The sequence below is a fragment of the Coregonus lavaretus genome (genome assembly GCF_964263955.1).
Source record: "Coregonus lavaretus genome assembly, contig: HAP1_SCAFFOLD_3880, whole genome shotgun sequence".
Taxonomy (NCBI): domain Eukaryota; kingdom Metazoa; phylum Chordata; class Actinopteri; order Salmoniformes; family Salmonidae; genus Coregonus; species Coregonus lavaretus.
This window is the reverse complement of record NW_028160916.1, coordinates 1-57,000: the sequence shown is the minus strand read 5'-3', so window position 1 is coordinate 57,000 and position 57,000 is coordinate 1. Positions and strand designations below refer to the sequence as shown.

Genomic DNA, 57,000 nt, shown 5'->3' with positions numbered 1-57,000 from the left:
GACATCTCAACATCAACTGTTCAGAGGAGACTGTGTGAATCAGGCCTTCATGGTTGAATTGCTGCAAAGAAACCACTACTAAAGGACACCAATAAGAAGAAGGGACTTGCTTGGGCCAAGAAACACGAGCAATGGACATTAGACCGGTGGAAATTTGTCCTTTGGTCTGGAGTCCAAATTGGAGAATTTTGGTTCCAACCGCCGTGTCTTTGTGAGACGCGGTGTGGGATGATCTCCGCATGTGTATTTCCAACCGTAAAGCATGGAGAAAGAGGTGTTATGGTGTGGGGGTGCTTTGCTCGTGACACTGTCTGAGATTTATTTAGAATTCAAGGCATACTTAACCAGCATGGCTACCACAGCATTCTGTAGCGATACGCCATCCCATCTGGTTTGTGCTTAGTGGGACTATCATTTGTTTTTCAACAGGACAATGACCCAACACACCTCCAGGCTGTGTAAGGGCTATTTGGCCAAGGAGGAGAGTGATGGTGCTGCATCAGATGACCTGGCCTCCACAATCCCCCGACCTCAACCAAATTGAGATGGTTTGGGATGAGTTGGACCGCAGAGTGAAGGAAAAGCAGCCAACAAGTGCTCAGCATATGTGGGAACTCCTTCAAAACTGTTGGAAAAGCATTCCAGGTGAAGCTGGCCAAGAGTATGCAAAGCTGTCATCAACGCAAAGGGTGGCTATTTGAAGAATCTCAAATATAACATTTATATATATTTTATTTAACCAGGCAAGTCAGTTAAGAACAAATTCTTATTTACAATGACGGCCTACACCGGCCAAACCCGGACGACGCTGGGCCAATTGTGCGCCGCCCAATGGGACTCCCAATCACGGCCAGTTGTGATACAGCCTGGAATCGAACCAGGGGGTCTGTAGTGACGCCTCAAGCACAGAGATGCAGTGCCTTAGACCACTGCGCAACTCGGGAGCCCAATTTTGATTTGTTTAACACTTTTTTTGTTACTACATGATCCATATGTGTTATTTCATAGTTTTGATGTCTTCGCTATATTCTAGAATGTAGAAAATAGTAAAAAATAAAAAACTTGAATGAGTAGGTGTTCTAAAACTTTTGACCGGTAGCGTATAAAGATTTACAAATGTGTGTGTGTGTGTGTGTGTGTGTGTGTGTGTGTGTGTGTGTGTGTGTGTGTGTGTGTGTTTGTGTCTGTGTGTGTATTTGGGGGTCTTACTGTAATCTTCTTTAATGACCATGCAAGACTGTTTCTGGGGAGAACGTGAACTGTACATGTTGAAAAGGAGCTCATCTAAATGAAGATTTTACCATAGGCTTTGCTATACACACCCAGTGCTGTCTTTCAGATGATTTTTTAAGGGACTAAGATGACACGTAATAATATGTATAATCTACTGTACAAGTTTCCTGTTTAATAAGATTGTGCTCCTTTTGGTTCCCATTTTACAGCTCATTGGAAGTTCTTACAGTGCCTCTGCTTTTAAATGGTTAGTACTGCTACAGGACAGTCTGCATGCTGAACGGCCATAATGCTGACACAGTAGTGATGCTCTATGTGCTAAATATATAAATATTATATAAATGAACTAAATATGTGATGAAGTTCAAAAGTACAAACAGAAACTACAGTGCATGCACAAATGCTAATCGGAAACCAAAATGGTAGATGGCAGAATGGACACACACAGGTAGAATCCATCTGCACATGAATTTAATCCACTTGCCTATATTATTCAATCTCTTTGTAAACTCTTTTGAAATGTTTCATAAGAAAGTCAGTATACTTTAACATCCTCTGGAAATGTCAAAGGGCCTTGCTATCCAGAATCCTTGTGAAGTCCCAACACTGACATTACCCAGTTGACATTATAAATGTTTAAGGTAAGGGTAATGGTTAAGGTTGGGTAGGGGTTAAGGTTAGGTTAAGGGTAGGGGTTAAGGTTAGGGTTAGGGTATGTCAAATAATAGAGGAAATAGTCTCATTATCTCCTTATCTCTTCCTGTATGAGCATCCTTAAAGAGATCATCTGGAGATAATGTATATAATGGCGGCGGAGGGATGGCTGCCGTTATATACATTATCTCCAGATGATCTCTAACCAACTGCGCTATTTTGTGTGTTTTTTTGCATTGTTTGTAGCTTATTTTGTACATAATGTTGCTGCTACCATCTCTTATGACCGAAAAGAGCTTCTGGATATCAGAACAGCAATTACTCACCTCGAATTGGATGAAGATTTTTTTATTTTTATGAGTCTGACGTCATTCACGTGAATAAAAGACGGAAATCCAGGGGGCGGAGATCGGGGTGCCTTGTGAGAATTAGTCGGCGGTGGGTTACCCGCCTCTACCATCCTTTCTATTGGCCAACGTGTAATCACTGGAAAATAAACTGGATGATCTCCGCTCGAGACTATCCTAACAACGGGACATTAAAAACTGTAATATCTTATGTTTCACCGAGTCGTGGCTGAACGACGACATGGATAATATTCAGCTGGCTGGGTTTTCCGTGCATCCGCAGGACAGAACAGCTACATCTGGTAAGACGAGGGGTGGGGGTGTGTGTCTATTTGTCAATAACAGCTGGTGCGCGATGTCTAATATTAAGGAGGCCTCGAGGTATTGCTCGCCTGAGGAAGAGTACCTCATGATAAACTGTAGACCACACTATCTACCAAGAGAGTTTTCATCTATATTTTTCGTAGCCGTCTATTAACCACCACAAACCGATGCTGGCACTAAGACCGCACTCAACTAGCTGTATAAGGCCATAAGCAAACAAGAAAATGCTCATCCAGAAGCGGCGCTCCTAGTGGCCGGGGACTTTAATGCAGGCTAACTTAAATCCGTTTTGCCTAATTTCTACCAGCATGTCACATGTGCAACCAGAGGAAAGAAAACTGTAGACCACCTTTACTCCACACACAGAGACGAATACAAAACTCTACCTCGCCCTCCATTTGGCAAATCTGACCATAATTGTATCCTCTTGATTCCGGCTTACAATCAAAAACTAAAGCAGGAAGTACCAGTGACTCGATCAATACGGAAGTGGTCAGATGACACGGATGCTACGCTACTGGACTGTTTTGCTACCACAGACTGGAATATGTTCCGGGATTCATCCAATGGCATTGAGGAGTATACCACCTCAGTCACCGGCTTTATCAATAAGTGCATCAACGACGTCGTCCCCACAGTGACTGTACGTACATATCCCAACCAGAAGCCATGGATTACAGGCAACATACGCATCGAGCTAAAGGCTAGAGCTGCCGCTTTCAAGGAGCAGGACACTAATCCGGACGCTTATAAGAAATTCCGCTATGCCCTCAGACAAACTTTCAAACAGGCAAATACAGGACTAAGATTGAATCCTACTACACCGGCTCTGACGCTCGTCGGATGTGGCAGGGCTTGCAAACTATTACGGACTACAAAGGGGAACCCAGTCGCAAGCTACCCAGTGACGTGAGCCTACCAAATGCCTTTTATGCTCGCTTCGAGGCAAGCAACACTGAAGCATGCATGAGAGCACCAGCTGTTCCGGACGACTGTGTGATCACGCTCACTGTAGCTGATGTGAGCAAGACCTTTAAACAGGTCAACATTCACAAGGCCGTGGGGCCAGATGGATTACCAGGATGTGTACTCAGAGCATGCGCAGACCAACTGGCAAGTGTCTTCACTGACATTCTCAACCTCTCCCTGACCGAGTCTGTAATACCTACATGTTTCAAGCAGACCCTGTGCCCAAGAAAGTGAAGATAACCTGCCTAAATGACTACCGCCCCATAGCACTCACGTCAGTAGCCATGAAGTGCTTTGAAAGTCTGGTCATGGCTCACATTAACACCATCATCCCGGACACTCTAGATCCACTTGAATTTGCATACCACCCCAACAGATACACAGATGACGCAATCTCAATCGCACTCCACATTTGCCCTTTCCCACCTGGACAAAAGGAACACCTATGTGAGAATGCTGTTAATTGACTACAGCTCAGCGTTCAACACCATAGTGCCCACAAAGCTCATCACTAAGCTAAGGACCCTGGGACACATCTGCCATGCTGATCCTCAACACGGGGGCCCCTCAGGGGTGCGTGCTTAGTCCCCTCCTGTACTCCCTGTTCACCCACGACTGCATGGCCAAGCACGACTCCAACACCATCATTAAGTTTGCCGACGACACAACAGTGGTAGGCCTGATCACCGACAACGATGAGACAGCCTATAGGGAGGAGGTCAGAGACTGGCAGTGTGATGCCAGGACAACAACCTTTCCCTCAACGTGAGCAAGACAAAGGAGATTATCGTGGACTACAGGAAAAGGAGGGCTGAACACGCTCCCATTCACATCGACAGGACTGTACTGGAGAGGGTCGAGAGTTTCAAGTCCCTTGGTGTCTACATCACCAACAAACTATCATGGTCCAAACACACCAAGACAGTTGTGAAGATGGCATGACAACACTTTTTCCCCCTCAGGAGACTGAAAAGATTTGGCATGGGTCCCCAGATCCTCAAAAGGTTCTACAGCTGCACCATCGAGAGCATCCTGACCGGTTGCATCACCGCCTGTTATCACAACTGCTCGGCATCTGACTGTAAGGCGCTACAGAGGGTAATGCGTACGACCCAGTACATCACTGTGGCCAAGCTTCCTGCCATCCAGGACCTATATACTAGGCGGTGACAGAGGAAGGCCCAAATAATTGTCAAAGACTCCAGTCACCCAAGTCATAGACTGTTCTCTCTGCTACCGCACGGCAAGCAGTACCGGAGCACCAAGTCTAGGTTAAAAAGGCTCCTTAACAGCTTCTACCCCCAAGCCATAAGACTGCTGAACAATTTATCAAATTGCCACCCAGACTATTTACATTGACACCCCCCCCCCCCCCCCCTTTTTGAATTTTATTTTTTACTTTAGTTTATTTAGTAAATATTGAACTGCATTGTTGGTTAAGGGCTTGTAGGTAAGCATTTCATGATAAGGTCTACACCTGTTGTATTCAGCGCATGTGACAAATAAAATCACTGGCTGCATGCTGATCTAGGATCAGGTCCCCCCTGTCAAAGTGATCTTGTTCATTATGAACCAAAAGTTAAATCTGATCCTAGATCATCACTCCTGAATATGTGCCCAGAATCTAAGGACTATTGCTTCCACTGATACAAAAATATATAATCCCCTTTGCTTCCCTCATCAGAGACAACAAAGTAGTGGCCCTGGGGTGGTCTAGCATTAGGGCCGCTGCTTTCAGTCCACACACATACTGTATTTACAAATCGGACATTGGATAGGTGCTCTAAATCCTTTAGCTACGAATGTTCTTAGTAATTCTGCCACAGCTGTCCAACTCCAATAAAAGAACATACATTCCCACATTTATAAATGGCAGTATAAATATGAAGAATGGGAGTACTCACAGATTTGGAACAGAACAGTATATTTAAAGTATTAATAGTGTAGTACCATGTGTACTGCGTACATTTAAATAGTGTAGTACATGTGTACTGCATGCATTTAAATTGGCATAAGTCGTTTGTCAGCTCCACATGGGCCAACTTGCATTTCTCAGTGACAGGCGCATGTCCAGAATTTACCACTCTGCCATTAAGTGCTGTGTCCCTGAGCAGTACTATAGGGATGGTGTGTATCTCACGGATGCGGGCAATGACCTCTTCCTTGAGAGCCTGAGAGCTGGTCTCTCCTCCGTTCTAGCAAGATCCACGCAGTAGTACACACCATCACACTCACTTCCACTTGCCTGCCATTCCACGAACCCAAAGGCTTTTTTAAGAGCCACCTAATAAATGAAAATAAGTGTGTGTGTGTGTGTGTGTGTTGGGAGGTGTCTGTCAAAACTATAAAGTAAATAATGGTGGAAATGTATCCTCCAGGAGGCGAACCCACAATCTTCACATCCACAGGTGGTAACTGTAACTATTACACTACGAACACTGTTCTTAAAACATTGATTTCGACAAACCATTTAAATGGACAGTTTGGAAGCGTTCGTTCCAAAATTATTTTGTTTATTCACTCAGTACTGATTGAACGTTTATTTATCTTGCTTGGTTAACACACAATAGTCTAAAACAGTTGATTTGTTGAAAACAGACTCATTTAGTCACGTAGCTAACCAAGTTAGCAAGCATGCTATTTTCTTTTGACTGCGCACAGCATGGCGCACAATTTAAGCAAGCAGAAAGGGGGTTCGATTAATCTGTCAAGCCCGTCATATCATCGGGCAAAAGCGGAGAGGGAAGGCATAAAAAAAGCTTTTTTTTATCAAAAGCAATCACTTTTGCATGTGAAAACAAAGAATCCTACTCATTACTACACTAAGTTTTGAGCTGACTACACCGTCGGATAGAGCAGGACACCTGGGTGGCAGCCAGGTTCCAAATCGAATTCAATCAACTTTCAGCAGGTGCAAACGCCTACACGGGCACCCGGTTGAGATTAATCAAACCCCCTCAATGATTCTGATGTTGTTTTACCTGAGTGCACTGTGTGCAGCACCCGCACCCCCTGACTACTTTTTACTTGTGGATGGCGATTTAAGATTTTTTGGGAACACACTGAAAAGTCACTTGACACTGTGCTAATCAGTCAGCACAAATGTGGATTATAATGACAAGGCAGAAAATCTTAAATCGCCATCCACAAGTAAAAAGTAGTCAGGGGGTGCGGGTGCTGCATATGCATATGCTACAGCTGGAATGTATTCTACATGTTAGAAACAGCGATGCTTTCAGTGAGTCTGGTAAGTTGTCTGATGATAGCATGCATTTGCACACTTGCAGTGCACAACTGAACAGAGGCTCTGTTTACATGTGCGTTTGGGGTTCAACCATCGACTATATGCGGTTCATAACTAGCTTACTGTTTCTTAACAAAGCTATTTGTTTTCTCGGCTATGGTTTGTGTTGTGGTCTTGGTTGTTCCTAGTCGAGGAAATGTAGCGTAGCTAACTTTAATTCTACCCACATGTACATATTACCTCAATTACTTCGACTAACCGGTGCCCCCGCACATTGACTCTGTACCGGTAACCCCTGTATTTAGCCTTCCTACTGTTATTTTATTTTACTGCTGCTCTTTAATTATTTGTTATTTTATATTTTTTACTTATTACTTTTTTTTGTGTTTCTTTCTTTAAAACTGCATTGTTGGTTAAGGGCTTGTAAGTAAGCATTTCACTGTAAGGTCTACGCCTGTTGTATTCGGCGCATGTGGCAAATAACATTTGATTTGATTTGATTTGTTAGTCCTGTCTGAAATCTTGCTACCTTGTCTTACCGTAGCTTGGTCTATGGAATAGCCTACCTAGATGGTTTTGCAATGCCCATTGCATGCATTGTAAGGTAGATAGCTAGCAGTTTGACAGTTTCCCAAAGTTTGGCGCTGGCTTTGATCCTGCTTTGAACCTATTTAGCTAGCTAGCTATGTTTTGTGGAAGAATGTATGATATATTGTGGTGCATGAACTGGTCATAGGCGTTAGCTAACGTTACAGTTTTACGTTGTCGAATGTTACCTAGGTGACGTTAACTGGCGGGTGGGAGGAAATGGCGACTGTGCTTGAATCTGAAAGTGCGGCAAGTGAAGTGTGTGACCATTAATGGAAAATAGTGAAATCAAAGAATGGAACAAAATGAGCAAAGTTGTAGTAGACAAGGACCGGTCCAATAATACATTTCTTATTGGACTGCGCTTTTTGGACAAAGAGTTTCAGTTGGGAAATCCAATTTAAATATCGAGGACTGTAAAGAAAGCAGTGGGAAAGGTGAATTCAATCAAGGTGACTTGAAGCAGCCTTGTTTTGGTTAATTGTGTCGATGAAGAAGCGTGCACTGGATCTGGCAAAATTGTCCAAGTGAGAAGTAACATGTATTGATCTTCAAGGCAGGGCGCCTACCAAAGGGGTTATAGCTGGAGTCTCATTGGATTTAGATGATGAGTACCTTAGTCAGAAAATCCCAGGAGTGGTCAGTGCATGTCACCTGACCCGTATGGTAAATGGAAGGAAGGAGAAAAGCCTATTGATATTATTGTTGTTTTAGGAGACTCTACCTGAATATGTGAAGCTTGGATATGTGAGGTATGCGGTGAGAGCGTTTGTGTCCAAACCATTACAGTGTGGGAATTGTAAAGGATATAGTCACGTGTCAAATATTTGTAGACCAGAGAAGTATGGTATTGAAGAATCTGTGAATGGAAAAAAGTTGCAACTGTGGTGGAGATCATACTCCGGACTTCCTTGAGTGCCCTGTTAGGGTGAAGGAGGATCAGGGCTGTGCAGCGGATCTCTTATGTGGAGGCGGTGAAGAGAATCGAAGGGGCGAGAGACAACAGTGTTGAAGATATGGTGGTGGATGCATTGCAACCAGTTGCTAGTGTTTTAAGTCAATCGAGTGATCTGGATACACTCATTGTGAAGAAAGTGGATTCTGTGGCATTTATAGCCACAGTGATTAATTGTACAGCATAAGTGTCTAAGTCCAAGAAGCTGGATATCATTGTATCTGCAGCCGATAACTTTTTTGGGCTCCAAGACTTTACGGCAGAAGCACTGCAAGGACTATTGTCGCTAGGAAATGTCCCGCCCTCACAGGAGTCTTCTGAGTCTGATTAGAATGTGTTTTTTACAGAAAAGCAGGTTGATTTTGTATAGTTAATTTCTTTTTTATATACAGTACTAGTCAAAAGTTTCGACACACCTACTTATTCAAGGGTTTTTCTTTATTTTTACTATTTTCTACATTGTAGAATAATAGTGAAGACATCAAAACTATGAAATAACACATAAGGAATCATGTATTAACCAAACAAGTGTTAAACAAATCAAAATATATGTTATATTTGAGATTCTTGATGACAGCTTTGCACACTCTTGGCATTCTCTCAACCAGCTTCACCTGGAATGCTTTTCCAACAGTCTTGAAGGAGTTCCCACATATGCTGAGCACTTGTTGGCTGCTTTTCCTTCACTCTGCGGTCCAACTCATCCCAAACCATCTCAATTGGGTTGAGATCGGGTGATTGTGGAGGCCAGGTCATCTGATGCAGCGCTCCTTGGTCAAATAGCCCTTACATTCTTATTCCTATTCCGTGTTAGCCACTGTATGTGCTTCTTCAACTATTTTGTTTAAAATGTATTTAGAGGCTATATTTAGAGGCCTGTGAGCTAGTGTATCTTTTTAAGGGGAGGCTATAATAAAAACAGTTATAAAACACAAATATAGTTCTAAAATTATCCAGCAAGACACCAGTATTCAAAATTATAGCCTAAATTGCATGCCTACAAGTTGAATGCCAATTTTTTTTTTTTTTTGGGATAGGCCTAAATTGAACATTGAATTATTAAAGTGATAGACTAAAGAACTTTGGATAATTTTGATCATTTTGAATACACACATGGATTTCAATAAACAAAGGTAAGACTGTTCTATTCTGTTCTATTCTCTTTGATTTAGTTCCTATTGCAACTGTGACGAATGAAAAAATGGATGATATACTGACTGACTGAACTGAATGAAGGATTAATTAAATGTTCAAATATGTTGGAATGATGACTTGTACGCATCATGCATGCTCCGCACTTTATTTGGCTAGTAGGCAAATAGGCCTACATTAGGGTATAAATTAGGACTCTACAGTATGGCTGCATGCCTCCAGAAGGGCATCTTCTGAGGCTGAGGGGTGCTTTTCCGAAGGCACATGGTGCTGTGGTGGTGCGTGGAGATCACAAGCTCTTCAACTGGGCAGCAGTGTCGCGATGGAGGGAATAGCCTATACGGAGACCACTGCAACAGAGTTATTGTAAAGAGTGGAAATAAGCTTATGCCAGACTTAGCCTATGTTTAACCTCTCCCTTGTCATTTCAAAGTCCATATGTTCATGACCCGATGTCACGCCTACTCCTGCTCCCTCCCTCGACGTCGCCGGTTTACTAACCACCGGTCCTAGCTTCATTATTACGCACACCTGTTCCCCATCATTACGCACACCTGGTCGTCATTCCCTCCTTGATTACTCCCCCTTTATTTAGCCCTCAGTTGTCTTCAGTCACTAGGTGTTATTGTTTTCGCTCACGTTCAGTGCGCTCCTCATGTTTGTTAATCTGCATTGGTTCTTTGTTAAACTCACCTTCTGCACCTGTTTCCTGACTCCCGGCATATACGTTACAGAATAACACCTCGACAATATGGAAGCAGCAGAAGATTCAACCCTCTTCCAGACGGTTAACGAACAAGGTAATCTACTCCATCAACACCACGACCAGCTGGCGAAACTGGGTACGGCCATGGAGGAGGTCCTCCGTGTTCTCCACCGCCTCGACACCACTAGCGAGGTTTTCCATTCCCCTATCAGAGGGCCTCCTACCACGGGTCGTCACAGTGAGCCAGCCCCCCAGCCTACCCAGCCGTCCGCCCAGGAGAAATATGACGGCACTCCATCGAAATGCCACGGCTTCCTACTCCAGTGCTCCCTCTATTTTGCCTTTCAGGCGGGAGCCCCGACCACCGAGAGGTCCAAGGTTGCCACGGTCATTTTCCTGCTGACCGGACGGGTGTTGGAGTGGGCTACGGCCATCTGGGAGAGAGGAGAGGAGGAGCTAGGTTCCTATGAGAGATTCATGGTTCTGTTCAGGGCGGTCTTCGACCATCCTACAGAGGGCAAAGAGGGAGGTGAGCGACTTTTCCAGCTCCAGCAGGGTGCCCAGACCGCTGTGGAGTATGCCCTCACCTTTTGGACTGTGGCAGCTTCCAGCGGCTGGAATGAGCCGGCTGTCACGACTTCCTCCGATGCTACCTCCTCTCTTTGTCACCGGCCTTCTAGCCACTGCCGCATCACATCTCATAATTCCATTTGTTTTGTCTTGTCTATTACACACACCTGGTCATATCCCCTCATTAGTATGTGTATAAGTGTTCCCTCTTTTTATTTTGTATTTTATTTAACCTTTATTTAACCAGGTAAGCCAGTTGAGAACAAGTTCTCATTTACAACTGCGACCTGGCCAAAATAAAGCAAAGCAGTGCGATTAAAAACAACAACAACACAGAGTTACATATGGGATAAACAAAACGTACAGTCAATAACACAATAGAAAATCTATATACAGTGTGTGCAAATGTAGTAAGTTATGGAGGTAGGGCAATAAATAGGCCATAGTGCAAAATTACAATTTAGTATTAACACTGGAGTGATAGATGTGCAGAATATAATGTGCAAATAGAGATACTGGGGTGCAAATGAACAAAATAAATAACAATATGGGGATGAGGTAGTTTGGTGGGCTAATTACAGATGGGCTGTGTACAGGTGCAGTGATCGGTAAGCTGCTCTGACAACTGATGCTTAAAGTTAGTGAAGGAGATAAGAGTCTCCAGCTTCAGAGATTTTTGCAGTTCGTTCCAGTGGAATGAATGAATGAATGGCGGCCAAAGGAGGTGTTGGCTTTGGGGATGACCATTTACATTTAAGTCATTTAGCAGACACTCTTATCCAGAGCGACTTACAGTTAGTGAGTGCATACATTTTCATACTGGTCCCCCGTGGGAATCAAACCCACAACCCTGGCGTTGCAAATACCATGCTCTACCAACTGAGCTACACGGGACTAACCAGTGAGATAGACCTGCTGGAGTGCATACTACGGGTGGGTGTTGCTATGGTGACCAATGAGCTAATATAAGGTGGGGATTTGCCTAGCAGTGATTTATAGATGACCTGGAGCCAGTGGGTTTGGCGACAAATATGTAGTGAGGGCCAGCCAATCAGAGCGTACAGGTCATAATGGTGGGTAGTATATGGGTCTTTGGTGACAAAACGGATGGCACTGTGATAGACTACATCCAATTTGCTGAGTAGAGTGTTGGAGGCTATTTTGTAAATGACATCGCCGAAGTCAAGGATCGGTAGGATAGACAGTTTTACGAGGGCATGTTTGGCAGCATGAGTGAAGGAGGCTTTGTTGCGAAATAGGAAGCTGATTCTAGATGTAACTTTGGATTGGAGATGCTTAATGTGAGTCTGGAAGGAGAGTTTACGGTCTAACCAGACACCTAGGTATTTGTAGTTGTCCACATATTCTAAGGCAGACCCACCGAGAGTAGTGATTCTAGTCGGGCGGGCGGGTGCAAGCAGCGTTCGATTGAAGAGCATGCATTTAGTTTTACTAGCGTTTAAGAGCAGTTGGAGGCTACGGAAGGAGTGTTGTATGGCATTGAAGCTCGTTTGGAGGTTTGTTAACACAGTGTCCAATGAAGGGCCCGATGTATACAAAATGGTGTCGTCTGCGTAGAGGTTGATCTGCGAGTCACCAGCAGCAAGAGCGACATCATTGATATACACGGAGAATAGAGTCGGCCCGAGAATTGAACCCTGTGGCACCCCCATTCGAGACTGCCAGAGGTCCAGACAACAGGTCCTCCGATTTGACACATTGAACTCTATCTGAGAAGTAGTTGGTGAACCAGGCGAGGCAGACATTTGAGAAACCAAGGCTATTTAGTCTGCCAGTAAGTATGTGGTGATTGACAGAGTCGAAAGCCTTGGCCATGTCGATGAAGACGTCTGCAAAGTACTGTCTTTTATCGATCGCAGTTATAATATAGTTTAGGACCTTGAGCGTGGCTGAGGTGCACCCATGACCAGCTTGGAAACCAGATTGCATAGAGGAGAAGGTACGGTGGGATTCTAAATGGTTGGTGATCTGTTTGTTAACTTGGCTTTCAAATACTTTCGAAAGGCAGGGCAGAAAGTATTCACCCCCCTTGGCATTTTTCCTATTTCGTTGTCTTATAACCTGGAATTAAAATAGTTTTTTGGGGGGTTTGTATCATTTGATTTACACAACATGTCTACCACCTTGAAGATGCAAAATATTTTTTATTGTGAAACAAACATGAAATAAGACAAAAAAACTGAAAACGTGAGCGTGCATAACTATTCACCCCCCCCAAAGTCAATACTTTGTAGAGCCATCTTTTGCAGCAATTACAGCTACAAGTCTCTTGGGGTATGTCTCTATAAGCTTGGCACATCTAGCCACTGGGATTTTTTCCCATTCTTCAAGGCAAAACTGCTCCAGCTCCTTCAAGTTGGATGGGTTCCGCTGGTGTACAGCAATCTTTAAGTCATACCACAGATTCTCAATTGGATTGAGAAGCCATTCCAAGATATTTAAATGTTTCCCCTTAAACCACTCTAGTGTTGCTTTAGCAGTATGCATAGGGTAATTGTCCTGCTGGAAGGTGAACCTCTGTCCCAGTCTCAAATCTCTGGATGACTGAAACAGGTTTCCCTCAAGAATTTCCGTGTATTTAGCACCATCCACCATTACTGTAATTCTGACCAGTTTCCCAGTCCCTACCGATGAAAAACATCCCCACAGCATGGTGCTGCCACCACCATGCTTCACTGTGGTGATGGTGTTCTCGGGGTGATGAGACGTGTTGGGTTTGCTCCAGACATAGCGTTTTCCGTGATGGCCAAAAAGCTCAATTTTAGTCTCATCAGACCAGAGTAGCTTCTTCCATTTGTTTGGGGAGTCTCCCACATGCCTTTTGGTGAACACAAAACGTGTTTGCTTATTTTTTTCATCAAGCAATGGTTTTTTTCTGGCCCCTCTTCCGTAAAGCCCAGCTCTGTGGAGTGTAAGGCTTAAAGTGGTCCTATGGACAGATACTACAATCTCCGCTGTGGAGCTTTGCAGCTCCTTCAGGGTTATCTTTGGTCTCTTTGTTGCCTCTCTGATTAATGCCCTCCTTGCCTGGTCCTTGTGTTTTGGTGGGCGGCCCTCTCATGGCAGGTTTGTTGTGGTGCCATATTCTTTCCATTTTATAATAATGGATTTAATGGTGCTCCGTGGGATGTTCAAAGTTTCAGATATTTTTTTTTACCCAACCCTGATCTGTACTTCTCCATAACTTTGTCCTTGACCTGTTTGGAGAGCTCCTTGGTCTTCATGGTGCCGCTTGCTTGGTGTTGCCCCTTGCTTAGTGGTGTTGCAGACTCTGGGGCCTTTCAGAACAGGTGTATATATACTGAGATCATGTGGCACTTACAGTTGAAGTTGTTTTTCAACCACTCCACACATTTCTTGTTAACTAACAAACTATAGTTTTGGCAAGTCGGTTAGGACATCTACTTTTTGCATGACACAAGTAATTTTTCCAACAATTGTTTACAGACAGATTATTTCACTTATAATTCACTGTATCACAATTCCAGTGGGTCAGAAGTTTACATACACTAAGTTGACTGTGCCTTTAAACAGCTTGGACAATTCCAGAAAATGATGTCATGGCTTTAGAAGCTTCTGATAGGCTAATTGACATCATTTGAGTCATTTGGAGGTGTACCTGTGGATGTATTTCAAGGCCTACCTTCAAACTCAGTGCCTATTTGCTTCACATCATGGGAAAATTTAAAAAAATCAGCCGACCTCAGAAAAAAGATTGTAGACCTCCACAAGTCTGGTTCATCCTTGGGAGCAATTTCCAAACGCCTGAAGGTACCACGTTCATCTGTACAAACAATAGTATGCAAGTATAAACACCATGGGACCACGCAGCCGTCATACCGCTCAGGTAGGAGACGCGTTCTGTCTCCTAGAGATGAACGTACTTTGGTGCGAAAAGTGCAAATCAATCCCAGAACAACAGCAAAGGACCTTGTGAAGATGCTGGAGGAAACAGGTACAAAAGTATCTATATCCACAGTAAAACGAGTCCTATATCGACATGACCTAAAAGGCCGCTCAGCAAGGAAGAAGCCACTGCTCCAAAACCGCCATAAAAACGCCACACTACGGTTTGCAACTGCACATGGGAACAAAGAAGGTACTTTTTGGAGAAATGTCCTCTGGTCTGATGAAACAAAAATATAACTGTTTGGCCATAATGACCATCGTTATGTTTGGAGGAAAAAGGGAGTGCTTGCAAGCCGAAGAACACCATCCCAACCGTGAAGCATGGGGGTGGCAGCATCATTTACATTTACATTTACGTCATTTAGCAGACGCTCTTACCCAGAGCGACTTACAAGTTGGTGCATTCACCCTATAGCCAGTGGGATATCCACTTTACAATTATTATTATTTTTTTTATTTTTTTAGGGGGGGGGGTAGAAGGATTACTTTATCCTATCCCAGGTATTCCTTAAAGAGGTGGGGTTTCAAATGTCTCCGGAAGGTGGTGAGTGACTCCGCTGTCCTGGCGTCGTGAGGGAGCTTGTTCCACCATTGGGGTGCCAGAGCAGCGAACAGTTTTGACTGGGCTGAGCGGGAACTATGCTTCCGCAGAGGAAGGGGAGCCAGCAGGCCAGAGGTGGATGAACGCAATGCCCTCGTTTGGGTGTAGGGACTGATCAGAGCCTGAAGGTACAGAGGTGCCGTTCCCCTCACAGCTCCATAGGCAAGCACCATGATCTTGTAACAGATGCGAGCTTCAACTGGAAGCCAGTGGAGTGTGCGGAGGAGCGGGGTGATGTGAGAGAACTTGGGAAGGTTGAACACCAGACGGGCTGCGGCATTCTGGATGAGTTGTAGGGGTTTAATGGCACAGGCAGGGAGCCCAGCCAACAGCGAGTTGCAGTAATCCAGACGGGAGATGACAAGTGCCTGGATTAGGACCTGTGCCGCTTCCTGTGTAAGGCAGGGTCGTACTCTCCAAATGTTGTAGAGCATGAACCTGCAGGATCGGGTCACCGCCTTGATGTTAGCGGAGAACGACAGGGTGTTGTCCAGGGTCACGCCAAGGCTCTTCGCACTCTGGGAGGAGGACACAACGGAGTTGTCAACCGTGATGGCGAGATCATGGAACGGGCAGTCCTTCCCCGGGAGGAAGAGCAGCTCCATCTTGCCAAGGTTCAGCTTGAGGTGGTGATCTGTCATCCATACTGATATGTCTGCCAGACATGCAGAGATGCGATTCGCCACCTGGTTATCAGAAGGGGGAAAGGAGAAGATTAGTTGTGTATCGTCAGCGTAGCAATGATAGGAGAGGCCATGTGAGGATATGACAGAGCCAAGTGACTTGGTGTATAGGGAGAATAGGAGAGGGCCTAGAACTGAGCCCTGGGGGACACCAGTGGTGAGAGCACGTGGTGCGGAGACAGCTTCTCGCCACGCCACTTGGTAGGAGCGACCGGTCAGGTAGGACGCAATCCAGGAGTGAGCCGCGCCGGAGATGCCCAGCTCGGAGAGGGTGGAGAGGAGGATCTGATGGTTCACAGTATCAAAGGCAGCAGACAGGTCTAGAAGGACAAGAGCAGAGGAGAGAGAGTTAGCTTTAGCAGTGCGGAGAGCCTCCGTGACACAGAGAAGAGCAGTCTCAGTTGAATGACCAGTCCTGAAACCTGACTGGTTTGGATCAAGAAGGTCATTCTGAGAGATATAGCAAGAGAGTTGGCTAAAGACGGCACGCTCAATAGTTTTGGAAAGAAAAGAAAGAAGGGATACTGGTCTGTAGTTGTTGACATCAGTGGGATCGAGTGTTGGTTTTTTGAGAAGGGGTGCAACTCTCGCTCTCTTGAAGACGGAAGGGACATAGCCAGCGGTCAAGGATGAGTTGATCAGCGAGGTGAGGTAGGGGAGAAGGTCACCGGAGATGGTCTGGAGAAGAGAGGAGGGGATGGGGTCAAGCGGGCAGGTTGTTGGGCGGCCTGCAGTCACAAGTCGCAAGATTTTATCTGGAGAGAGAGGGGAGAAAGAAGTCAAAGCATAGGGTAGGGCAGTGTGAGCAGGACCAGCAGTGTCATTAGACTTAACAAACGAAGATCGGATGTCGTCAACCTTCTTTTCAAAGTGGTTGACGAAGTCATCCACAGAGAGAGAGGGGGGGGGGGATTCAGCAGGGAGGAGAATGTGGCAAAGAGCTTCCTAGGGTTAGAGGCAGATGCTTGGAATTTAGAGTGGTAGAAAGTGGCCTTAGCAGCAGAAACAGATGAAGAAAATGTAGAGAGGAGGGAGTGAAAAGATGCCAGGTCGGCAGGGAGTTTAGTTTTCTTCCATTTCCATCATGCTGTGGGGGTGCTTTGCTGCAGGAGGGACTGGTGCACTTCACAAAATAGATGGCATCATGAGGAAGGAAAATTATGTGGCTATATTGAAGCAACATCTCAAGACATCAGTCAGGAAGTTAAAGCTTGGTCGCAAATGGGTCTTCCAAATGGACAATGACACCAAGCATACTTCCAAAGTTGTGGCAAAATGGCTTAAGGACAACAAAGTTAAGGTGCTGGAGTGTGTCACGCCCTGGCTCTAGGGACTCTTTTATGTTGAGCCAGGGTGTGTAGAGTCTATGTTTTGTGCTCTTTGTTTTCCATTCTAGGTCTTGTATTTCTATGTTGGCCAGAGTGGTTCCCAATCAGAGGCAACAAGTGTCAGCTGTTGCTGGTTGTCTCTGATTGGGAACCATATTTAAACAGTCTGTTTTCCCTCAGTGTTTGTGGGATCTTATTCCGTGTTTCCTGTGTAGGTTTGTGTTCGCAATTTTGGACGTCACGTATCGTTTTTGTTGTTTTGTTTGTGTAAACATTTAAATAAATATAAGTATGTTTGCATTCAATGCTGCGCATTGGTCCTCTGTTCCCGACGTTCGTGACAGAAGATCCCACCAAAACTGGACCAAGCAGCGTGTCCAGGAGCCATCGCCAGGGGAATCGCTAGCAGATCTCCGTGGCAACCTCGACTGGGTCAAGCCTAGTGAAGAGCAGAGAGGGTGGACTTGGAAACAGTGGAGGAAGAGTCTCGACTGGGTCAAGCCAAATGAAGAGCAGAATGGCTGGAGTTGGAAGCAGAAGAGCGAGAGTTGGGCGAGAACTATAGAGGCCTGGCCCACGGGGAGGAGAGACCCCCAGAAATTTTTTAGGGGGGGGCTCACGCCGTGGACGACGGGGCAGCAGGAGGCCGCGATGGAGCGGTCCAGCGGGTGTGCAGAGGAGGCCGCCAGGTTAAGGGGGCCACTGGTCACAGAGGAGAGGGAAAGTGTGGAGGCACGGCGAGAGGTACTGGGGTGTGTTACCAGTCCGGTCCGGCCCATTCCTGATCCCTGCATAGGGCCAGTGGTGTGTGTCCCCAGTACGGTCCGGCCTGTTCCTGTTCCTCGCATCGAGCCTGTGGTGCGTGTCGTCAGCCCGGCCCGGCCTGTTCCTGCTCCCCGCACCGAGCCTATGGTGCGCGTCGCCAGTCCGGCCCGGCCTGTTCCTGCTCCCCGCACCAAGCCTATGGTGCGCGTCGCCAGCTCGGCCCGGCCTGTTCCTGCTCCCCGCACCAAGCCTATGGTGCGCGTCGCCAGCCCGGTCCGGCCTGTTCCTGCTCCTCGCACCAAGCCTATGGTGCGCGTCGCCAGCCCAGCCCGACCTGTTCCTGCTCCCCGCACCGAGCTTATGGTGCGCGTCGCCAGCCCGGCCCGGCCTGTTCCTGCTCCCCGCACCGAGCCTATGGTGCGCGTCGAAAGCCCGGTCCGGCCTGTTCCTGCTCCCCGCACCAAGCCGATGGTGCGCGTCGCCAGTCCGGCCCGGTCTGTTCCTGCTCCCCGCACCAAGTCAGTGGTGCGCGTCGCCAGCCCGGCCCGGTCCATTCCTGCTCTCCGCACCAAGTCAGTGGTGCGCTTCGTCAGCCCGGCTCGGTCTGTTCCTGCTCCCCACACCAAGCCAGTGGTGTGCGTCGTCAGTCCGGCACGGCCCGTGCCTGCTCCACCGGTGCCTGGTCCGGTACCGGTCAGCTGCTCCACGTCGGAGCTAGAGCAATCCGTTCCACCAGTGTTCTTTCCAGCTCCGGCCAGCAGGGCCAGACCGGACCAGGGGTACTGTGGGGGGTTAGAGAGGGAGTGGGGATCATGCCCAGAGCCGGATCCGCCGCCAAGGCGGAGTGCCCACCCGGTCCCTCCCCTGTGGTGTTCTGTTGGCGCGGTCGGAGTCCGCGCCTTTGGGGGGGGGGGGGGGGTACTGTCACGCCCTGGCTCTAGGGACTCTTTTATGTTGAGCCAGGGTGTGTAGAGTCTATGTTTTGTGCTCTTTGTTTTCCATTCTAGGTCTTGTATTTCTATGTTGGCCAGAGTGGTTCCCAATCAGAGGCAACAAGTGTCAGCTGTTGCTGGTTGTCTCTGATTGGGAACCATATTTAAACAGTCTGTTTTCCCTCAGTGTTTGTGGGATCTTGTTCCGTGTTTCCTGTGTAGGTTTGTGTTCGCAATTTTGGACGTCACGTATCGTTTTTGTTGTTTTGTTTGTGTAAACATTTAAATAAATATAAGTATGTTTGCATTCAATGCTGCGCATTGGTCCTCTGTTCCTGACGTTCGTGACAGAGTGGCCATCACCAAAGCCCTTACCTCAATCCTATAGAAAATGTGTGGGCAGAACTGAAAAAGCGTGTGTGAGCAAGGAGGCCAACAAACCTGACTCAGTTACACAAGTTCTGTCCGGAGGAATGGGCCAAAATTCACCCAACTTATTGTGGGAAACTTGTGGAAGGCTACCCAAAACGTTTGACCCAAGTTAAACAATTTAAAGGCAATGCTACCAAATACTACTTGAGTGTATGTAAACTTCTGACCCACTGGGAATGTGATGAAAGAAATAAAAGCTGAAATAAATAATTCTCTCTACTATTATTCTGACATTTCACATTCTTAAAATAAAGTGGTGATCCAACCTGACCTAAGACAGGAAATTGTTACTAGGATTAAATGTCAGGAATTGTGAAAAACTGAGTTTACATGTATTTGGCTAAGGTGTATGTAAACTTCCGACTTCAACTGTAGATTGCACACAGGTGGACTTTATTTAACTAATTATGTGACTTCTGAAGGTAATTGGTTGCACCAGATCTTATTTATGGGCTTCATAGCAAAGGGGTTGAATACATATGCATGCACCACTTTTCCGTTATTTATTTTTTAGAATGTTATGAAACAAGTCCTTTTTTTAATTTCATTTCACCAATTTGGACTATTTTGTGTATGTCCATTACATGAAATCCAAATAACAATCTATTTAAATTACAGGTTGTAATGCAACAAAATAGGAAAAACGCCATGGTGGATGAATACTTTTGCCAGGCACTGTAGGTCTGTAACAGTTTGGATCTAGAGTGTCACCCCCTTTGAAGAGCGGCAGCTTTCCAATCTCTTGGGACCTCAGATGATACGAAAGAGAGGTTGAAAAGGCTAGTAATAGGGGTTGCGACAATTTCGGCGGCTAATTTTAGAAAGAAAGGGTCCAGATTGTCTAGCACAGCTGATTTGTAGGGGTCCAGATTTTGCAGCACTTTCAGAACACCAGCTGTCTGAATTTGGGTGAAGGAGAAGCGGGGGGGGGGGGGGGGGGGGTTAGGGTGGCATGGGCAAGTTGCAGCGGAGAGTGCAGAGCTGGTGGCCGGGGTAGGAGTAGCCAGGTGGAAAGCATGGCCAGCCGTAGCAAAATGCTTGTTGAAATTCTCGATTATCGTAGATGGAGAATAAGAGCACCTCCTCCCAGCTGCCTCAGTGCAGTGGGCAGCTGGGAGGAGGTGCTCTTATTCTCCATTGACTTTACAGTGTCTCAAAACCTTTTGGAGTTAGTGCTACAGGATGCAAATTTCTGTTTGAAAAAGCTAGCCTTTTCTTTCCTAACTGATTGTGTATATTGGTTCCTGACTTGAAAAGTAGCATATCGCGGGGCTGTTCGATGCTAATGCAGTACGCCACAGGATGTTTTTGTGCTGGTCAAGGGCAGTCAAGTCTGGGGTGAACCAGGGGCTATATCTGTTCTTAGTTCAGAATTTTTTGAATGGGGCATGCTTATTTAAGATTGAGAGGAAAGCACTTTTAAAGAACAACCAGGCATCCTCTACTGACGGAATTAGGTCAATATCCATCCAGGATACCCGGGCCAGGTCAATTAGAAAGGCCTGCTCGCTAAAGTGTTTTAGGGAGCGTTTGACAGTGATGAGGGGTTGATATTATGTTTTTATAGTGTTATGGGAAACCAGGTTAGAGTTAGTAGATAAGTGACTTGGTGCCACAGAGTCTTCATTCCTTATGTCAAAGGAGATGACTGATGTTGATGGATAGGATATACTGACTTGGGGTAAAGGGTAATAACATTAAAGAAGGGAGTGCCCATTGAGGGTTACCAGATGTTCGTGAAGAAACTTGTAACAGATGGTATATAAGGGAGAGTGGCTCTTTGTTCAAGTCAGTTCGGAATAGCAAGAGGCAAAGTTCTGTCTTTGGTATATCGAACTCGGTACTGACTAATTAAACATTTGCATTAACTTTCTACAAAGTGTCTAAGTATATCCTTACATCCTTAATTACTTGATACCTGAGAAACTCATCATAACAGGGGTGGTCGTTTGACCGCGGATCCATTACAGACGCAGGCAATGAGGCAGTGATCGCTGAGATCCTGGTTGAAGACAGCGGAGGTGTATTTAGAGGGTAAATTAGTCAGGATGATATCTATGACAGTGCCCATGTTTACGGATTTAGGGTTGTACCCTTGTCCTTGTAGGTGACTGTTTAATGTGAGGAGAGAGTAGCTCGGTTGAGCTACAGTGGGGAGAACAAGTATTTGATACACTGACGATTTTGCAGGTTTTCCTACTTACAAAGCATGTAGAGGTGTGTAATTTCTATCATAGGTACACTTCAACTGTGAGAGACGGAATCTAAAACAAAAATCCAGAAAATCACATTGTATGATTTTTAAGTAATTAATTTGCATTAATTGCAGACCTCTACATGCTTTGTAAGTAGGAAAACCTGCAAAATCGGCAGTGTATCAAATACTTGTTCTCCCCACTGTACGTGTATTTTGTGTTGCTAGGGTATATTTTCCCTGTGTGCTTGTTTAGTTCCAGTGTGCCTGTTTTGAGCACTGGACTGTTTGGCTCTATCCTGCATAACTCTGTATTCCGGAATAAACTCTGTATTCTGTGATTTACCCTCCTGCGCCTGACTCCTTCAAATCACCCATCACAGAATCACCCACCAACTATGGAGTCAGCGGGAGAGGAGCGCATGCCTGGAGTCGTGGCTCGGGTCCAGGAGGATTTGACGATGCTAGCCAGCTTGGGAGAAGCGATGGATCGGGTTCTCCAGGTCGTCCAACGCCTGGAGAGGAGAGGACCCAATCTGTCGAGACCAGCTGGGCGACCGGATCCAGCCACCCACACCACAGCACCCAGAGGGATCCATATATCCTGACCAAGGGATTTCGACGGGACAGCTGCTCTCTGCCAAGGATTCCTCCTCCACCTGGAGCTCTATTATTCCAGCATCAGCCCGGCCCCATCGGAGCGGGAAAAGGTGTCCGCCCTCGTCTCCTGCCTCTCGAGGAAAGCCCTGGAGTGGGCCAACGCGGTCTGGAATGAAGGAGGAGCCACGTTGGACAACTACGGGTAGTTCGCTCGCCTCTTTTGGGCTATCTTCGATCACCCGCCCTAGGGTCGAGAGGCGGACGAGTGGCTGGTCCACCTGAGGCAGGGGACGAGGACCGCACAGGACTACGCCCTGGAGTTCCGGACTCTAGCAGCTGGGTCCGGGTGGAACGAGCGTGCCCTCATCGACCACTTCCGGTGCCATCTGCAGGAGGACGTCCGAAGGGAGCTAGCCTGCCGGGACACCATGTTGTCCTTCACTCAACTGGTGTACATGGCCATCCGCTTGGACAACCTGCTGGCGGCCAGAGGCCGTCCTGGAGGGGGTCTGCCCTTTCCAACCCCGCCCGACTCGGATCAAGAGCTGATGGAGCTGGGTGGAGCGGCGATCCGATAGAGCGGAGGACGACAGCGCCAGTATCACTCTGGTGGCACGAGAGGACATTTCACTGCACAATGTCTTCAGTGTTCTTTTGGGTCTGGAGGCGGCTGGCAGGGCACTCTCGCGTCACCCCAGGTATCGAACACCCACACTCGTTCAGAGCCCTCTGCTGCACACTGTACCCTACCCATCTAATTTCCTGATCACATGGTAGTTCCCCAGCGTAAGGCACTAGTCGATTCAGGCGCAGCTGGGAACTTTATGTACAGGGCATTCTCACACAGTCGAGGCATTTCATTGGTTTCCCTATCCATTCCACTCCCAGAGCACTTGACAGTCGACCATTAGGGTCCAGGTTTGTTAGGGAAGTTACAGCACCAGTCAATATGGTTACCCATGAGACTCATCGCGAGCAAGTCACTTTCATTATTATTGAGTCTCCTGCTTTCCCTGTTGTATTAGGTATTCCTTGGTTAGCACTCCACAACCCTATCTTCTCATGGCCGCAGAGGGTTCTCACGGGGTGGTCGCGAGAGTGTCAGGGTATGTGTCTCTATGTTTCCGTTGGTGCAACCACGGTGGAAGGTCAGACAGTACCTCCACCTTGCGTATTCCCCCTGAATACCTCGATTTGGCGCACGCGTTTTCCAAAACGCAGGCGACCAAGTTACCACCTCGGTGGATTGCACGATAAACCTCCAGATAGACACTGTGCCTCCCAGGAGGTCACAGGCTGAAACGGAGGCTATGGAGACATACGTCACCGAGTCCCTGCTCCAGGGGTTTATTCGTCCCTCCACATCGCCCGCCTCCTCGAGTTTATTTTTTGTGAAGAAGAAAGACGACGGTCTGCGCCCTTGCATTGATTATCGATCACTGAACAAGGAGACAATAAGATTTAGTTATCCTCTCCCCCTCATTCCTTCGGTGATCGAGTCAATGCATGGGGGCGCGCTTCTTACCAAACTAGATCTCCGGAGTGCGTACAACCTGGTGCATGTCTGAGAGGGGGACGAGTGGAAGAAAGCATTCAGCACAACCACAGGGCATTATGAATACCAGGTGATGCCTTACGGTTTGATGAATGCTCCATCCGTCTTCCAGTCCTTTGTGAACGAGGTGTTCCGGGACATGCTTGGTCGCGGTGTAGTGGTCTACATCAATGACATTCCGGTGTATTCCGCTACTCGTGCCGAGCATGTGTCCCTGGTTCGCAAAGTGCTGGCCCGACTGTTGGAAAATGACCTTTATGCCAAGGCAGAAAAGTGTCTGTTTTTCCAACAGTCCGTCTCCTTTCTCGGATACCGCATTACCACCTCAGGTGTGGAGATGGAGGGAGAACACATTTCAGCCGTGCGTAATTGGCCGACTCCAACCACGGTAAAGGAGGTGCAGCGCTTTATTGGCTTTGCCAACTACTATGGGAGGTTTATCCGGGGCTTTGACAAGATCGCAGCTCCCATCACATCTCTGTTGAACGGTGGGCCGTCCCGGCTCCACTGGTCTGCTGACGCTGACAGGGCATTCAGTAACCTGAGGGGTCTGTTCACCTCAGCCCTGGTACTGGCCCACCAAGATCCATCACTACCATTCGTAGTGGAGGTAGATGCGTCTAAGGTAGAGATAGGACAGCACCTATCTCAACGCTCGGGCACGCCACACAAGCTCCTCCCCTGTGCCTTCTTCTCCAAAAAGCTCAGCCCGGCGGAGCAGAACTACGACGTTGGGGAGCTGTTGGCTGTTGTCCGAGCCCTGACCATGTGGAGGCACTGGCTCGAAGGGGCGAAACACCCTTTCCTCGTCTGGACGGACCACCGTAACCTGGAGTACATCCAGGCAGTGAAGAGGCTGAACCCTCACCAGGCCAGGTGGGCCCTATCCTTCACCCGGTTTTGATTTCACTCTATCATACATCCTGGGTACGAAGAACATGAAGGCAGACGTACTGTCACGGCTGTATGACACAGAAGAGAGGCCCAGAGACAACACCCCCATACTCCTGGCCTCCTGCATTATGGCGCCGGTAGTATGGGCGATGGACGCGGATATAGAGCAGGCATTACGCACAGAGCCATCTCCACCTCAGTGTCCAACTGGGCTGCAGTACGTGCCTGCTCTTGTCCGTGACCGTCTGATCTACTGGGCACACACTTCCCCCTCCTCTGGTCACCCAGGTGTCGGTTTGTACAGTAAGCTGCCTGACCGGAAAGTACTTGTGGCCTACCTTGGCTAAGGACGTGAGGGTGTATGTCTCGTCCTGCTCGGTGTGCGCCCAGAGTAAGGCACCTAGGCACCACCCAGCGGGTAAGTTACAGCCTTTACCAGTTCCACAACGGCCATGGTCTCACCTAAGTATTGATTTCCTGTCTGATCTTCCCCTCTCTCAAGGTAACACCACCATCCTGGTCATTGTGAACCGCATTTCCAAGGCCTGCCCCCTCCTTCCTCTGCCCAGTCTCCCCATGGCCCTGCAGACTGCGGAGGCCCTGTTTACACACGTCTTCCAGCACTACGGGGTACGAGGGGACATAATGTCTGACCAGGGTCCCCAGTTCACATCCAAGGTCTGGAAGGCGTTCATGGAACATCTGGGGTCTCGGTCAGTCTGATCTCTGGTTTCCACCCCGAGTCTAATGGGCAAGTGGAACGGGTAAATCAGGATGTGGGTAGGTTCCTGCGGTCCTACTGGGGGAGTGGTCGGTGTTCTTGCCATATGCCCAGAACTCTCTCCGTCACTCCTCCACTAACCTAACACCATTCCAATGTGTTTTAGGTTACCAACCGATTCTGGCACCGTGGCCAGACCGAGGCTCCGGTGGTGGATGACTGGTTTCGGCATGCGGAGGAGACGTGGAACGCTGCTCACGTCCACCTCCAACGCGCCGTGCGTCGTCAGAATGCCACTGCAGTGAGGCCCCGGTCTTCGTACCGGGTGATCGGGTCTGGCTCTCGACCCAGAATCTGCCCCTCCGCCTGCCCTGCCGGAAGCTGAGCCTGCGGTTTGTGGGGCCATTCAATGTCCTGAGGAGGATCAACGAGGTTACTTATAAGTTATTATTTCCCCATGATTATCATTTTAACCCCTCGTTTCATGTGTCTCTCCTCAGGCCGGTGGTGGCTGGTCTGCTCCAGAAGTCTGAGGTTCGGGAGGTCCCTCCGCCTCCTCTGGACATCAAGGTGGGCCCTGGCGTACTCCGTCCGTTCCATCCTGGATTCGAGGCGTCGGGTGGGGGGCCTTTAGTACCTCGTGGAGTGGGAGTGGTACGGTCCGGAGGAACGGTGCTGGGTCCCGGTGAGGGATATCCTCGATCCCTCCCTGTTGCGGGATTTCCACCGTTGCCATCCGGCTCGCCTTGCTCCGCATCCTCCTGGCCGTCCCCGAGGTGGGTGTCGGCGCGCTGCTGGAGCTGTGCGTGTATAAGTGTTCCCTCTGCCCCCTTGTCCTTGTGGGTGATTGTTTAATGTGAGGAGAGAGTAGCTCGGTTGAGCTACGTGTATTTTGTATTTACATTTACATTTTAGTCATTTAGCAGACACTCTTATCCAGAGCGACTTACTGTTAGTGAGTGCATACATTTTCATACTGGCCCCCCGTGGGAAACGAACCCACGACCCTGGCGTTGCAAGCGCCATGCTCTACCAACTGAGCAACAGGGGACTGTAGCCAGGGTATATTTTCCCTGTGTGCTCGTTTTGTTCCAGTGCGCCTGTTTTGCGCACTGGACTGTTTGACGCTATCCTTCGTAACTCTGTATTCCGGAATAAAGTCTGTATTCTGTGATTTACGCTCCTGCGCCTGACTCCTTCAAATCACCCATCACACCGACGCTCCGCGCTCTAATCCGCAGTGGACTGCGCGAGGAGGTCCAGACGGAGTTGGCATGTCAGGATAACAATATTTCCTTGAACGCTCTCTTCTCGATGGCCATCCGTCTGGATAACCTTCTGCGGGAGCGCCGGTGTCCACTCCACGGCACTCACCTCCCTCCTTTGGCTGTGCTGAGGCAGAGCCTGAACCCATGGAGGTAGGGGCCACACCGCTCTGCGGCAGAGCGGCGTCGCCGGAGACAGCAGAGGCTCTGTCCCTATTGCGGCCAGGAGGGGCACCAGCTTCAGTGGTGTCTGGTGCGCCCTAACCCTGGGTCCACCAGAGCAGATGGGCGGCCCCATCTCCCAGGGTAGGCGTGAGTATCCAATTTTCATTGTTTTCCGCCAAACCCTTTACGGCTCCTATTTCACTGGCTGGCTGACACCTGCCCTCCGACGCGCATCTATGTTCCCACAGGGGTGAGAAATCGGCTGTTGGCGTGGTCACACACATCCCTCGCCACTGGACACCCAGGTATCACCCACACCATCCAATCCCTCTCCGAAAAGTACTGGTGGCCCACTTTGGCGCAGGACTTCACCCACTATGTCAACTCATGCTCCATATGTACTCAATCCAAATCACCCCGGCACGCTCCAGCATGGAAACTACTTCCCCTTCCTTTGCCTTAGCGGCCCTGGTCACATTTGTCCATAGACTTTGTAACTGATTTCCCCCTTTATGATGGTTGTACCACTGTTATGGTTATTATTGACAGATTCTCTAAATCCTTTTTTATCCCTCTCTGGTCTACCCACCGCTCTCCAGGTTGCTGGGGCACTATTCCAGCAGGTCTTCCGGTACTATGGCCTTCTGGAGGACATTGTTTCCGACCATGGTCCCCAGTTCACATTGCAGGTCTAGAAAGCCTTTATGGAGAAGCTTGGGGTCACGGTCAGCCTCACATCCGGGTACCGGCCTCAGTCCAATGGGCAGGTGGAAAGGACCAACCAGGAGCTGGGGAGGTCCCTAAGGAGTCACTGCCAGGACCGGCAAGGTGAGTGGGCCCGGTTCCTTCCCTGGGTGGAATACGTCCAGAACTCACTTTGACACTCCTCCTCTGGGCTGACTCCCTTCCAGTGCATCCTGGGATATCAGCCGGCCCCGGCTCCATGGACTCCGAGCCAGACCGAGACCCCTGCAGTGGATGAGTGGTTCCGGCGAGCAGAGGAGGTGTGGAAGGCAGCCCACGAGAGGCTTCAGCGCGCTGTCCGCCGTCAGAAGGATCAGGTGGACCGCAACCGCAGTGAAAATCCAGAGTTCCATCCTGTTGATTGTGTCTGGCTCTCCACCAGGAACCTCCCGCTCCGCCTGCCCTGCCGGAGTCCCCGGTTTGTGGGGCCCTTCAAGGTCCTCCGGAGGGTCAATGAGGTAACCTATCATCTCAAACTCCCCACCGGATCTCACCGTTCCTTCATGTTTTCCACCTCAGGCTTGCAGTTCCAGGTCCCCTGGCTGATGCTGTTCTGTCATGCCTGCTCCCTCCCTCCAGGGCTCGACGTCGCCGGTCTACTAACCACCGGCCCTAGCTTCATTATTACGCACACCTGTTCCCCATCATTACGCACACCTGGTCGTCATTCCCTCCTTGATTACTCCCCCTTTATTTAGCCCTCAGTTGTCTTCAGTCACTAGGTGTTATTGCTTTCTCTCATGTTCAGTATGCTCCTCATGTTTGTTCATTTGCATCGGTTCTTTATTAAACTCACCTTTTGCACCTGTTTCCTGACTTCCAGCGTATACGTTACACCCGATTCATAGAAATCATGTCAAATTATTTAAAATTCATGTTAACTCCTCCTACAGAAACAAATCCATCACGTTAGCTACCTAAATGTGAAGTAAAATCAAGATGATTTGCGAGTTTTCATCAGGATTGGTGTCATATTGGCTTAGATATGATGGTAGGGAGATTTGAATTTAACATTGAGCTTCAATCAATACCTATATATCGCCCCCACAATAATTTGAATCATCGATTGTTTTATGTTTCCAGAGGATGTTACAATACGTAGCCTACGGTACAGCCAATAAGTCTCCGGATAACGGTCACTGTTTGTTGCATTTGGGGCTGTGTGATTGCCATCCACTAGCCAGCCCTGGGCTTGATCAGCAGCCAAGGTCGCCATGGATACAGCAGATCAGGAGACCTCACTGCAGAGAGGCGACACAGCTCACTGCCTTTGTGCATGAGGGATGGAGGAACTATCCTTTTCTGCCACCTACTGGTCCATATGGTGTAAATACTGAGATGAATTGGCCAACCAATGATGATGTCATAAATATAGGCAGAAGTCAGCTGTTTTTTCTACCATTCTTTTATTTTGTATAGATGCATTGTTCGTTAGAAAAATAAAGACAACAAATAAGCCCTTTTTAGAGTAACGTTTATTGACAAATTCATAATAACCAAGCTTGTATTGCCTGATTTGATGTAATATCAGAATTGGACATCATCAAACTTGCTAAACCACAGCTGCACACATGGACACTGGCCACGCCAATATCAGGACCCCTAGTGAAAAATAGTTATAAGGTCAGAACTTGTACTACCAAACATCACCACACAGTGCTGCTGCTTTCCTCCTGTTTAAAACAGATGTCAAATCCAGCTGTTACTATGGTCAATCCTTATCAGCAGCTGGGAGGGAGGGAGAGAGAGAGCTGTGTCTGCCTGTATATAACTTTTTCTAGAACTGATAACTTCATTTCATTTTTATGGAAAGATACAGAATAACGTCTAGATGAATGTGCTCACATAGAATAGGACCTAGTTTTCTACTACAGAACACATAACACATATACATAAATCAGTTCAGTTCCTACTGTATTGTGTCTCCTATTCTCCATTTTAACTCCTACTCATAACAGATGGTGACTGGGTCATGTCACGCAAATTCCACTTGAATCCGGGAGTCAACCCCCTCCATCCATCCACATGTACTTCATGCCCCCTCTAAAATAATGGGTGGATGACGCCCTTGGGTTCCCTTATAGTGTATTTACTATGGAATAATATTTAGGAATGTTAGTTTGCTTGGTGGCAGATTAGCACAGTTTCTAACTGGGCTAATGGAATCTCTACGTTGATCAGCAGCAGTCACTGTGGGTCATTTCCGTATGAGGGAAGACAAGGCAAGTCAGGCAACATAGCAACAAGCGAAGAGGGCGCTGTAACTTACATAAGCTGTCCGCCAGAGGTCACGTTCCCCCAAGTAATTCCCACGCGCCTTCCAGCCCCACACACACTGATGAGAGGGCGCTGCGCAGCCGATCAGCAAAACCTAAAACCTCAGTACCTCGGTGACAAAATAAGCGGGTTTTGGTGGCGAGAGCTGCTGGCTGTATTATTCAACAATTAAGGACGCGGGTGCCTTTTCGACTTGGTTAATGAGAGATATTTCGACAATATCAGACGCCGGATACCGCAGCCGAGGAATTGTTTGATACATTTAGGAAATTTTGAATCATTATTTGAGCTGCCTGAAAGCAGAATAATTCGGATATTATGGTACCAGCCCTGTGGCGGCCATAGAGCTAGAGCAGGTAAGGGATTTTCCACCTGGAATTAACAATCAATGTCCACAGACACGTTAGCCTACATATCAGATGAAATATGTGTGTTTTGTTGCTTGGTGTGTTTCGTGAGCAGTGAAGTTGGCAGCTCGTGTCTACTTGCAGTAAGATATCGACTGCGTTATATTGCTGCCTGAGCAGTGACGCTGTTCAGTGGCCGACGAGGCACAGTAGGCTACAGCCTACGACTATTTCATACAATTCTAGTTATCTGAGAGAAATTATAATAAATACCCTAGGCCTAGATTGTGGGCAACAGAAAAACATAATTATTCAGATTGTAGGCCAACCTTCATGTGGTTACAATGTTATAAACCTCAGCCATGCTATGGCTACAATAGTCAGTGTGACAAGTTAGATGGGCGCTACAGTGTAATAAACCACGCAGGGGTTGCACCAGAAATCTATCTGCTGTGGCATTGTTTTGAAGTCTATCTGCTGTGGCATTGTTTTGAAGTCAAAGCTGTCAAGTTGGTATGTGGTTGTATGCATCTGGCCATGTCATCAAATAGCCACCAAACAGTGATACCAAGCAACTGCAGGTATTCTAGGTTGCTGAGCTAATGGTGGATATGTATAGGAGGGCTGTTGGAGTTTTGACTGAGCAGGGGTGTATTCATTCCGCCAAACAGTTGCAAACATTTTGCAACTAAAGCGGGAGTTTCTATTAGACAAATTCAGTTAGGTCCCTCCCTGCTTCGTTCTGTTTGCTTCCGTTCAAGAAACGTTTTGCATCACAGTAGGCAGAATGAATACACGGCATGGCACATTTGTGACAAGCTAGTGCACGTTTTACTGTAGGCATATAATAAGCAATTGTAAAAACGTGGCTTAATTATAAACAATTTGCAGACAATTTTCCAAGTTGACATCAAGTTGTCATAAGCATTCTGTAAATTACAGAGAAGGAAAGAGAAAGAAAGGTTGTCAATTTATCCTCACACTTCCCCACACACCTTTAGAATGTTCTCTCTGTACTAATGAAAACATGCACTGATAGTCTGGCCTGCTATGGTTGTCTCAGATCTATAGCCTTATGTGCTGCCTGATCCCGTGAGGCTAAGCTATAGGACTATACACTGCAGATGTATTTGTAATAAACTTTCTGGAGGCTGCTGTTATCCTTTATATCGATGTGACCTTTGGAATATGGGATCCAGATGCCCCAACCCAGAACACTCTCTCACTCTCTCTTTCACCACTTCTCTCTCTTTATCTTCTCTCTTTCTCCTCTTCCCTCTATCTCTTCTTGCTATCTCTCGCTCTTTCTCTCTCTCTCTCTCTCTCTCTCTCTCTCTCTCTCTCTCTCTCTCTCTCTCTCTCTCTCTCTCTCTCTCTCTCGCTCTCCCCCCCCCCCCCCCCCCAAACTGCAGCTGCTGTAACTCCCAGCTCTGTAACAACTGACATAGGATCAGTTCTCCCAACACCAGTCCAAAGTTAATCAGATGTTTTCATACATCAATGCCTGTTTTTATCAAGCGTCTCCTCCCACTCCATAAATAATCCCTCTCCTATCCTCTGTTGGCTTTCTGTAGTGCAGGCTTATACACTGAGTGTATGAAAAACATTAGGAACACCTGCTCTTTCCATGACATAGACTGACCAGGTGAATCCAGGTGAAAGCTATGATCCCTTATTGATGTCACTTCTTAAATCCACTTCAATCAGTGTAGATGAATGGGATTTATTTGATTTGATTAGGATGTCTTTTAGTCCTCATTTGGACAAATCTTCCAAGAGTCCTTAAACATTAAAATACAATTCATAATACAATCACATTTTCACATATAACACACTGTTACAAACAACAGACATAATACACTGACATATTGACCAGATAAATACTCTGACAGTCTGAAAATATCATCTACCATAGTCCTGCACAAACTTCAAATGTAGTATATTTAAGTGGTTCTAAAGTATTGTTTGAATGTATATATTGAAGGAGAGGAAACAGGTTAAAGAAGGATTTTTAAGCCTTGAGACAATTGAGACATGTATTGTGGATGTGTGCCATTCAGAGGGTGAATGGGCAAGACAAAATATTTAAGTGCCTTTGAACGGGGTATGGTAGTAGGTGCCAGAGGCACCAGTTTGAGTGTGTCAAGAACTGCAACCCTGTTTTTTTTTATTAACGCTCAACAGTTTCCTGTGTGTATCAAGAACGGTCCACCACCCAAAGGACATCCAGCCAACTTGACACAACTGTGGGAAGCATTAGTCAACATGGGCCAGCATCCCTGTGGAATGCTTTCGACACCTTGTAGAGTCCATGCCCGAACAAATTGAGGCTGTTCTGAGGGCAAAATGGGGTGCAACTCAATATTTGGAAGGTGTTCCTAATGTTTTGTACACTCAGTGTATAAGGTCCTATATTAGGTCCTACAGGGCAGCACTGTAGTGGTCTAGTAGTCTACCCTACACAGCCTGACGAACTGGTCTGACAGCTAATCCTAATGGATGTTTTTTATTTTAACTTTATTTTAACTAGGCAAGTCAGTTAAGAACAAATTCTTATTTGCAGTGACGGCCTACCCAGGCCAAACCCAGACGACGCTGGGCCAAATTGTGCGCCTCCCTATGGGACTCCCAATCACGGCCGGATTGTGATACAGTCTGGAATCGAACCAGGGTCTGTAGTGATGCCTCTAGCACTGAGATGCAGTGTCAACAACATTACAGCAAAGTTTTGCTAATGTTAGATCCTAACCTTTGTTTAGTGGAAGGGGCTATAGCCCAAGGTGATCTTCCATCAGTGATAATGATGTCAGTCAACCACACTGTACACCACATAGGCTTTATACCAGAGGATTGACCAGTGGAGTAACCTGCTGTATGTAATTACCCTGTAACAAACTACTAATTGTCTTAGCATTGAGGCTCTCATATTGTTGATTTATATTGAAAACAGGTAGGCTATAAGTAATAGTAGTTAACCTGCCTCGACTAATGCTGATGTAATGTGAAGTGTTGCCATGGTTTCTGTCAGCAGCTAACTCCTCCTACTGTAGACTTGAATACAGTATAGAGAGAAGTGCTGACTAATTCTCTGCCTGAATGAGTTTGTATTGACATTGACTGTATCCAATCCACTGTATGGATACATGCGGACGCACACACACATATCTGTGGGTATGCATGTGTATGGAATAGAGTGAGAGAGCTGCCATGAGATTCATTCTGGTGGGAGAGGAGGAGGAGGAGGGAGGTAGAGGAAGGATGTGAGGGATGAGGGAGGGAGGTGTGGTGCTGGTAAATGTGTGACAGATCATTGCAGCGTCACAACTCTGGACCAGCCCTGCATGGCATCAGCTGGCAGCAGCAGAAAGGGGTGCAACTATGGTGGCATACAGCAGCCTAGTTTGTGTGTTATGGTGTCAGTGTGTGGGTTGGTGGGGGGAGGAGTGTGGGCCATGTGGCGATGACAGCAGCCCCTTTGTCTCTGGACTGCCAAGCCGTGTGAACGTGTCTGTCTGACCCTCCTCACGTGACACACACGTCCTTTGTTCGTCCAATCTGGGACACCCCCCTCTAATTGAATGGGATTATATCCCTATGGGGACAGACTCCAGGGGGTCGGATCTGGCCTTGGTCCCCCGTCCCCTAACCACCCGCCCTTCATCCCTCTCCAAAAATGTGGACCGCCTCCATTTCCACCTCTTCCGTCCCCTCTCCTCAGCCCCACTCTGGTCTGCTACCCCCCCCTCCCCCTCCCCCACGGGCTACAGGCCAGGCCCTGCTGTCCGTCCTGCACTGAAGCCTCCTCACCCTGGGAACCAAATGGCTGACACTGGCTGAGATTGAAGGATAGTCAATGCATGGACAGTATAAGCAAGAATGGATTGAAGTGGTCTAGTGGAAAAATCATATAATATCGTCTTCTTAGAGGGAGAGCCATTACAGCTGTCCTTTCTGACCACTCAGCGTGTGTGTGTGAAACATTTTTACACTCCAAAAAGTCCTGGCATTTCACGAAAACAAAGCTGTGTGTGTGTATGACTCCATCTGCTGAGGTCTGGAGCTGAGCCTGTGTTTATAAACACGTCTGGGTCTTGGCTGGCTCATTTATTAAAGGAGACACTCACACCTTAGCTGTCTCGTTCATTACAGTAATGATGATCTACACTGAGTGTACAAAACATGAAGAAAACCCTCCTAATATTGAGTTGCACCCCCCCTTTTGCCCTCAGAACAGCCTCAATTCGTCGGAGTATGGACTCTACAAGGTGTCGAAGGCGTTCCACAGGGATGCTGGCCCATGTGGACTCCAATGCCTCCTACAGTTGTGTTAAGTTTTCTGGAGGTTCTTTGGGTGGTGGACCATTCTTGACACACACAGGAAACTGTTGAGCGTGAAAAACCCAGCAGCGTTGCAGTTCTTGACACACTCAAACCTGTGCGCCTTGGCACCTACTACCATACCCCGTTCAAAGGCACTTAAATATTTTGTCTTTCCCATTCACCCTCTGAATGGCACACATACACAATCCATGTCTCAAATGTCTCAAGGCTTAAAAATCCTATCCTTTCTTTCTCTCTGTGTGTATGCAACATTTGTTGAAACACACTGTATTGTTCAGTATCTGCTTATCAAATGGCCCATAGAGGTTAGTTATTCTGAACTGAGTGAGCATATTCTCTCCCTGGGCCCTGGTCTTGACTGTTTGGCTGGGAAAGGGTTTATGTCAGAATCTTCCTCCCATTCCTCAGGAAAAACAAGCTGCACCACAAGGCTCCAACAAAACAGATAGGAAGCTGCCTCCCTCCCTGATCCCTCTCTTTCTCTCTGGTTTCCCTCTCTTTCTTTAGGATTCAGTCACACACATAACATGCGCACAAGCGCACACACGTATGCACATACACATGCACGCACACACACCCTTTGAGAACTTCCTGAAGGAGGGTGTTCTGGGCAGAAGGTCAAACTCTGAGTCTCTGTGGGAGTGGCAGGCCTGGTCTCCATGGTAACCGGGGTCAGGAGAGGTCGCGTGCCTCCATACTCTGCTGTGAGGCCGTAACAGAGGCAGAGGAAACCAGAATGAAAGCTCTGCCCTTTGTCTCATAGAGTTGCGACCCAACAGACGACACAGACAGACATCTGAGTGTTGCCCACACAGCTCTGGCCTCTGTCACAGAGAGAACGTTTTAAGTTTTAATGTCATGTGCACAAGTACAATGAAATGCCTTTCTTGCATGCTCCAAACCCAACAGTGCTGTAATCAATATCAATGTAGCACAAAAAAATAAAAATAAGGTAGAACAAAAACACACAAGATATTAAAATAAGAAGAACACGAGAAAGTATGAAGCTAGGTTAGAGCTGACCCCATTTAGTTGACTGGTCGATTGTTTGGTTGATAGGCTGTTGGTCGACCAAGATTTTTTTAGTCGAGCAGTCTAAAATATATACAGTGCATTCGGAAAGTATTCAGACCCCTTGACTTTATCCACATTTTGTTAAGTTACAGCCTTATTCTAAAATCAATCCCCCCAAAAATTATCATCGATCTACACACAATACCCCATAATGACAAAGCAAACAGGTTTTTAGATATTTTAGCAAATGTATTAAAAAGAAAGAACAGAAATGTCACATTTACATAAATATTCAGACCCTTTACTCAATACTTTGCTGAAGAACCTTTGGCAGCGAGTCCAGCCTTGATTCTTCTTGGGTATGATGCTACAAGCTTGGCACACCTGTATTTGGGGAGTTGCTCCCACTCTTCTCTGCAGATCCTCTAAAGCTCTGTCAGGTTGGATGGGGAGTGTCGCTGCACAGCTATTTTCAGGTCTCTCCAGAGATGTTCGATCGGGTTCAAGTCCGAGCTCTGGCTGGGCCACTCAAGGACATTCAGAGACTTGTCCCGAAGCCACTCCTGCGTTGTCTTGGCTTTGCGCTTAGGGTCGTTGTCCTGTTGGAAGGTGAACCTTCGCCCCAGTCTGAGGTCCTGAACTTTCTGGAGCAGGTTTTCATCAAGGATCTCTCTGTACTTTGCTCCGTTCATCTTTCCCTCGATCCTGACTAGTCTCCCAGTCCCTGCCGCTTATATAGACAGGTGTGTGCCTTTCCAAACCATATCCAATCAATTGAATTTACCACAGGTGGACTCAAATCAAGTTGTAGAAACATCACAAGGATGGTCAATGGAAACAGGATGCACCGGAGCTCAATTTCAAGTCTCATAACAAAGGGTCTGAATACTTATGTAAATAATGTATTTCTGTTTTTAAAAAATTAAAGAATTTGCAAAAATTTCTAAAAACCTGTTTTTGCTTTGTCATTATGGGGTATCGTGTGTAGATTGATGAGAAAAAACAACAACAATTTAATCCATTTTAGAATAAGACTGTAATGTAACAAAATGTGGAACAAGTGAAGGGGTCTGAATAGTTACCGAATGCACTGTATGTGTGTGTGTATACACACTACCGTTCAAAAGTTTGGTGTCACTTAGAAATGTCCTTGTTTTCGAAAGAAAAGCAATTTTTCTGTCCATTAAAATAACATCAAATTGATCAGAAATACAGTGTAGACATTGTTAATGTTGTAAATGGCTATTGTAGCTGGAAATGGCAGATTTTTTTATGGAATATCTACATAGGCGTACGGAGGCCACCATCAGTCCTGTGTTCCAATGGCACATTGTTTGCTAATCCAAGTTGATCATTTTAAAAGGCTAATTGATCATTATAAAACCCTTTTGCAATTATGTTAGCACAGCTGAAAACTGTTGTGCTGATTAAAGAAGCAATAAAACTGGCCTTCTTGAGACTAGTTGAGTATCTGGAGCATCAGCAATTGTGTGTTCGATTACAGGCTCAAAATGGCCAGAAACAAATGACTTTCTTCTGAAACTCGTCAGTCTATTCTTGTTCGGAGAAATGAAGGCTATTCCATGCAAGAAATTGCCAAGAAACTGAAGATCTCGTATAACGCTGTGTACTGGGGGCGGCAGGTAGCTTAGTGGTTAAGAGCGTTGTACCAGTAACCGAAAGGTCGCTGGTTCTAATCCCCAAGCCGACTAGGTGAAAAATCTGTCGATGTGCCCTTGAGCAAGGCACTTAACCCTAATTGCTCCTGTAAGTCGCTCTGGATAAGAGCGTCTGCTAAATGACCAATTTATTTAATTTTTATTTTATTTACTACTGCCTTCACAGAACAGCGCAAACTGGCTCTAACCAGAATAGAAAGAGGGGTGGGAGGCCCCGGTGCACAACTCAGCAAGAGGACAAATACATTAGTGTCTAGTTTGAGAAACAGACGCCTCAACTGGCAGCTTGATTAAATAGTACCCGCAAAACACCAGTCTCAACGTCAACAGTGAAGAGGCGACTCCGGGATGCTGACCTTCTAGGCAGAGTTGCAAAGAAAAAGCCATATCTCAGACTGCCCATCTTAATGTTTTATTTTTATTGGCCAGTCTGAGATATGGCTGTTTCTTTGCAACTCTGCCTAGAAGGTCAACAAACCTCCAGGCCGTGTAAGGCCAGGTCATCTGATGCAGCACTCCATCACTCTGCTTCTTGGTAAAATAGCCCTTACATGGCCTGGAGGTGTGTTGGGTCATTGTCCTGTTGAAAAACAAATGATAGTCCCACTAAGCCCAAACCAGATGGGATGGCGTTTCGCTGCAGAATGCTGTGGTAGCCATGCTGGTTAAGTGTGCCTTGAATTCTAAATACATCACAGACAGTGTAACCAGCAAAGCACCCCCACATCATAACACCTCCTCCTCCATGCTTTACGGTGGGAACTACACTTTCGGAAATCATCCGTTCACCCACACCGCGTCTCACAAAGACACAGCGGTTGGAACCAAAAATCTCAAATTTGGACTCCAGTCCAAAGGACACATTTCCACCGGTCTAATGTCCATTGCTCGTGTTTCTTGGCTCAAGCAGGTCTCTTCTTCTTATTGGTGTCCTTTAGTAGTGGTTTCTTTGCAGCAATTCGACCATGAAGGCCTGATTCACACAGTCTCCTCTGAACAGTTGATGTTGAGATGTGTCTGTTACTTGAACTCTGTGAAGCATTTATTTGGGCTGCAGTTTCTGAGGCTGGTAACTCTAATGAACTTATCCTCTGCAGCAGAGGTAACTCTGGGTCTTCCTTTCCTGTGGCGGCCCTCATGAGAGCCAGTTTCGTCATAGCGCTTGATGGTTTTTGCGACTGCACTTGAAGAAACGTTCATAGTTCTTAAAATGTTCCATATTGACTGACCTTCATGTCTTAAAGTAATGATGGACTGTCGTTTCTCTTTGCTTATTTGAGCTGTTCTTGCCATAATATGGACTTGCTCTTTTACCAAATAGGGCTGTCTTCTGTATACCCCCCTTACCTTGTCACAACACAACTGATTGGCTCAAAAGCATTAAGAAGGAAAGAAATTCCACAAATTAACTTTTAAGAAGGCACACCTGTTAATTGAAATGCATTCCAGGTGACTACCTCATGAAGCTGGTTGAGAGAATGCAAAGAGTGTGCAAAGCTGTCATCAAGGCAAAGAGTGGCTATTTGAAGAATCTCAAATATAAAATATATTTTGATTTGTTTAACACTTCTTTGGTTACTACATGATTCCATATGTGTTATTTCATAGTTTTGATGTCTTCACTATTATTCTACAATGTAAAAAATAGAAAAAATAAAGAAAAACCCTTGAATGAGTAGGTGTGTCCAAACTTTTGACTGGTTGTGTGTGTGTGTGTGTGTATATATATGTTGATGTGTGTGTGTATATATATGTTGATGTGTGTATATATATATGTATGTGTGTATATATATGTATATGTGTATATATGTATATGTGTGTATATACAGTGAGGGGAAAAAAGTATTTGATCCCCTGCTGATTTTGTACGTTTGCCCACTGACAAAGAAATGATCAGTCTATAATTTTAATGGTAGGTTTATTTGAACAGTGAGAGACAGAATAGCAACAAAAAAATCCAGAAAAACGCATGTCAAAAATGTTATAAATTGATTTGCATTTGAATGAGGGAAATAAGTATTTGACCCCCTCTCAATCAGAAAGATTTCTGGCTCCCAGGTGTCTTTTATACAGGTAACGAGCTGAGATTAGGAGCACACTCTTAAAGGGAGTGCTCCTAATCTCAGTTTGTTACCTGTATAAAAGACACCTGTCCACAGAAGCAATCAATCAATCAGATTCCAAACTCTCCACCATGGCCAAGACCAAAGAGCTCTCCAAGGATGTCAGGGACAAGATTGTAGACCTACACAAGGCTGGAATGGGCTACAAGACCATTGCCAAGCAGCTTGGTGAGAAGGTGACAACAGTTGGTGCGATTATTCGCAAATGGAAGAAACACAAAAGAACTGTCAATCTCCTCCGGCCTGGCGCGCCATGCAAGATCTCACCTCGTGGAGTTACAATGATCATGAGAACGGTGAGGAATCAGCCCAGAACTACACGGGAGGATCTTGTCAATGATCTCAAGGCAGCTGGGACCATAGTCAACAAGAAAACAATTTGTAACACACTACGCCGTGAAGGACTGAAATCCTGCAGCGCCCGCAAGGTCCCCCTGCTCAAGAAAGCACATATACAGGGCCGTCTGAAGTTTGCCAATGAACATCTGAATGATTCAGAGGAGAACTGGGTGAAAGTGTTGTGGTCAGATGAGACCAAAATCGAGCTCTTTGGCATCAACTCAACTCGCCGTGTTTGGAGGAGGAGGAATGCTGCTTATGACCCCAGGAACACCATCCACACCGTCAAACATGGAGGTGGAAACATTATGCTTTGGGGGTGTTTTTCTGCTAAGGGGACAGGACAACTTCACCACATCAAAGGGACGATGGACGGGGCCATGTACCATCAAATCGTGGGTGAGAACCTCCTTCCCTCAGCCAGGGCATTGGAAATGGGTCGTGGATGGGTATTCCAGCATGACAATGACCCAAAACACACGGCCAAGGCAACAAAGGAGTGGCTCAAGAAGAAGCACATTAAGGTCCTGGAGTGGCCTAGCCAGTCTCTAGACCTTAATCCCATAGAAAATCTGTGGAGGGAGCTGAAGGTTCGAGTTGCCAAACGTCAGGCTCGAAACCTTAATGACGTGGAGAAGATCTGCAAAGAGGAGTGGGACAAAATCCCTCCTGAGATGTGTGCAAACCTGGTGGCCAACTACAAGAAACGTCTGACCTCTGTGATTGCCAACAAGGGTTTTGCCACCAAGTACTAAGTCATGTTTTGCAGAGGGGTCAAATACTTATTTCCCTCATTAAAATGCAAATCAATTTCAAAAAAATTTGACATGCGTTTTTCTGGATTTTTTTGTTGTTATTCTGTCTCTCACTGTTCAAATAAACCTACCATTAAAATTATAGACTGATCAAGTCTTTGTCAGTGGGCAAACGTACAAAATCAGCAGGGGATCAAATACTTTTTTCCCTCACTGTATATATATATATTATGGCACTGATTCACACTTATCTCAGTGGAGTAATTCATTGCGGAGGCCGCGGGGATTGCACACCAGTAGTACATTTACCGGTAATTCCCATAATTTTATAATCTACAATGTTTGTTTGGTTACGGTAATTTCTGTTAATGCATTAATTATATTATTATTACAGTCTTTTACCGTTCTCATTGTCGGAGTGGACACGTTGTTTGTGGACCGCACAACCTAGGCTTCTCTTGTGAGGAACAAGTTGTGGTTTATTTCATTCCATTTAGGAGTTGTCAGTTTATTAATTGTCGTTTGTTTGTGGCGCTCCTGTCAGTGTTGAATAACCTGATTACTCAGCACCTGATTTATACATGAAGTAGGCCTAGGCTACCTGACCTGCGCGCAAATGTAGGCTTATAAATGTGCCCATTTGGTGATCTGATAGTATTTCTGATTGTCTTAACTCACCACCACTGTGGAACTTCTCAAAGTAATTCTTTCTTCACCTCAAATGGTAAGTGTGTTTTTACATCCATTGAGAATGACAATAGTTCTGCAATGTAGCCTATTTGAAAAATCTTTCCAGGTCTCTCCCTTTCAATAACCATTTAGCATAAAAGGGGAAAAAAATGTCGTGTTCTGATGCTGCGGAAACGTCATAAAATAGGCCTACCTGATTACTTCTTATCCCTTGCGCAAATAGCGTACAGCAATGTCTGGCCAGAGCTCACTGGAGCAGGAAACTGAGGGCCCAGAATATTTTATACAATGTTGCAAGTTCCTTGCAGACAGGCCATGCGTAGCCAATGGGATTTATAGGATATTAATTTTTATCAGGATATGTTCTACCTGCAGGCTGCAATGTTTTTATTTGTTGGCTTTATGTAGTATATTTTTACATAGTTGGCAATGGCAATAGAAGTTACTTTTAGAATTTTTATTAACCACATGATAATGATTTTGAGATGCGAAGACTTTATTATAAATTAAATGAAACTGTTCCACGAAAATGTGCTAATAAAAATCATAACTGGCATGCAGATCGGTAGAAATGGTAAGATAAATTTGCACTCCAAATAGAAAAGGTTGCCGACCCCAGGTGTAGCCTATTAGGAGCGTAACAACAGGAGCGTAACAGCAGAATCTGTGAAGGCCAGCAGCAGCGGGAGGAAGAGGGTTGGGAACAGTTGATCTCTGGCTCCCTCGAGTCGTGTGTGTCTTAATGATTTTATCACAGTGTGCTTAAAGTAGCAGACAAGCTCAGTAGCCTACATATAGTTGATTTTATTAAAACACATAGCGTGTGTCTATATAGGGAAAAATACAGGTTTTAACATTTAGACCAATCGATTGGTCGAAAGAACAGACGACTCTAGGTCAACCAAGATTTTTGTTTGTTTGGGATAGCCCTAAGCTATATACAGGGTCAGTTCCAATACCATATTTACAATGTGCAGGGATACTGGAGTGATAGAGGTACAGTCGTGGTCAAACGTTTTGAGAGCATGGCGAGTTGCAATGCCAGGGTTGTGGGTTCATTTCCAACGGGGGGCCAGTATGAAAATGTATGCACTCACTAACTGTAAGTTGCTCTGGATAAGAGCGTCTGTGTTATGAGATATTTTTGTCAGATGTTACTATGGTATACTGAAGTATAATTACAAGCATTCCATAAGTGTCAAAGGCTTTTATTGACAATTACATTAAGCTTATGCAAAGAGTCAATATTTGCAATGCTGACCCTTCTTTTTCAAGACCTCTGCAATCCGCCCTGGCATGCTGTCAATTAAATTCTGGGCCACATCCTGACTGATGGCAGACCATTCTTGCATAATCAATGCTTGGAGTTTGTCAGAATTTGTGGGTTTTTGTTTGTCCACCCACAAGTTCTCAATGGGATTAAGTTCTGGGGAGTTTCCTGGCCATGGACCCAAAATGTCGATGTTTTGTTCCCCGAGCCACTTAGTTATCACTTTTGCCTTATGGCAAGGTGCTCCATTATGCTGGAAAAGGCATTGGTCATCACCAAACTGTTCTTGGATGGTTGGGAGAAGTTGCTCTCGGAGGATGTGTTGGTACCATTCTTTATTCATGGCTGTGTTCTTAGGCAAAATTGTGAGTGAGCCCACTCCCTTGGCTGAGAAGCAACCCCACACATGAATGGTCTCAGGATGCTTTACTGTTGGCATGACACAGGACTGATGGTAGCGCTCACCTTGTGTTCTCCGGACAAGGTGTTTTCCGGATGCCCCAAACAATCGGAAAGGGGATTCATCAGAGAAAATGACTTTACCCCAGTCCTCAGCAGTCCAATCCCTGTACCTTTTGCAGAATATCAATCTGTCCCTGATGTTTTTCCTGGAGAGAAGTGGCTTATTTGCTGCCCTTCTTGACACCAGGCCATCTTCCAAAAGTCTTTGCCTCACTGTGCATGCATATAAACTCACACCTGCCTGCTGCCATTCCTGAGCAAGCTCTGCACTGGTGGTGCCCCGATCCCGCAGCTGAATCAACTTTAGGAGACGGTCCTGGCGCTTGCTGGACTTTATGGGCGCCCTGACGTCTTCTTCACAACAATTGAACCTCTCTCCTTGAAGTTCTTGATGATCTGATAAATGGTTGATTTAGGTGCAATCTTACTAGCAGCAATATCCTTGCCTGTGAAGCCCTTTTTGTGCAAAGCAATGATGACGGCACGTGTTTCCTTGCAGGTAACCATGGTTAACAGAGGAAGAACAATGATTTCAAGCACCACCCTCCTTTTAAAGCTTCCAGTCTGTTATTCTAACTCAATCAGCATGACAGAGTGATCTCCAGCCTTGTCCTCGTCAACACTCTCACCTGTGTTAATGAGAGAATCACTGACATGATGGCAGCTGGTCCTTTTGTGGCAGGGCTGAAATGCAGTGGAAATGTTTTTTGGGGATTAAGTTCATTTTCATGGCAAAGAGGGACTTTGCAATGAATTACAATTCATCTGATCACTCTTCATGACATTCTGGAGTATATGCAAATTGCCATAATCAAAACTGAGGAAGCAGACTTTGTGAAAATTAGTATTTGTGTAATTCTCAAGACCTTTGACCACGACTGTAGATATGTTCAGTGCAATCGGAAAGTATTCAGACCCCTTGACTCTTTCCACATTTTGTTACTTTACAGCCTTATTCAAAAATTAATTAAATTATGTTTTCCCCATCAGTCTACACACAATACCCCATAATGACAAAGCGAAAACAGGTTTTTAGAAATTTTAGCAAATAAATTAAAAACAGACATACCTTATTTACATAAGTATTCAGACCCTTTGCTATGAGACTCGAAATTGAGCTCAAGTGCATCCTGTTTCCATTGATCATCCTTGAGATGTTTCTACAACTTGATTGGAGTCCACTTGTGGTAAATTCAATTGATTTGACATGATTTGGAAAGGAACACACCTGTTTATATAAGGTCCCACAGTTGACATTGCAAAAACCAAGCCATGAGGTCGAAGGAATTGTCCGTAGAGCGCCAAGACAGGATTGTGTCGAGGTACATATCTGGGGAAGGGTACCAAACAATTTCTGCAACATTGAAGGACCCCAAGAACAAAGTGGCCTCCATCATTCTTAAATGAAAGAAGTTTCAGGGGAGAAGGACCTTGGTCAGGGAGGTGACCAAGAACCCAATGGTCACTCTGACAGAGCTCCAGAGTTCCTCTGTGGAGATGGAAGAACCTTCCAGAAGGACAACCATCTCTGCAGCACTCCCCCAATCAGGCCTTTATAGTAGAGGGGCCAGACGGAAGCCACTCCTCAGTAAAAGGCACATGACAGCCCGCTTGGAGTTTGCCGAAAGGCACCTAAAGAACTCAGACCATGAGAAACAAGATTCTCTGTTGTGATGAAACTAAGATTGAACTCTTTGGCCAGAATGGCAAGCGTCACGTCTGGATGAAACCTGGTGCACTGTCTAGGGGTAAGGTGACTAGGCATCAGGATATATGATAAACAGAGTAGCAGCAGCGTAAATGATGATTGTATATGAGTGTGTGCGTGTGTAGAATCAGTATAAATGTGTGTGCATGTTATTGTATGTTGGAGTGTCAGTGAGTGTGTAGAGAGTGCAAAAATAAAATCTAAGGATCAACTCAGTCTGTGTAGCCATTCTGTTATCTATTTAGCAGTGTTGTGGCTTGGGGATAGAAGCTGTTCAGTAGCCTGTTGGTGTCAGACTTGTTGCACCGGTACGCTTGCAGTGCGGAAGCAGAGAGAACAGCCTATGGCTTTGGTGGCTGGAGTCTTTAACAAGAATAGAGAGGTATGCAGGGAAGAGAGTAATCACATGTACCTTCACAAAAGTGTTTGAATATGTGTGAGAGAGGGGGAGATAGGTGTTTAGGGTTAGAGCAGTGATCACCAAACTTTTCTGACACGAGATCACGTTCTGAGTCAAAATGCAGGGCAAGATCTACTGCTCAGATTGTTTTACAAATATGACTTAAAACACTTAAGCCTATGCAACATTAACCTATTAAACAGGTATTTGTAGCAATGAGGTTTGTGCAGTAGGCTATAGGCCTAATACATTATCACTGCATATTGGTTATGCTTGAATTGCCCTGCCAATGTTGTTCTCAAACAATTTTAAAATAATTTTTCAAAACTTGAGGTATTGGATAACACTGGTAATAGATCATCATTTGTTGTATTATTTGCGAGGCACAGCTAAGTGAGCATAACTTTCTTTATTTTACTTGACTGATGGTGCCTGCATCTACGAGAGCATCAGAGGGTCCACCTCACCGTCTGACAGTCCCTCAGCTCTCCCCCCTATGCTAAAACTGACCAAAAAGGGAACAGCTTCTTCGAGCTGATGGCGAAACTCGAGTCACACCGCATCATTTCTGCCTCATGCACAAATTCATGTTGTTGCTCCTATGACAAGAGAAAGTGAAATATTGCTTGATATTAAAAAACACACAGCTGCTAATAATAACACCAGCCTATCGATACACTTTGCTACTCATTCATTAAAGCAGCAGTGCTGGTTGCAGCACAAGTGTAGAAGCGCATTTCATGACTTATAAAAGGGTTGAATAAAAAGTGTTCACAGTGCTGAATAAAAACATGAACTCACTCATAAAAACAGCAGCTCTTTGCTGTATTCGTTGACACTCTCTCTAGTCATGGTTTTAAACGTTTTGAAATCACAGTACCAACGAGAAAACTGCAGACACGGTGATCTGAGCAATCCAATTGACTAGCGGTAGGCCTATAGGTGCACTTTTTTTTGCTCACCGTGCACGTCGAGTAGGCAGAGTTTGTACCTTCAGACACATAAAATGGGATCACTTCGCCTACCCAGCGCGCAAGAAAAAAGTATGAATGAAAGGCTTTATCGTTGGGTTTTTTATAGAAATGTTTCGCAATCGACCGTTTGGTGACCACTGGGTTAGAGAATGCTGACCCAGCTTCTCTCCCTCACACAGTTTTAGCGAGTCTGCATAGAGCACTTCTGCTGTTTTTTTGTGTGCTGTGGGACATGTGCATGTTGTGCACTTGCATGCATGCTATGTGTGAGGCCATACTATGGGTTAAACATGTCCATGGGAGGTCAGGAATCTGGGCTGTGATTCTGCTGAGCTGCAGTCGCCTGTCTGAACCATCCACGCCTGTTCTACTAAACATTAGTACCTATTCACAGTTTAACCATGTGTCAATTGTTACATAAGGCTTGTCCTGTATAAGACCTTTTGTTCTATAAATAGTGGTTTATAAGCAGTTCATGCAGTCCACCAAATAACAAAAAGTGAAGAAAAGGGGGGAATCAGCTAGTGATGGGGGGAAACAGCTAGTGATGGGGGAAACAGCTAGTGATGGGGGAAACAGCTAGTGATGGTGGAAACAGCGATACAGTTACATATCTAGGGCCCAATAAAATCTGTTTTATTTTTTCCTTAATTCCGTTTTCACCATTTAGTTTCTCCAGGTTTCAGATATTTCCCAGTTTTTCAGGTTTTCGCTCTCAAAATCACACTTTTTTACTATAGAAAAATAACTAAATTGGATGTTTTAAGTCCACAACAATGCTTAAACCACATCAGGAGACCACTTTTGATGTCTGGGAAAAATCTATGAAAGAAACATTTTTGGGTATAGATACCCTTTAATTCAATCAATCAATCAAATGTATTTATAAAGCCCTTTTTACATCAGCAGATGTCACAAAGTGCTATACAGAAACTCAGCCTAAAACCCCAAACAGCAAGCAATGCAGATGTAGAAGCATGGTGGCTAGTAAAAACTCCCTAGAAAGGCAGAAACCTAGGAAGAAACCTAGAGTGGAACCAGGCTCTAAGGGGTAGCCAGTCCCCTTCTGGCTGTGCCGGGATAATAACAGTACATGGCCATTAAGGCCAGATTTTTCTCCAGGATGTTCAAACGTTCATAGATGACCAGCAGGGTCAAATAATAATCACAGTGGTTGTAGAGGTTGCAACAGGTCAGTACATCAGGATTAAATGTCATTTGGCTTTTAATTTCCGGGAATTTAGAGGTTGAAATAGCAGGTGCGGTAGAGAGAGAGAGTTGAAAAACAGCAGGTCTGGGACAAGGTAGCACGTCCGGTGAACAGGTTAGTATTCCATAGCCGCAGGCAGAAGAGTTGAAAGTGGAGCAGCAGCACGACCAGGTGGACTGGGGACAGCAAGGAGTCATCAGGCCAGTTAGTCCTGAGGCATGGTCCTAGGGCTCAGGTCCTCCGGAAGGGGAGGGAGAGACGGAGAGAGAGAGAATTAGAGGGAGCATCCTTAAATTCACACAGGACACCGGATAAGACAGGAGAATAACACCAGATATAACAGACTGACCCTAGCCCCCCGGCACATAGACTATTGCAGCATAGATACTGGAGGCTGAGACAGGGGGGGTCAGGAGACGCTGTGGCCCCGTCCGACGATACCCCCGGACAGGGCCAACCAGGCAGGATATAACCCCACCCACGTTGCCAAAGCACAGCCCCCACACCACCAGAGGGATATCAACAGACCACCAACCTACTACCCTGAGACAAGGCTGAGTATAGCCCACAAAGATCTCCTCCACTGCACGAGCACATAAGTGCACACCATCAAGACTTGCAAACAAATAGTCCCACCATTTTAGGGGACCAAAAGTATTAGGACAAATTCACTTGTGTATTAAAGTAGTAAAAATTGTAGTATTTGGTCCCATATTCATAGCATACAATGACTACATCAAACTTGTGACTCTACAAATGTGTTGGATGCATTTGCTGTTTGTTTTGGTTGTGTTTCAGATTGTGTCATTTTGGATTGAGAAAGTTACAGACGCACAAATATCATAACCCAAAGACATGTAACCTCTCACCATTACAATAACAGGGGAGGTTAGCATTTCTTTGGGGGGGGGTAACTTCCTCACTCATCATTATTCACGATTAATTCAGGATTATCCGTAATCATGGTAGCATCCACATTAATGTAGAAGTGTGTTTAGAAACATTATATTCTTATTGACAATAAAGTGATTTAAACAAATCACCACTGGATTGATGCAAGTAATCATATCATTCTGTCAGGATGGCATACTCTACTTTGTAGTTAACATTTAATAAAGAAAGGTTTTTGGGAAAGCCTTTCCATCTAGCAGAAAACGGTTGTCATTAGCATCATCGCTAACGGCTACACAAAGTGTCGATGCCTCTTCAGAAAGTTTAAGGAAAATACGAATAACTTGTGCATTTTGTTCATGTCTTATCATAATTAATACCTTTTCTAATAAGTTCAATACAATTAGTTGATTTCCTACTAGGTTCAATACATTTTTGAATATTTATGAATTGCGTTTTAATGTCTGGATTCCGTGATTCCATCCTCGTTCTCCACATCGAGGATTTGATTGGGCCCTGTATATCGCAATATCATTTAGGACAATATTATATAGAAACTTTGACTCCAAGTATCGATTTGTAATAAAAAATAAATGTTTTACCAAAACTCCAATATTTTTCATCCTATAGCTTGTTCACAAACTTATTTTTAAATAGTGAGCCAACATGTTTTCAGCACTTTTATTTCCATGACTGATCAAAACAGGGGTGAAAGTAAGGCGGTCTGGTACGGCGGTAAAACGTGAGCCTATCACAGTTAATACAACATGCCCAAAAAACTATAGGCTATTACACCCATTATTTAACATTGCTGCATGTCAGCCACATGAAAATGTTGCAATTGACTGGAAACCGGGTGGTATACGCTCCAAATTGCATTGTGGTTTGAGGAGAACACTTACATTTTGTCAAGGCGGAGATGAGTGGCCGAGACGCTCGCGGAGATGAGTGGCCGAGACCAAGGCACGCGTGGACAACAGTGGATGCATCAATTCAGGCTACAAGTGTAGGCCTAATGACAATCGCAGAATGTCATTACAATACACGTAGGTGTTTTGTAACTGAAGTCTCTTTCCATTCATCAAATTGCGGGTGCACAGTGCACTGTTGGGGTTTGGATGCTGAAATTATTTTGTTAGTGGACCAGTGGAAGGGGAGGACCATCCTCAGTGAATTTCATAAAAATAAAAATGGTCAAACATTGAAAAAGTTATCCTTTTTAGATAAAACTATCCTTAATATATTCACGTCACCAAATAATTGATTAAAACACGCTGTTTTGCAATGAAGGTCTACAGTAGCATCAACAGCACTCTGTAGGGTAGCACCATGGTGCAGCCGGAGGACAACTAGCTTCTGTCCTCCTCTGGGTACATTGACTTCAATACAAAACCTAGGAGGCTCTTGGTTCTCACCCCCTTCCATAGACTTACACAGTAATTATGACAACTTCCGGAGGACGTCCTCCAACCTATCAGAGCTCTTGCAGCATGAACTGACATGTTGTTCACCCAATCAAAGGATCAGAGAATGAATCTAGTACTGAAGCATAAACTACAGCTAGCTACCACTGCAGTGCATAAAATGTGGTGAGTAGTTGACTCAAAGAGCGAGAAAGACAATAGTTGAACAGTTTTCAACAAATTAATTTCTTCATAAATGAAGAAGCAATTTCTTTTCAGTTTCACTTACTTAGCTAGCAAATGCAGCTAGCTAGTTTAGTTACTCAAACACCCGGCTCAAACAGAGGGATGCTATGTTAGCTAGCTGGCTATGACTATCCAACACAACACTGGAACTCTTCCAAGTCTACTCTCCCGAGTGGCGCAGTGGCTAGCTGTGCCACTAGCTGTGCCACTAGAGATCCTGGTTCGAATCCAGGCTCTGTCGTAGCCGGCCGCGACCGGGAGACCCATGGGGCGGCGCACAATTGGTCCAGGGTAGGGGAGGGAATGGCCGGCAGGGATGTAGCTCAGTTGGTAGAGCATGGCGTTTGCAACGCCAGGGTTGTGGGTTCGATTCCCACGGGGGGTCAGTATAAAAAAATTATGTATGCACTAACTGTAAGTCGCTCTGGATAAGAGCGTCTGCTAAATGACTAAAATGTAAGTCAAGGTAAGCTTTTGGTTTGATTAATTTATTGCCACCAGGGCCCGCCTGTCTAACTGCTTACTGACTATACACTGTAACGTTACTGCATGATTGTAGCGGGTTTACTAACGCATTAGTTCTATTAGCTATGTTGACTAGGACGTTACTTTAGCTAAAATGGGGACAACGATGTAGGCTGTGTGTAGCGGTTATGACATGATTTGGCTGATGTGTTTTTCATTGAAGTCCACAAACGAAGGGAAAAGGTGAGAGGAGGAGAGTGCATAGAGGCTAGAATGAATACAAAGTGGCTGCTATGGAAATGAACTTGGTTTATGCGTGATTAGGGGTGTATTCATTCTGCCGATTCTGATGAAAAAATTGTTTCTTAAACGGAAGCAAACGAAACAGGGATAAACATACCTGAATTTGTCCAATAGAAACTCTCGTTTGCAACTGTTGGACTAATGATTACGCCCTAGATAAGCTAAATGCAGGCAAGAGTGTGCAAGGCGGTATTGAATGTGCCACTGTCTGTCCATGTGGGACAGTCTATCATCTCACATTCTCTCGACCTGTGTGCACCTACGTTTGTAAACTTTCATTCATAGGCTAGGTTGTAGCAACCTCATGATGGGTATAGGGAAAATGTGAGTGTCATGTAGTAGCCTAAACCTATCGATGTTACATTGAACTGGGTGAATGGAATATGAATGACAGTCATCCAATATGCTGTAATAGAAATAAGGTCATGCTCATTAAAAAATAATTAATCCTCTCTCATCATAAACGGCACTGACCGCCACTGGAGTGGACGAATGTGCGTGGGTAGCCTACAGGAGCACCTTTTGTTAAGTGATTATTTGACAATCAGATGAAAACATCATGACTGGTTGTGTTTATGCCACATTAAAGGGTATAGGAGGCGTGTCCATAAGGCGAGAGGGGAAGCTACACTAAAGTCAATTGAATTAAAATGCCAAAGTTATATAGCCTAATTAGATTACTCCTGTCTATACAGAAATAAATAAAATCATTCAAAATAGGCTACTACACCAGAAAGCATGATTTGGCCACAAAGGATCATAAGCTTCTTAAAATAAATACGTTTTGGATTGTTTTAAATCGCGTAGCCTACAGTCCGAAGGGCCCGCAGTTTGGGCAGCGCACGCTGCAAATACCAAATAAATGATTGTTGAGTTGCGACTGTCAGTTAAAAGCAGAGAGACCCAGCCAGGCATATCGCAATATTTCAAAATACAATCACAGAAAAACAGTTTGGAGAGCAAATGGCTATTGCTGTAAAGAGATGACAATGAAAAGCTTCCAATCTGTCTTTTAGTTATCAAAATTCTTAACTTTATTGAGCGAACAGAACAGTAGCCTATCATATTGGGCACTAGCGGAGAACATCGGCCATATCCCGGTGAGTGTGCATATTCACTGTCTTTGTCATTGGGTCAGTGCCACTTTTGTTTGTGTTTGGACAATAATTTCCTCCTCGCTTTTCGTAGGCCAATTATATGGATCAGACAACATCGTTTATATCAGGGGTGTCAAACGTACGGCCCGCAAACGGGTTTAATCCGGCCCGCGAGATGATTTAAAATATATATAATTAAAAAAAAAATTTTTTTGTAAAGTATAAAAATGCGCTGCATTTTTTCAATAAAATAAACTGCTGGATGGCGCAATAGCAATTGTGTTAAGCAAGCAAACTGTTTATACCGGGGCAGAGCAAGTAGGTCAAGCACGTGCAGCCAATGAGCTACTTTGTTTTGCCCGCGATATTTATTACGGCTTCTACTTTTAACATTATGTGCTTTGGCACCCTCATTGCCCCAATATGTCTCTGTCAAAAAAGAGAAAAGTGGACGCAGAGTGCAGAGTGTTCCAAGAAAAATGGTCATCCTATTTAATCACGGAATTGAATGGGAAAGCTGTATGTTTGGTGTGTTCAGAGCATGTTGCAGTGCTGAAAGAATATAACCTTCGTCGCCACTATGTGAGTCTTCATGCCGACAAATATGACAACTTTCAAGGACAGCGGAGATGAGAGAAGGTGAATGAACTGTTGGCGGGTCTGAAGAAACAGCAGTCTGTGTTTACTCACAGCCGAGACATCAGTGATGCTGCAGTGAAAGCTAGCTACCTCATTGCTAATGAAATCGCAGTGGCTTCAAAACCATTTAGTGAGGGTGAATTTGTAAAAACATGCATGATGAAGGCAGCGGAGATTGTGTGCCCTGAAAAGCGGCAGGCTTTTGCAAATATCAGCCTGACAAGAAACACAGTTGCAGACAGGATTTCCGATCTTTCGGTGGATTTGGACAGCCAGTTGAAGCAAAAAGTAAAGTCATTTATTGCGTTTTCGGTTGCAATTGATGAAAGCACGGACATTACAGATGTTGCACAACTGGCCATTTTTTCATCCGCGGAGTTGATGACACATTGACCGTCATACAAAGACAGCAGCTGATATTTTTACCGCACTCGTCGGCGCGCTGGACAGGGTTGGAGTGGACTGGTCCCGCGCTGTCAGCCTGGCTACAGATGGTGCGCCCTCAATGATCGGGAAAAAAGCAGGCGTTGTGACAAAGTTCAGAGAGAAAGTGCAATCTGCAAATGGAGGACGTGATTTTTTGACTTTTCACTGTATTTTGCACCAGGAGGCTTTGTGTTGCAAGTCTTTAAAGATGGATAACGTCATGAAGGGGGTCATCCAAACTGTTAATTTCATCCGATCCAGAAGCCTGAATCACCGTCAGTTTGACAGCCTTCTCAGAGAGAAAGACCACATCTATGGCCTGCCATACCACACTGAGGTAAGATGGTTAAGCCGAGGTGCTGTGCTGAGGCGTTTCTTTGATTTACGAGAAGAAATTGAACAGTTCATGGAAGAAAAGGGCAAACCAGTGTTAGAATTTCATTCCGCAGAATGGATGCCGGACCTTGCATTTATGGTGGATGTTACAGAGCACCTGAATAACTTGAACAAACAGCTGCAAGGGCGCAACAAAGTTGTCACGCAGTATTATGACAGCATACGTTCTTTCAAGTTGAAGCTGTCATTGTGGGAGACGCAACTTGCCGGTGGTGATGCAGCTCACTTCCCCTGTCTGAAAAATGTGTGCGCGACCCAACATGTGGCAGACATGAAGCGGTTCAAAGATAAAATAACGGGACTGTTACGGGAGTTTGAGCAACGCTTTCAGATTTATGTTTATATGTTTTTATGTTGATGTGCTATTGTTTTTAATTGATTTTATTTTATTTGTATATTTAACCTATTCTTGACTCTGTTGTTCTTGCACTTGTTTGGGGAACAGGATTTCATTATTTTTATCTACATTTCTGCCTGAGAAATGACACCCTGATATAGTTCTGTGATCTGTGATATACTTCTGTGAATCACTGAGGCATTGTGTGTTTGTGTGTTCTTTGTCATCAGAACTTTCAAATAACTTGAGGTGTTTTATGATTAATAGTGATGTTGTGCTTTTGGACACTGTCCTCAGGCTCCAGCTTTATGTTTATATGTTTTTATGTTGATGTGCTATTGTTTTTAATTGATTTTATTTTATTTGTATATTTAACCTATTCTTGACTCTGTGGTTCTTGCACTTGTTTGGGGAACAGGATTTCATTATTTTTATCTACATTTCTGCCTGAGAAATGACACCCTGATATAGTTCTGTGATCTGTGAAACAGTTATGTTAATCACTGAGGCATTGTGTGTTTGTGTGTTCTTTTTCGTTAGAATTTTCAAATAAACTTGACGTGTTTTATGATTAATAGTGATGTTGTGCTTGTACTATTTTGGACACACTGTCCTCAGGCTCCAGCTTTATGTTGTATGTTGATCGTATTAAAACAAAGAAAACAATCTGAAGTTGTTGTTTTTAAGTTATATATACCATGATTTTTCCGGTCCGGCCCACTTGGGAATAGATTTTCCTCCATGTGGCCCCTGAGCTAAAATGAGTTTGACACCCCTGGTTTATATTGATCTGTTTTTCAGTGTCAGCAGAGTAGTCTACCCTGTAATTTTAGTAGTAAAAAAAAAAATGCGCGCACGCACTTGAGTGTCCCGTACCGGTATGAAATTAAATCTACTTTCACCCCTGGATGAAAACAAATGTTCTCTTGTCTGTCTGCAGCAGACATACACTAAGTGTACAAAACATTGAGTTGCACCCCCTTTTGTCCTCAGAACAGGCTCAATTCGTCGTGGACTCTACACGGTGTCGAAAGCGTTCCACAGGGATGCTAACCCATGTTGACTTCAATGCTTCCCACAGTTGTCAAGTTGGCTGGATGTCCTTTGGTTGGTGGACCATTCTTGATACACACGGGAAACTGTTGAGCATGAAAAACCCAGCAGCGCCTACTAGCATACCCAGTTCAAAGGCACTTAAAACTTTTGTCTTGCCCATTCATCCTCTGAATGGCACACATACACAATCCATTTCTCAATTGTCTCAAGGCTTAAATCCTTCTTTAACCTGTCTCCTCCCCTTCATCTACACTGACTTGAAGTGGATTTAACAAGTGACATCAATAAGGGATCATAGCTTTCACCTGGATTCACCTGGTCAGTCTGCCATGGAAAGAGCAGGTGTTCATAATGTTTTGTACACTTAGTGTATAGTGAGCAATATGTTTGGAACATCAAATTACAATAAAATCACAGTATGGCATCGCAATACATATCGTATCGTGAGGTCACTGGCAATTCCCAGCCCTAGAATCAGCTGTGTTTTTGTAGAATACACCTGAAACTGAGAGCACTTGGCATCTGTGGTCTGAATGGTAGAACAGAAACACATCCCTCTGTCTCACTTTGACTTTACTTACTATTTTTTTACTCTTTCTAATTGTCTCTCTGTCTCTCTCTCTCTCTCTCTCTCTCTCTCTCTCTCTCTCTCTCTCTCTCTCTCTCTCTCTCTCTCTCTCTCTCTCCACAGAGCGTATTCTGAGCCCCATGTCTCTTCTCTGGAAGCCCTAGCACCAGTGTCCCTCTCCTCCTCTCCTGTTGGTGGTGGCTTCCCTTGTTGGAGCATGTCGGCAGCGCAGACTCAGAAGGACAGTGAGGGTCCCTGGGGACTGGACTCCCTGGGCCTGAGCCAGAGAGAGTTGGTAATGGCTGAAGCTCTACAGATGGAGTATGATGCCCTGTCCAGACTCAAACAGGACAAGGGGGGGGACAGCCAGGGGACCAGCAGCCAGGGGATTGGGAAGTTACCTACGCTACCCCCTAGGGAGGGCCAGAGCCAGATCGATCGCCCCCTCCCACCCTGCCCCAGCCCTATTCCTCCAGGAGGGAGTTTGCTAAGAGGGCTGTCTGGTTCAGACCCATCCCTCAACCACCTCCAGCCTGGGGGGTCCCACTCCCCACGGCCCTCCCCAGCCAGGGCCACTCCTCCTCTGGGAAGTTACAGCAAGGATCCCCTCTATATCCTGGAGAGTTCAGGGAAGGGGGACTACCTGAACTCCAGCTATGGGCACTCAGGGTCTAGCTATGGTTCTCCTCTGACTCTGCCTAAAGGCTTCCCCCCTCCTCCGGATGACCCACCTCCTGCTGTACCCCCAAGGACCCCTCTCCCCCCCTCCACTGAGCCCTTCCTGCCCCTCCGACCCACTATGGCGCCCCGGGATGTCAACCTGTTCACCCCCGAGGTAGACCAGCCCAAACTGTCGTCAGGGGAGACGCTCAACTACGAGAGCCTCAACGACGCCCTATCCAAGCTCAATGGGGATTGGCTGGCGCCAAGGGGTAGGCGGGCCAACGGGGACCAATCAGGGAAGCCGGTGGCTCGGAGTAAGACCCTCCCCCCTCAGGTGCCCCCCCGCACCTACGTACCTATCCAGAAGAGCAACAAGAACCAGCGCAGAGTGTCGGCCGACCCGGTAACTACTCACCCTATGACAGATTCATTACGTGACTTTGCATGACATAGCATTAATTCACATCTAGCGTTGTTACCTCACACCCTCATTCCATGTTTCCATAGTCAAACCTAGACACAAATAAACAATCCTTGTAATGTCTAGGCTTGTCTCCAGCTTACTCCAGTCAAGTCAGTCTATTCCAACGCAGTCCAGCTGTGTTTCGTTTCGTTGAGTTCCTTGACTGAATGCTCTGTTACATTCAGTTCTGTGCTGATCCTTCTTGTGTCTTTGTGTGTGATTGGCAGGTGTCTCTGGGCCCCAGGCTCAATGGTTTTGGCTATGAGCTCTTCCAGGTGTCAGAGGAGAGAGATGAGGAGGTGGCCGCCTTCTGTCACATGCTCGACGTGTAAGTGTACGGCCCAATCCCAAATCGACCCCTAAGCCAAACACCCTATGCACTTGTGGAGATCTGAGAGGTTTAGGGGTTGATTTGTGATTGGGCCCAAATGTTACCCTCTCACCCTCAGTCAGGCTGTTTAGAACCATTCCTGTGCTGTGGTTTTGTTGTGGTTGTATTGTGGTCAGGCTGACCATAAGCAGTTATAACCCATAACTGTGAGTTGTGTCAATTCACGGTCAGCTATGTATTACCTTTTAATAACCATCGCTGTGTGGTGGTTGTGTTGTTTTCAGGTTGCGGTCGGCGTATCCAAGCAGCGACCGCTCTAAGAACTCTGGGTTTGTGTGGTCGCCTTCAGTGGGGCCTGAAGAGCTGCAACAGGGGTTAGGGGTCAGCGTCAAAGTTACTGTCATCAGCGACCACGTCAGAGAACCACTCACCTTCACCTGTGATGGTAAGACATGCACGCTCGCACACTCTCTCACTCACACACACACTCACACACCCCGCAGGTTCATTTGGGGCAGCAGGTAGCTTAGTGGTTAAGAGCGTTGTGCCAGTAACCGAAAGGTCGCTGGTTCTAAT

General features: G+C 45.7%; 1 protein-coding gene across 1 annotated transcript; it reads left to right on the top strand.

The window, feature by feature from the left end:
* Positions 1 to 29,954: 29,954 nt before the first annotated feature.
* LOC311121304 (phosphatidylinositol 4-phosphate 3-kinase C2 domain-containing subunit beta-like) lies at positions 29,955 to 56,869 on the top strand (the record flags this gene model as incomplete). Its single annotated transcript, XM_084195812.1, has 4 exons — positions 29,955 to 30,184; positions 55,091 to 56,033; positions 56,321 to 56,421; positions 56,709 to 56,869. Coding segments are annotated over exons 2-4 (1,111 nt in total), but the record flags the coding sequence as incomplete, so codon positions are not given.
* Positions 56,870 to 57,000: the final 131 nt, after the last annotated feature.